General features: G+C 35.5%; 6 protein-coding genes, 1 long non-coding RNA gene and 1 pseudogene across 8 annotated transcripts in view; 3 read left to right on the top strand and 5 right to left on the bottom strand.

Annotated features, from left to right (window-relative positions):
• The window catches only part of LOC118046638 (putative disease resistance protein RGA4), a 6,581-nt gene extending 120 nt beyond the window's left edge, over positions 1-6,461 (top strand). The window contains exons 1-2 of the mRNA XM_035055619.2: positions 1-967; positions 3,743-6,461. The exon at positions 1-967 is cut by the window's left edge and continues 120 nt beyond it. Coding sequence (XP_034911510.2) covers positions 110-967; positions 3,743-6,355 — 3,471 coding nt within the window. The 5' untranslated portion in view covers positions 1-109 and the 3' untranslated portion in view covers positions 6,356-6,461. The remainder of the gene's footprint in view (positions 968-3,742) is intronic.
• An 11,817-nt stretch (positions 6,462-18,278) lies between these two features.
• On the bottom strand, positions 18,279-26,398 carry LOC118046650 (pentatricopeptide repeat-containing protein At1g30610, chloroplastic). 2 transcript variants are annotated; one of them, XM_035055627.2, is made up of 10 exons: positions 26,299-26,398; positions 24,526-26,072; positions 23,241-23,432; positions 22,718-22,799; positions 22,391-22,579; positions 21,506-21,619; positions 20,426-20,516; positions 20,191-20,348; positions 19,255-19,686; positions 18,279-18,703 (listed from the first exon to the last, which is right to left on the bottom strand). In XM_035055627.2, exons 2-10 carry the CDS (start codon positions 25,989-25,991, stop codon positions 18,344-18,346), a joined length of 3,084 nt encoding a protein of 1,027 aa, XP_034911518.1. In that variant the 5' UTR covers positions 25,992-26,072; positions 26,299-26,398; the 3' UTR covers positions 18,279-18,343. The 2 variants fall into 2 exon arrangements, with proteins under 2 accessions (XP_034911518.1, XP_034911517.1); XM_035055626.2 differs by having other exon boundaries at positions 26,215-26,362.
• A 158-nt stretch (positions 26,399-26,556) lies between these two features.
• On the bottom strand, positions 26,557-27,707 carry LOC118046655 (putative histone deacetylase 10). The gene is made up of 4 exons (XM_073409002.1): positions 27,663-27,707; positions 27,429-27,527; positions 27,203-27,269; positions 26,557-27,039 (listed from the first exon to the last, which is right to left on the bottom strand). The coding sequence occupies exons 1-4, from the start codon at positions 27,663-27,665 to the stop codon at positions 26,957-26,959; spliced, it is 252 nt and encodes an 83-aa protein (XP_073265103.1). The 5' UTR covers positions 27,666-27,707; the 3' UTR covers positions 26,557-26,956.
• Positions 27,708-28,650: 943 nt separating this feature from the next.
• On the top strand, positions 28,651-32,879 carry LOC118046653 (putative disease resistance protein RGA3). Its single transcript, XM_035055628.2, has 7 exons — positions 28,651-28,752; positions 28,863-29,090; positions 29,469-29,718; positions 29,839-31,059; positions 31,146-31,373; positions 31,752-32,001; positions 32,122-32,879. Exons 4-5 carry the CDS (start codon positions 30,284-30,286, stop codon positions 31,231-31,233), a joined length of 864 nt encoding a protein of 287 aa, XP_034911519.1. The 5' UTR covers positions 28,651-28,752; positions 28,863-29,090; positions 29,469-29,718; positions 29,839-30,283; the 3' UTR covers positions 31,234-31,373; positions 31,752-32,001; positions 32,122-32,879.
• Positions 32,880-39,387: 6,508 nt separating this feature from the next.
• On the bottom strand, positions 39,388-42,969 carry LOC140955369 (uncharacterized). The gene is made up of 4 exons (XR_012169355.1): positions 42,861-42,969; positions 39,842-39,953; positions 39,577-39,762; positions 39,388-39,440 (listed from the first exon to the last, which is right to left on the bottom strand). It is a non-coding gene; the product is annotated as an uncharacterized lncRNA (long non-coding RNA).
• Positions 42,970-49,018: 6,049 nt separating this feature from the next.
• Positions 49,019-56,996, top strand: LOC118046641 (putative disease resistance RPP13-like protein 1; annotated as a pseudogene).
• Positions 56,997-60,721: 3,725 nt separating this feature from the next.
• LOC140954963 (pentatricopeptide repeat-containing protein At1g30610, chloroplastic-like) lies at positions 60,722-62,074 on the bottom strand. The gene is made up of 2 exons (XM_073406196.1): positions 61,693-62,074; positions 60,722-61,096 (listed from the first exon to the last, which is right to left on the bottom strand). The coding sequence occupies exons 1-2, from the start codon at positions 62,008-62,010 to the stop codon at positions 60,893-60,895; spliced, it is 522 nt and encodes a 173-aa protein (XP_073262297.1). The 5' UTR covers positions 62,011-62,074; the 3' UTR covers positions 60,722-60,892.
• A 3,828-nt stretch (positions 62,075-65,902) lies between these two features.
• LOC118046642 (pentatricopeptide repeat-containing protein At1g30610, chloroplastic) lies at positions 65,903-68,218 on the bottom strand. Its single transcript, XM_073407780.1, has 4 exons — positions 68,096-68,218; positions 67,251-67,364; positions 66,219-66,309; positions 65,903-66,141 (listed from the first exon to the last, which is right to left on the bottom strand). The coding sequence occupies exons 1-4, from the start codon at positions 68,198-68,200 to the stop codon at positions 65,903-65,905; spliced, it is 549 nt and encodes a 182-aa protein (XP_073263881.1). The 5' UTR covers positions 68,201-68,218.
• Positions 68,219-71,107: the final 2,889 nt, after the last annotated feature.

Below are 71,107 nucleotides of genomic sequence, written 5' to 3' on the forward strand. Positions count from 1 at the left end.
CTTTTAATATTTCACACCATGCTTCTCTCTCTCTCGTGCTCAAAATTTCTTCTTTGATTCCCCCCCCCCACCAAAAAAAAAAAAAAAAAAACAAACAGAGACGGAGAATATGGCAGCAGAGCTTCTTCTTACGTTTGCCTTGGAGGAGACTTTGAAAAGGGTGAGTTCCATTGCTGCTGAAGGGATCGGACTTGCTTGGGGATTGGAGGGCCAGCTGCGAAAGCTCAACCAGTCCTTGACCAAGATCAAAGGTGTGCTCCAAGACGCAGCCAGAAGGGCAGTAACAGACGAGTCTGTGAAGCGTTGGCTGCAGAACCTACAGGACGTAGCTTACGATGCTGAAGATGTTCTGGACGAGTTTGCTTATGAGATTCTCCGAAAAGACCAAAAGAAGGGAAAGGTACGTGATTGGTTTTCACTCCACAATCCTGTTGCATTCCGTTTGATTATGGGTCAAAAAGTTAAGAAGATCAATGAAGCCCTGGATGAAATCCGGAAAGATGCAGCCGGATTTGGGCCTGGATTGACATCTCTACCTCTAGATAGAGCTCAAGAAGTTAGCGGGGACCCAGATCGAGAGACACATTCGTTCCTTGACAGCTCAGAAGTTGTAGGAAGGGAGGATGATGTCTCTAAAGTTATGGAATTGCTGACTAGCTTGACCAAACACCAACATGTCCTTCCGGTTGTCCCTATAGTGGGGATGGCTGGCCTTGGAAAGACTACTGTAGCAAAAAAAGTTTGTGAAGTAGTGCGGGAGAGAAAACACTTTGATATAACAATCTGGGTTTGTGTTTCTAATGATTTTAGTAAAGGGAGGATTTTAGGAGAGATGTTGCAAAATGTTGATGAAACTACAAGTAGGTTGAGCAACCTAAATGCAATTATGGAAAACCTTAAGAAAAAGCTGGAAAAGAGGACATTTTTTCTTGTTCTTGATGATGTGTGGAATGAAGACCTTGATAATGTTGGAAAAACTAATATATAAAGAACAGATTATTGTTGATGAACTAAGAAAAAGAACAAAGAACAAAGTCTAAAGTCTTTACAGTTGAAAGAACAAGGAGCAGAAAATATCTCAGTTGGTTACTGCCATCCCAGTGTTTTATTTATAGAAGGAAACAAACATTACAGAAAAATGAAACACTAAAGAAACGTACTAGCTATGTTCTTCTTTATCAAAGAAGTTGTATAACAAGCTAGTCTAATCCTAGATAAGTTTAAACAAATGAATTGAAAGAAACATCCTAATCTAGATAATGCTATCAGCTAACAAATAGATAGCTATCAGCTAACAGATAAATAGCAATGTAGTAGATTACTACTAAGTAATCCTATTCCAGCTTTGGTACCAAACTTCAACACTCCTCCTTGGTTCCAAAGCTACACATTCCAATTCTTCCTTTCAGATCTTCAAACTTCTTTCTTGTTTCTAGTTCAACTGCTGCTTTGAATTTAACAAACTCAGCAAACACATAAGATTTTGATTTCAAGAAGTAAATCCAGCAGAATCTACTATAATCATCAACAAATAAAAGAAAATACTTTGAATCATTCAATGATTCATTATGCATTGGCCCACACACATCTGTCTGTACAAGCTGGAGTTTTGACAGTGCTTTGAATGCATTGTCAGGAAAAACAACTCTAGTTTGTTTTCCTAACTGATAGACTTCACAAATACTCTTTTGTTCCTGTATATCTGGTAAATCGTGAGTCATCTGCAGGTCAGCTATTTTCTTTAAAGTTGCATAATTGAAGTGCCCCAACCGTTTGTGCCAAAGAACAGATTCATTGTCTTCACAAGTGTTAGCACTCAAACATACTTCTTTCCAATCAACATTAAAACTTATGTTCATCATTTTAGCAGAAAGCAGTAGCACTCCATTTTTATCTTTAATATCACATACTCCATCATTAAAGAATATTGAGTAACCAGATTCAATTAATTGTCCCACACTAACTAGATTCTGATTGATCTTAGGCACATAAAGAACATTTTTAAGAGTTTTTGTACCTGATAAAGTTTCTACTTCAATTGCTCCTTTTCCTTCAACCTTCACATAGTCTCCATTCCCAATTCTAACTCTAGATAGATAGCTTTTATCCAAATCTTTGAATAAGCTCAGATCTGCAGTCATGTGATTAGTGCAGCCACTATCAATAAGCCATGATGAGTCATTTGCCTTGGCTGTGTTACACATCTCCTGTATTGTAGCCATGAATAAAAAATCTTCCTCCACTTTTGAACTCTCGGCTACTTGAGCTTGTTTTTCTGGTTCTGCATTATTTTTGCAAAATCTTTGAATGTGACCAAATTGCTTGCAGTTTCGGCATTGTGCATTCTTGAGCCAACACCAGGCTTCAAGATGATTTGTTTTCTGACAGAATTTGCAAGCAGGAAAATGTTCTTTCTTCTCTTTCCCTTCAGTGAAGATGTTGTTGTTCTGTTGCCAGTTATTGGATTGCCAGCCTCTCCCTTTTTCTCTTTTTTCTTCTTGATTGTTTCTGTAAAAATTCTTAGCCCGACTCTTCTCCTTGTAAACTGCAACAAGAGCTCCTTCACTTGATCCTTCTTGTCTATATGCTTGCCTTTGCTCAACAGCTTGCAATGCATTCACCAATTCTTGCAGGCTTATCTCAGAAAAATCTTTAGAATCTTCTAAAGAACAGATTTTGTGTTCAAACTTTTCTGGCAAACTTACCAGGACTTTCTCTACAATTCTAGAGTCTGGAAAATCTTCTCCCAAGAGTCTTACTTGATTCACAAGTTTCGAAATTTGAGAAGAGAAATCTTTGATGCTCTCATTTTCTTTCATCTTCAGACCTTCGAATTGTCTTCTCAGATTCAGAATTTGCATCCTTCTTGACTTCTCATCACCATGAAACTCTGCTTTTAATTTATCCCATGTTTCCTTGGCAGATTTGCATGCCATGATCCTCGTGAAGATGTCTTCACTTACAGCATTATGAAGACAAGAAAGAGCTTTGAATCTCTTTGCCTTTTCTTCATTAAAGAACTTCATCTGTGCAATTGTGGGATTGTTGCCTAGAGGAGTAGGTTGCTTATCACTTTCCACTATCTCCCATAAATCAAGAGCTTTGAGATAGGTTTCTATTTTTACAGCCCACACACCAAAGTTCTGCCCCGTAAACAGTGGTGTTTTTGCTGGAAAATTTGCAGAATCCATTGCTTAAAAAAAAACTCACTTAATCTCTCGTGTTTCACTCAAAAACCCTTCAAAGCAGAAAGCTTTGATTTAACCTTACTATTCTCTCGTGTTTTCACTCACAAACCCTTCAAAGATCCTAAGGATGCTCTGATACCAATTGTTGGAAAAACTAATATATAAAGAACAGATTATTGTTGATGAACTAAGAAAAAGAACAAAGAACAAAGAACAAAGTCTAAAGTCTTTACAGTTGAAAGAACAAGGAGCAGAAAATATCTCAGTTGGTTACTGCCATCCCAGTGTTTTATTTATAGAAGGAAACAAACATTACAGAAAAATGAAACACTAAAGAAACGTACTAGCTATGTTCTTCTTTATCAAAGAAGTTGTATAACAAGCTAGTCTAATCCTAGATAAGTTTAAACAAATGAATTGAAAGAAACATCCTAATCTAGATAATGCTATCAGCTAACAAATAGATAGCTATCAGCTAACAGATAAATAGCAATGTAGTAGATTACTACTAAGTAATCCTATTCCAGCTTTGGTACCAAACTTCAACAGATAAGTGGGATGATTTGAAGGAGCAACTGTTAGAAATTAACAGCATGAAGGGGAATGGTGTTGTTGTTACAACCCGCAAAAAGCAAGTCGCAGACATGATGGAGACTTCTCCTGGTATTCAGCACGAGCCAGGAAAACTATCAGATGATGAATGTTGGTCCATTATTAAGCAAAAGGTGAGTGGGGGTGGAGGAGCAACATTAGCTGCAGACTTGGAGTCTATTGGAGAAGAGATCGCAAGGAAATGTGGAGGGATTCCATTGCTTGCTAAAGTTTTGGGAGGAACACTGCGCCAAAAGGAGACGCAGGAATGGAAGTCAATTCTAAACAGTAGAATTTGGGATTCTCCGGATGGAGATAATGCTTTGCGCGTATTGAGATTAAGTTTTGATTACCTGTCATCGCCAACACTGAAAAAATGTTTTGCATACTGTTCCATTTTCCCTAAAGATTTTGAAATTGAAAGGGAAGAGCTGGTTCAACTTTGGATGGCTGAAGGTTTTCTCAGGCCATCAAATGGGAGGATGGAAGACGAAGGCAGCAAGTGTTTCAATGACTTGCTTGCAAATTCCTTTTTCCAAGATGTTAAAAGGAACGAGTGTGAGATCGTAACAAGTTGCAAGATGCATGATCTAGTGCATGATCTTGCATTACAGGTCTCAAAATCAGAAGCGTTAAATCTGGAAGAGGGTTCGGCTGTTGATGGTGCATCTCATATTCGTCATCTAAATCTCGTATCTCGTGGGGATGACGAGGCAGCATTAACAGCGGTTGATGCTAAAAAATTGCGAACTGTTTTCTCAATGGTTGATGTACTCAACGGGCCTTGGAAATTCAAAAGCTTGAGAACTCTCAAATTGCGACGGTCTGATATCACAGAGTTACCAGATTCAATTTGCAAGCTGAGACATTTGAGATATCTTGATGTCTCACGTACCAGTATCGGAGCATTGCCAGAATCCATCACCGAGCTCTACCATTTGGAAACATTAAGATTCACTGATTGTTACTCAATGCAAAAGCTTCCTAAGAAAATGAGGAATTTAGTGAGCTTGAGACATCTTCAATTTGATGATCCAAAGCTAGTGCCAGCTGAGGTGAGACTCTTAACACGCCTTCAAACTCTGCCAATATTTGCTGTGGGTCCAGATCATATGGTTGAAGAGCTGGGATGTTTGAAAGAACTAAGAGGAGCATTGAAGATATGCAAGCTTGAGCAAGTGAGAGACAGAGAAGAAGCTGAGAAGGCAGAACTGAGTGGAAAAAGAATGACCAAATTGGTGTTTGAATGGAGTGATGATGAAGGTAACAGCAGTGTCAATAGCGAGGATGTGCTGGAAGGCCTGCAGCCTCACCCAGACATAAGAAGCTTGACAATTGAGGGTTATGGAGGTGAAAATTTCTCATCATGGATATTGCAACTCAATAATCTGACGGTGCTGAGATTGAAAGGCTGCAGCAAGTTGAGGCAACTCCCAGCACTTGGATGTCTTCCACGCCTTAAGATTCTAGAGATGAATGGAATGCCTAATGTGAAATGTATAGGCAATGAGTTCTATAGCAGCAGAGACAGCGCAGGTGTACTGTTTCCAGCACTACAAATACTCACTCTATACTGGATGGATGGTCTTGAAGAATGGATGGTACCAGGTGGAGAAGTTGTTGCAGTATTTCCTTGTCTTGAAGAGTTGAGCATTAAGTATTGTGGCAAGTTGAGGCAACTCCCAACACTTGGATGTCTTCCTCGCCTTAAGATTCTAGAGATGAGTGAAATGCCTAATGTGAAATGTATAGGCAATGAGTTCTATAACAGCAGAGACAGCGCAGGTGTACTGTTTCCAGCACTACAAATACTCACTCTATCCATGATGGATGGTCTTGAAGAATGGATGGTACCAGGTGGAGAAGTTGTTGCAGTATTTCCTTGTCTTGAAGAGTTGAGCATTAAGGCTTGTGGAAAGTTGAAAAGCATTCCGATATGTCGTCTTTCATCTCTTGTAGAATTTGAAATTGACAGTTGTGATGAGCTGAGATATTTGTCTGGTGAATTTCATGGCTTCACGTCTCTTCGAGTTTTAAGTATATGGTGGTGTCCAAAGCTGGCATCCATTCCAAGCGTACAACACTGCACAGCTCTGGTGGAATTGTTTATATATTGGTGCGGTGAGTTGATCTCAATTCCTGGTGATTTCCGAGATTTGAATTCTTTGAAGGAATTGATTGTTGATGGGTGTAAAATGGGAGCCCTTCCAAGCGGACTACAATGTTGCGCATCTCTAGAAGTATTATTAATAAATGATTGGAGTGAGCTCATCAGTATTGATTGGTTGGGCGGTTTACGACAATTGCGATCTCTTATTTTTTTACAAATCACCGCGTGTCCCAGTTTGAGAGATATCCAGGATGATTGGTTGGGCGGCCTCACCCAACTGCAGGAATTGATAATCGGTGGTTTCTCAAAGGAGATGGAGGCTTTTCCTGTAGGAGTTTTAAACTCAATCCAACACCTCAACTTGAGTGGGTCCCTCAAATCCCTATACATACATGGATGGGATAAACTGAAGAGTGTACCACACCATCTTCAACACCTCACTGCCCTCGAGGAATTAGGAATTTGAGGAAGCATTGCCAGAATGGATGGCCAACCTTTCTTCTCTTCAATCTCTTATGATAGGGAACTGTAAGAATCTCAAGTATATGCCAAGTTCAACAGCCATTCAACGCCTCTCCAAATTAAAGCAATTGATTATCTTGGGATGTCCACATCTTAAAGAAAATTGTAGAAAGCAGAATGGCTCTGAGTGGCCCAAGATTTTTCATATCCCAGAAATCCAGATACTTTGTAGTATGGAGAGGAGAGAGAACCAATTAAAGTATTCAAATTAATGAAAAGCAATAATTAGACTTCATTCTTTTAAGAATGGTTTATTTCTCATATCCCAACATTCTTTAGACTAATATCAAAATTAACCAAATCAATCATAATCAAAAGCAATTATTAGATACTAATATCTTATTATCTTATTATGTTAACCAAATTTATACTTGTGATCAATGATAATATCAATAACCATAAATCATTATTTTTGTGGAATATATAGGACAGACACTATCAAATGCCATTATTATTTAGCTTCTACTATGTATCAAAATATACACATATCAATGATAAAATCAATAGCAATCCAGCATTATTCTAATATCATTCTTACAAAATAATTTAACTTATATTTATTGCATTGTCTATGCAGTATTATTTATTTTAAAATCATCAACTTTATATACAATTATGATTCTTAAAACAAACCATTAAATCTTAAAATTAAATATTTTATATACATATGAATTTAATGATGATTTGTTAAAATTGAAAAATTATAACCATGAAGTCAATAATTTAAAATGTCATTAGACTTTTGCTTTCTAAAAAAAATTACCTATTCATTTCTTGCCTAACCAATTTTAACTTAGCTAATTTCATTTAATAACAACCAACAAGATTATTACTGAGATTACTAACCAATCACTTTTTAGTAGCAAATGCAATTAAAGCTAAAAATACTCTTTAGTTGACCCCAAGATTTTTTTTTTAAAAAAGGCAAACTTGGCTCCAGTTTATATAAAATATAGATTTATAAATTATATATTGACTTGGTGGATAAAATGTGTGGCTTGCATAGTTTTCTGTGGTATTTATGAGATAAGTGTGTTTGTCAGAAATGGATACTTAGAGTGTGTTTGGTATTATTGTAGCTTGTGATTGTGGTTTGAAAACAATTATTTTATAAAAAGTACTTTTAATTGAGGTGGTTTGAAAAAATAGATGTTTGGTTAAAACTGTGGTTGGAACTGAGGTTGAAGAAAAAATAATTTAATGTGTTTGGTTAAGAATGCTTTTAAAATTGAAGTTATAAAATAATTTAAAAAAAATATATTAATATTGATTATTTTTAATTTAAATATTGTGGATTTAACTATTGCTATTACATCATAAAATAAATCATACTTTATATAAAATATTTTTTTTATTATTCCATTGAACGATCTACAATTCCATCACGTCTGAAATACATCCGATAATTTTCTTGGTTTCTTTAACACGCAACAACATAACTTGTAAAATATAATCAAGAACAAATTAGAATTGTGATCAAATTCTGCAAATACTATGTCATCAAGCAAATAAAACACAATTAAAAAATAAAAAATATTTTTTTTTACTGGATCGGACCCGGTTCAATGCATTTTACTGCTCCATGAAAGGCAACCATGCTACACTGTTCAGTGAGCAGTGTAGCATGGTTGCCTTTTATTGTCGCGCAAGAAAGCAACAACTTGCTTCTTACCATCTCCCTGCGTTCCGCACGCAATTTATTGTGGGACCGATGCACATTAAGTAGTTTTTTTTTCTTAACCAAACGTTTATTTAGTGCGTTTTTGAAGAAATGCAAACTCTAACGCATAGCCAAACGGGTTCTTAATGGCCATGGAAATGGCTGTCCCAAGCCACCGCCGACATGCTCCTAGTGTTGTTATTGGTTTTATAACAGTTCGATGGCATTATAGTAAATTATAAAAGAAAAGATACTATGTTATATAAAAGTATATTTATACAAGGACTTCATATCGCATTGAAAAGATACTATGTTATATTTTTAAGTTGAAATATTTAAACAAAAAAAAATTATTTCTTATTTAAAAAACTTAATTTTTTTACATTGAAAGTGTGAAAAAACTCTTATGTTTTAGTTTATTTCTTATTATTATAAACTATAAAATAAACTTTATGCATTTGTAATTTTTTTGAATAAAAAAACTAAAATAATTATTTAATGGATTGAAATAAAAACCCTCCACGTCACCCCCCCAGCTTAGGCAATTACTGTTCTTCAATCTTCACCCCTTCCCCGGCTCACTCTCTATCTAAAACGAAAAAAAACCGCTCTCTCCATCAGATCCCACCTTCACTGGCGATCGCCATGTCCTCACTCCTCAGCAACCACTGCTCGATCACTTCATCTTCTTGCCTTCATTTCCCTCCTTCTCCCCTCTCCTGCTCTTCCCCTGAGTCAGTAGTAACTTGCAAGCTCGTTATTTAAGTTTTATGTGTTTCATTCCCGAGTTTAACTCAGATCTGATAGTTTTTGCGGGATTTAAATGTTATGTTGATTATGTTCATGAATCGAGTTTTGATTTTGCAAATGACAGTTTATGCATTACAAACACTGGGTCTCGTCTGAGTTTGCTCGGGTCGCCTAGGTCTTGCCGGTTTCTTACATTTACCGGTCTTTCTCCTAACCCGAACTGGTCCAGTCATCGGGTCGACCGGTTCTCGGGTTGACCCGCCGGGTCGACTGGGTCTTGCCGGTTTCTTGCATTTACCGGTCTTTCTCTTAACCCGAATTGGTCCAGTCACTGGGTCGACCGGTTCTCGGGATGACCCGCCGGGTCGCCTGGGTTTTGCTGGTTTCTTGCGTTTACCGGTCTTTCTCTTAACCCGAACCGGTCCAGTCACCGGGTCGACCGGTTCTCGGGTTGACCCGCCGGTCCGGTCCGGGTTTAATAACTATGGTTCGGAGAGATCGGATTTTCGCCAAAGACCAAAGAAGATGGATGCTTGCCATAAGTGTTTCATGTATAAGCCTTCTAAGCCCACTAAGTATTTCAACTGGAGAAGGCTTACATGCTAAAGAAATGAGATGTTCCTCGTCAGAATTCAACAAGAACTAAATCCATTGGAAACTTGAATTGAACTCTTTGGTTGGTTTGGTTTGGTTAGTGTTGAGGATTGTAGAAACAGATGTAAAAGCGACAAAAACATATTTGGTTGAGGAGATGATTCTTCGCCATGTGCCCCAAATGGCCACAGATAAAACAAGGCCCAACATTATTGAAACTGCTAGTATTGGAGCGAAGGAAACTCATGGATCTGCTGCTGTTGCTGCTCCCAGTGATGCTCTCTCCATGACCAAGTTTTCTGCTGTTTTGAAGCAATCTTCCACCAGGAGCTGTGACATTAATGGCTTGTGTTTTTCCTTCAGAGCCCCTGAGGATTTCGTCCTCGATGGAAGTGTTAGGCTGCAGATGTAGGCAGCCATCTGATTTAAGAAATACATTTTTGCTTCACAGCATGTTGCTGTTCTTCAGCTGGTTTGCAGTGCACTGAAAACAGACAAGTCAAGACTACAAGATACTGCTACGCGACAGCTTTTCCTTCTGGGATGAACAGAGAATGGTGATACAACCTTTTCCTCCTTGCCCAAAACAGAATCTTTAGGCATTCAGCCAGAAAATGAATCGAATGGATCTGATCAGATTCAACCACAGATAACCCTCAAGTTTTCTTGAATCACATCACACTTTTTCTCATAATATTCAATATCTATAATGAAAGAAACCGTCAATGTTATAAATTGTTAGATGCAGATGCAGCCATTTGATATGGTAATCGATTTTTGCAATAAGAGCAAACATAAAATCTAGAATAACTTCTTGGAAACCATCTTATATTTAGACATGTCCTTGTATGGAAAAGCAGGCACGTCCAAATTTCTCTGATCTAACCAACTGATCATGAATTTAGATGTTTGATTACACCATGTTTCACAAAAACCATCATGTTTCCGAATTCCGATCATATCATACATATCGACAACATGTGTGTTATATATATGAACTCAAGTGAAAGCTAGAAACTTGTATTAGAGCAAGCAGAACATCCATAGGAACTATGTTCGATGACTAGGATAGAATAAGAAAGACTTGCCACAAATGGAAAAATATAAAGCTCATAAGCACAAAAGTCTACAAATCTCTACCAAATAACATCATCATATCAAAAACTCTAATTTAAAATCTTATTTCTCATAATTCACCTTACCAAGTAGTATCATAATATTTATTTTTCTAAGATAAATAGTAAAAAAAAACTAAAAAAACAAATAACTTTTTTCAAAAAATAAATCCTCTTACATCAATCTCTTTAGGTTGAAAAGAACTCGTTCTTGAGTTTTGATCATCCATCCGTTTATGTTATTATTGTCAACCATTAAAAATAAAGTTAGCATCTTTACATTCCATTAATCTCCAATATGCTAACACAATACAATTAACCAACTCAGATAAAATAGGCTAATAATCAATTCCCAAAATGCTCTCAATCTTTGTAGAACCATTAGTAGCCGCCAATGACTTATTCCATAACATACGTCATCCTATTCTCTAAAATCTCCCTTTACTCTCTCTCTCTCTCTTTTCCATTTCGATAAATTAGGATAAAAAACAACATATTTTTACATTCGCTCTTAACAACTTCCCTTTTCTTCCAATACTATACTAAGGGTATCAGTATTACATCGCTTGTTATGCATGGCATTCTTGTTATATTATCATGGTCTATACAACAATAAATGACACACATCCATAGACACCACATCATATCAAATACTATCAAAATATCTCTCACCTATAAAAAATAAACAGGATAATATTCATCCATGATTACCTTAGAATCTCGATTCAACTGCTTCAATTTGTAGGGCATATGGTGTTTCTTTTTTTCTTATTAAAGTGCAACTTCTCTATTGCTTCAGTTGCAACCACCTTCTCACAATTACCACTGTCGATAATCAAATTACATACATTGTCCTTGATGGTACAAGTTAAAAGAAAAATACTAGTGAATAGCCAATCTTGGTTTGAATCACTCTTAAGAATAAGCAAACTCTTTTGGATGACTAAGATATCACCACCATTACCTTGGAAAACCTTCTCACTACCATATTAATCATCATAAATAGGATCACTTCTCTTCTCATTATGTTATTTTACCTGCAAATATTTACACTTACGACTCTCTGGTTCATGGCACTTATAAATTTAATGCCCTAACTCATCATATCTAAAACACTAAAATTTAAAGCCATATCCAGAACTTGAACCTTAACTTGTGATTTGTTTACCTATCGATTCGAGCTGAATGAATGATATTTTTTTTGTTAGTTCACACACATCCCTATTATTTTGGTCAAATTAAAAGCCATCTTTGTTAATTACCATAATAACCTATTGTTTATCAACAATCAAAGCTCTTTGATAGGTTTATAAAACTATTTATAAAGAATGCAAACACAATACATCTTGCATGAACTACTTTAAGTACCTAGCAATCAATTACTCTTTCTGAAAAATCATTTTTAGCCACCGGCTGGTAGAGTTTTCAATGTACTCAGCAATAGTTTTTCCCGGGAAAGGGTAGAAGAATGAGACCTATTATGGGACATACAATGCATTACAAACGTATGATCATTACGCTTCAACCGGGTTATTCTATTCCACCTCTTAAAAAGAAAAGAACTTAAATCATCCTGTCCCAATGCATGGAGTCATTGGTAAAAAGTTTAAATGTATCCAAACAAAAAAAAGTGTTCCTTTATCTTTCTCTTTAATTGCTTCCACCAAGCATAGGCTCGCCCTTTTAATCTAATACCAATAAGCTTCACCATTATCTGCTCTTAAACTTTTATGCACTTGAAAATCCTTTATACTTCATTCAACTAAACGATAAACTCTTCTAAAGTTCCTACAAAATTAGAAAGTTTAATTTAAAAATCAAAATCTCCATGAAGTGCTGCCCAATTAAAAGGTTGCCTCCTCTAGATTAGCCAGGGTTCAAAATTACTCTCCTCCTATTCTTGTTGGGTGTTTTATTTCAATTGTCACGTAAGCTTTGCGATCTACCTTTGTATATCCTCAATTTCTAGCTCATGAACCTTTTTCTCTAAAGAGGAAACTTCTTCATCGTCTCCTTGAGCATGTTTAGTTTTATTATTTTTTCCAGCTATGGTTGTTTTGCAGCATGCAACAAGCAAGCAATAATCAAAGATTGTTAGGTTCTGATACCAACTAATATAAACAAAAATAACACAAAAAAATAGCAAAAACAAACACAATTCTACTAAAAAGGATCATCACACCAAAAACCAAAATTCAAAACTTTATTTCTTAATAATTTACCATGTCAAGTAGTTTCCTTTGTAAGAGATTTACAACTCCTTAAATAAACTAAAAAAACACCTAAACAAACTAAAAACCTTGAAAAAAAAATCAATAAAATTCATAAACAAAATAAAAAATAAAATTATTAAACATAATATTTTAAAATAAATAGAAAAAAAGATAATAACTAAGGAAAATCAATTTTCCAAAAAAAAATAAAATTCTCCTCGGAAACTCTATTGTCCCTTCATTTATTCAACTAGCTAGTTTGGGCATGTAATCATAATACGAGGCTTCAAGACACCTTGCTCATACATTATTTATAACCACACTAAGGAACACAATATATCACAAGCATTAACAAGTAGATACATCTGAAGCCATTTTAAAGGCTTACCTCACCTTCATAGAACTTGGATACCTATAACAAGCTTGACAGCTTGAAATGTTACCTTCATTGAACTTAGATACCTATAACATGCTTGACAACTTGAAATGTTCTAAAGCAGAGATCCCATTGAGTCCTTTTGCATAGTAGTAGGTCGCCCTTTACAGTGGTTTCTTGATAGATTGCGGAGCTTTATACTGATAGAAACTCCTTAATTAGCCCACATAGTATTGAGGCATTCTCAGGACGAATAATTTCAAGACTCATTCTCACCCTAAACCTTATCATCATTACTAGGACATGCTGGTTTGTTAGCTGCATGAGTGCATTCCATAAAGATTTCAAGGATTTTCATGATTTAACTGTACAGAAAATCTATGTTTGATTGAATCCAACAACCTTTACACGAGGCCTATTATAATCACTACAGGATATTAATAGATTTTGCAATACAGGGTTTGGCAAGTTGCTTTGAGCAACAAGCACACGCACCTCATGCATTAGCCGCGTGAGGGTGTCCTTTCTAAACCGCTGCGTGTTTTCTTCAAATAAATTCAACCAGGCACTTTTGCAGAATGCTTGAGACTCTCCAACAGAATTTGTGGTAATACAAGCAAGAGCATAATCGAAGTCTTCTTTTTCAAGCATCATGCTGTATTTTTGTTTTTATTAATCGTTGCCACTACACACATGCTACATGTATTTTTGTTTTTATTAATATAGGCATGAACAATTCTTTTGTACTAAATCTGAAGTCTTGAAAGGATAAAGTGAGAAATTTCAATTTCTGTTGACAGTTTATATCTAAATTTTGAAGAGGACAAGGATAAGAGAGTTAGATTTCCATAACTCTGAATTCTAGGATTTTACACTCCATAAAATTTTCAGAATTCAGAATTTTCAAACAGATGAATTACCTAGAAGCATTTTCCGAAGATTGCGTCCATTCCAAGCGTACAACACTGCACAGCTCTGGTGGAATTGATTATATATTGGTGCGGTGAGTTGATCTCAATTCCTGGTGATTTCCGAGATTTGAATTATTTGAAGAAATTGATTGTTGATGGGTGTAAATTGGGAGCTCTTCCAAGCGGACTGCAATGTTGCGCATCTCTAGAGGAATTGTGGATAATTGATTGGAGAGAGCTTATCCATAGCAATGATTTTCAAGAATTGTCTTCGCTTCGAAGATTATGGATTAGAGGTTGTGATAAGCTCATTAGTATTGATTGGCATGGTTTACGACAATTGCGTTCTCTTGTTTACTTACAAATGTTCGCGTGTCCCAGTTTGAGTGATATCCCAGAGGATGATTGGTTGGGCGGCCTCACCCAACTGCAGGAATTGAGAATCGGTGGTTTCTCAGAAGAGATGGAGGCTTTTCCTGTAGGAGTTTTAAACTCAATCCAACACCTCAACTTGAGTGGGTCCCTCAAATACCTATACATACATGGATGGGATAAACTGAAGAGTGTACCACACCAACTTCAACACCTCATTGCCCTCGAGACATTGTGGATAATAGATTTCAAGGGAGAGGACTTTGAGGAAGCATTGCCAGAGTGGTTGGCCAACCTTTCTTCTCTTCCATCTCTTTGGATTTATAATTGCAAGAATCTCAAGTATATGCCAAGTTCAACAGTCATTCAACGCCTCTCCAAATTAAAGCATTTGAGTATATGGGGATGTCCACATCTTAAAGAAAATTGTAGAAAGGAGAATGGCTCTGAGTGGCCCAAGATTTCTCATATACCATCAATCTATATAGAATAGAGGGTATACATGTACGGGTAAATTGGGGTTTAAATTATTCTGTTACTTTGTAGTATGGAGAGGAGAGAGAACCAATTAAAGTATTCAAATTAATAAAATCAATAATTAGACTTCATTCTTTTAAGAATGGTTTATTTCTCATATCCCAACATTCTTCGAGTTTTAAGTATATGGAGTTGTCCAAAGTTGGCATGCATTCCAAGCGTACAACACTGCACAGCTCTAGTGGAATTGGGTATTAATTGGTGCAGTGACTTGATCTCAATTCCTGGTGATTTTCGAGATTTGAATTCTTTAAAGGAATTGAGGGTTAATAGGTGTAAATTGGGAGCTCTTCCAAGCGGACTACATGTTGCGCATCTCTAGAGGTATTATCAATAATTAATTGGAGTGAGCTTATCCATAGCAATGATTTTCAAGAATTGTCTTCGCTTCGAAGATTAAAGATTAGAGGTTGTGATAAGCTCATCTGTATTGATTGGCATGGTTTACGACAATTGCCTTCTCTTGTTGAATTAGAAATCACCGCGTGTCCCAGTTTGAGTGATATCCTAGAGGATGAAAAAACACTTTTGAAATAAAAAAACAAACAGAGTTTAAATATATTATCTGTCTTATATTTTTTAAAACAAAATAAATTATCGTCCAAAGAAAAAACAAGAATTGATTTTTTTTAACATTAAAATCATAAAAAAAAAATATTAATTTAATATTTTTCAAGTAAAATAAACTCTTTTTTTTTTTTTACTCTTCATTGATCATTTTTTTCATTTTTATCTCGTTTTCAGAGATAAAAAGAAGATAGCAAAGAGATGAAGGCATGTGTAGTAGTTTTTTATTTTTATTTTTATTTTTATTTTTGTTGCTGCAAAATGACACGATGAGAATGGCTAAAAAAGTCCTGAAGATTAGTAATAGTTTTATACTAGTATAATCTCAATCTTTGTATAACCATTAGTAGCCACTAATGACTTATTCCATATCATACCCTTTTTCATGTCATCTTGATTCTCTAAAATCTCCCTTTTTTTTTCTCCCTCTCTCTCTTTTTTCATTTCGATAAATTAGGATAAAAACAACATATTTTTATGTTCGCTCTTAACAACTTCCCTTTTCTTTCATTACTATATTAAGGGTATAAGTATTACATTGTTTGTTATGCATGACATTCTTGTCATATTATCATGGTCTATACAACAATAAATAACATACATTCATAGACACAACATCATATCAAATAATATCAAAATATCTCTTACCTATAAAAAATAAAACAAGATAATATTCATCCATGATTACATTGGGATCTCGATTCATCTACTTCAATTTGTAGGGTATATGATGTTTTTTTTTTTTAAGTTGCAACTTCTCTACTACTTCAATTAACACCACCTTTTCACAATTACCACTATCAATAATCAAATTACATACACTGTCTTTGATGGTACAAGTTGAAAGAAAAAGACTAGTGTGTAGCCAATCTTGATTTGAATCACTTTTAAGAATAAGCAAACTCTTTTGGATAATTGAGATAACACCATCATTATCTTAGAAAACCTCCTCACTACCATATTAATCATCATAAATAGGATTACTTCTCTTCTCATTATGTTATTTTACTTACAAATGTTTACACTTACGACTCTTTGGTTTATGGCACTTATAAATTCAATGTCCTAATGCATCATATCTAAAACACTAAAATTTAAAACCATATCTAGAACTTGAACTTTAACTTGTGATATATTTAGTTATCGATTCGGACTAAATGAATGATATTTTTTTTGTTAGCGCACACCTCCTTATTATTTTGGTCAAATCAAAAGCCACCTTTGTTAATTACCCTAATAACCTATTGTTTATCCATAATCAAAGCTCTCTTATAGGCTTACAAAACTATGTATAAAGAATGCAAACACAATACATCTTGCATGGACTATCATAATCTACTTTAAGTACCTAGCAATCAACTACTCTTTCTGAAAAATCATTCTTAGCCACCGGTTGGTAGAGTTTTCAATGTACTTAGCAATAGTTCTCCCATCCCAATGTATGGAATCATTGGTAAAAAGTTTAAATGTATCCAAACGAAAAAAAGTGTTCCTTTATCTTTCTCTTTAATTGCTTCCACTAAGCATAAGCTCGCCCTTCTAATCTAATACCAATAAGCTTCACCCTTATCTGCTCTTAAACTTTTATGCACTTGAAAATCCTTTATACTTCATTCAACTAAATGATAAACTCTTCCACTTGTAAAGTTCCTATAAAATTAGAAAGTTTAATTTAAAAATCAAAATCTCCATGAAGTGCTGCCCAATTAAAAGGTTGCCTCCTCTAGATTAGCTAGGGTTCACAATTACTCTCCTCCTATTCTTGTTGGGTGTTTTATTTCAATTGTCACGTAAGCTTTGCGATCTACCTTTGTATATCCTCAATTTCTAGCTCATGAACCTTTTTCTCTAAAGAGGGAAACTTCTTCATCCTCTCTTTGAACATGTTTAGTTTTATTATTTTTTCCAGCTAAGGTTGTTTTGCAGCATACAACAAGCAAACAATAATCAAAGATTGTTAGGTTCTGATACCAACTAATATATACAGAAATAATACAAAAAAATAGCAAAAACAAACAACACAATTCTACTAAAAAGGATCATCACACCAAAAACCAGAATTCAAAATTTTATTTCTTAATAATTTACAATGTCAAGTAGTTTTCTTTGTAAGAGATTTACAACTCCTTAAATAAACTAAAAAAAACACCTAAACAAACTAAAAACTTTGAAAAAAAAACCAATAAAATTCATAAACAAAATAAAAAATAAAATTATTAAACATAATATTTTAAAATAAATAGAAAAAAAGATAATAACTAAGAAAAATCAATTTTCCAAAAAGAAAAAAATAATCTCCTCGAAAACTCTATTGTCCCTTCATTTATTCGACTAGCTAGTTTGGACATGTAATCACAATACGAGGCTTCAAGACACCTTGCTCATACATTATTTATAACCACACTAAGGAACACAGTATATCACAAGCATTAACAAGTAGATACATCTGAAGCCATTTTAAAGGCTTACCTCACCTTCATAGAACTTGGATACCTGTAACAAGCTTGACAGCTTGAAATGTTACCTTCATTGAACTTAGATACCTATAACAGGCTTGACAGCTTGAAACGTTCTAAAGCAGAGATCCCATCGAGTCATTTTGCATAGTAGCAGGTCGCCAAGCCCTTTACAGTGGTTTCTTGATAAAATACGGAGCTTTATACTGATAGAAACTTCTTAATTGGATCACATAGTCTTGAGGCATTCTCAGGACGAATAATTTCAAGACTCATTCTCACGCTAAACCTTATCATCATTACTAGGACATGCTGGTTTGCTAGCTGCATGAGTGCATTCCATTAAGATTTCAAGGATTTTCATGATTTAACTGTACAGATCTATGTTCGATTGAATCCAGGAACCTTTACACGAGGTCTATTATAATCACTACAGGATATTAATAGATTTTGCAATACAGGGTTTGGCGAGTTGCTTTGAGCAGCAAGCACACGCACCTCATGCATTAGCCTCATGAGGGTGTCCTTTCTGAACCGCTGAGCGTTTTCTTCGAATAAATTCAACCAGGCACTTTTGCAGAATGCTTGAGACTCTCCAGCAGAATTTGTGGTAATACAAGCAAGAGCAGAATCGAAGTCTTCTTTTTCAAGCATCATGCAAAATCTTTCTTTGACAAGAGGCGGTGGAGGAATCCTATCTTCCTGCTCCAAGTGCTTCCAAGTTATTTCCAAAACTTCTCCCTGCAGTTACAATGGGAATTTGTAACTTCTCTTGAATTGAAGATTAGAAACAAAAAGAACACTATTGATGCTGTTTAATCGTTGCCACTACACACATACTACATGTTTTTTTGTTTTTATTAGTATAGGCATGAACAATTCTTTTGTACTAAATCTGAAGTCTTGAAAAGATAAAGTGAGAAATTTCAATTTCTGTTGACAGTTTATATCTAAAATTTGAAGAGGACAAGGACAAGAGAGTTAGATTTCCATAACTCTGAATTCTGAGATTTTACACCCTAAAATTTTCAGAATTCAGAATTTTCGAACAAATGAATTACCTAGAAGCATTTTACAAAGATTGCGTCCAAAGTGTACTAAAAAGATAAGTTCTTATCATCCCTCCTAAGGAATTCAACAAGGCATCCATTTTATTCAGGCTATTCAGTCAGGACGTAGATGCAGTTTGGCAGCCTAGTGTTATTTTTATGGAGATGCTATTAACATCCATTTCAATAATATGTTCACGTACAAGTGTAATTTCAAATAATCACAATAGATTTGAGAAGTACCTTTCCAGCTCTAGAAGCATCCAATACCATTCGAAGATGACGGTTTGCATTGAAGTGGAACCCATGGTGCAACATCTTTTGATAAACGTACTCAAAATCATCCCACCTGTTCTCTGCAATGCTTGCATCAAGCATGGTGTTGAAAGTATAGATATCTGGTGTTACCCGAAACTTGTAATCAGATCTTCTGCTAATATGATTGCCATCGTCTAACATCTTGTTGAAAAGCTCGTTTGCTTCTTCAAACAATCCATGTTCTAGATACGCTTTCAGCATTATGTTGCAAGTAACAAGATTTGGGGGGCAAAAGTTCCTCATTTGATTGAAGATGTACACAGCGTTTTGAATGTTTCCAGAGTCCAGACAAGCTTGGATTAAGCCAGTGTAAGTTACTACAAGCGGCTTATTAGCAACCTTGCATATTTTCTCAATCTGTGAAATGAAAGGAGGTTGTGATGGACTGTTTGTTCAAAGAAAAGCTAGTGGTAATAATAAGCACACAAATTGTAGGTGGTTGAAGTGACACCAAACCTGTTGCAATCTACTTGTTTATATCATGGAGTTTTACAAAAGCATCAATGAGTGTATAAAATATATAGCTTTAAAGCTTGCAAACTATTAAATGCCCAAAGAGACATCCCAGCAGTTAGGAAAGGGCCCCAATTGTGCAGCCCAAGGCTTCTTCAGTCTCTCAATGCATATTCTTTGTGCATTCAACAGTAGTATAAACTGAAACCTTAACTGGGCAGGCAACAGTTATCAATACACAGATTTTTGCTTTTTGCAGTGATATAGCTCCCCGTGCTCATAAACTCTAATTAGCAACACACCATTCAATGCATGCGGATCGTTTAGCTACAATACAGTGTTCTTTATATTCAGTTTTAAATATACATGCACAACAGAAACATAGTAGATTAAGCATAAAAAGATTACCAGATCTAGTGCTTCTTGACACCTTCCAGATGTACAAAGACAGCGTGCAAGATCATAATAAAGAGCAGCTGAGCCCACAATTCCCCGTCTTTCCATGTCTTTGACAGCCAACACAGCCTCTTCTGTCTTACCCTCTCTCCAAAAAGTATTGACGAGAACTGTATGTAACAAGAATTTGATTTCAAAATGAGGTTCTATAAAATCAAATGGAAGAAATGATAGACCAGTCAAGCACCTTTATATACTAAGGCGTTTGGAATGGAAGACTTCTGAACTTTTTTGAAGAACTCATGAACCAAGTTGTACTTGCCACAAGCAAGCATGACCTGCTCAAGTACGAGGCAGAAAACCATTTTATCATTTCCTGGTTATTACAAAAACTAAGATGCATATTCAAGAAAATGAGAATATCTAGCAAACTGTTACCAGTTCCATAAGTCCACTTTATAATACAACATAAGGCTTTTCATAGGAAACATTTTTCTTGATGGTATGCAGGTCAAAAGGATAGCTCATGCTCCTATGCTTTGACAATGATATTTAACACCAAAACCACCCTAAAAGATGCTAGATTGAGCACCTATCTTAAAGAGCCAAAAATGATGGGAAATTATCACTTCATGATGCTATGAAATGGTACCCCCTCTTACTACTGAAAACTAACATTGGAATCCAACATTAACAGATAGTAGAAACTACCACATGAACACATGAGAGTTAATCAAGATCAAAAAAACCTTAGAATTATCTTAATTGTGAAGTATCAAGGCGCAGTCATTTGAATACGAACCATAAAATTGAATATGAGAAACAGAAAGCCCAACCAGAGAATTAATATTGTACAGCAAGTTCATATGACACCCTATTCAACCAAACTGATGTACCTAGGTTAGGTTACTAACTTCATACTGCAAAAATCAAAGTCTTTTTTTCTGAATTAAACCTTTTATTTAGCACTGGGTAAAACCTGGGGTACGTTCAAACCTCTCAGCCATCATGCACCAGGCAACAGGTGAGATGAATCCATGGACGACACCAAAGAGGTTGGTGGTAGGATTTGAACCAACAGTTCATGATGTACTTTTACTCAGAAAAAATAAGTCCATATGCTTAGATTAGAAGTCTAGTTCTATGAACAGCTCTATGAAAGTTGAAATATGGAGTGATAATCATAGTCGCAAGTCAGCAAACATGACTAGCTGTTTATCAGAACAATGATAAACTCACACAACAAGGTATTGCTAAGAATCTAAGATACAGGTTCTGCTGATGTGAAATATTGATAAGAACCATGGATAGTAAAAACAGCTATTACCTCCATAACAAGTCCATACGTTGCGGTAGAAGGTTGCACACCCTTTTCCTTCATCTGCTGTAAGACCCAAAATGCACCTTCCCATTGTTTTCGCCGAACACAAGCATTTAGGACCTACATACAGAAGTAATGTCAAAATGCCGTGGATGATCATAGCTGCATTTATGCATTATGTAAATTGAAATGATTCACAGATAATTGATTGAATATGCCAAGGGAAATAGATAATGCATGATCAGCAAGTTATGGCACAAGTCCATCCTTGGTGTTATACCCAATTAGTGGGAAGAGATGCAATGGATGAGATAGTCGAAATTCTTAGAATGATCTTAAGACTACGGAAAATATGCCCTCTCAAAACAATATACAGTAATGATTTTACTTTGCTGTTACAGGGACCACAAAGCACCCTTTCAGGTCATCTCAAATTTAACAAAGCATGCTTATTGTGTAATCTGTTGATAACAAGATCAGTTCATACCTAGAGAACATTTGGAAAGATTTTTAGATAACAGAGATAAGTCAAAACTTAACTTAATGGGTATCATTTGGAAAGATTTTTAGATTCAATGAAAAGAACTTGTCATCCAAAAATTTCAGAGGGCTATTATGTCATCCAGCATAAGCATAATAACTGGGTTTAGCAATTTCTTAAATATCCATAACATAGCTTCTACCTTGATAACAGTTTTGAACTATCATGTATTTCAGGCTGACTTCGAGCACATGCCCACAAACACATGCATGCAGAGTTAATTACATGTGACATGCTTGGGGCAACTAACAGTCATCAATATGGGTTTTGAAGTAAAAATTATAGTGCAGAGGTTACAGAAAAATGTTTTCCAGATATAGACGGCTAGTTTACTGCCAATTGTCACTAACCGCATTGTAGACAACAATATCAGGTTCCAACCCTAGGTCCCGCTTCCCAAGTGCCCCAGATTTGAACTTCTTGGGAGGAGATCGCATGATATCTATGACATCAAAAAGTTCCTTCATATATCCTGCTTGTCCGAGAGTGACAGCTATAGAACGATAAGCTACTAGGTCAGGATACAAACACATTTCTTGCTGGAGAGGACAGGGGGGAAAAAGAAGAAGAAGCAATGACATAAGTCAGTGAGGATTTCCTTTTACATTGTTCAATTAAATAACCTTGTATTAAATGAGAAAGGAGCAAGGCATCAGATGAAAATTCTTGAGCATTACCTGCATTGCATGAAATAAATTGAGTGCCTCCACAGGTCTTTTTGCCTTGCCAAGTACATGAAGTGCAGTTGTGTAAACATGCCTGTATCACGACATGATGATTTACCAAAATTACCAATCAAAATTTACAATTTTGTGAACTAATTCAAGAGAGGATAAAATTTTGGATTGAGTGATACAAGTCATGAAAACTATATTTAGAAACAGAACAAGCTTTTTTTCTGCAACTTTAAAAGGTAAAAGAGTATATGTTGCAAAAAAGCTACACTCCGAAGAACTAAAGTGGGCTTCTCTTTCCTTACAGGACAGAGATTCACCCTGCAGTATGATGATGTTCAATTTAATCAATTATGTAGAACAATCTAGATTTTGTCTGGGAAGAAATTCTGAGAGATTATCTTTGAAATTTACCAAGCATCAAGATAAATTCAATTGCTGCTTGAATTTTAGTACTACGTACTCTAGAAAGGTATTGTCGTTCATGCATACAAACAGAAGTGCAAAGAAGATGAGAAGATGTTACCTTAGCCTGTGGGATTTATAGCGTTCTCGTATGTTAAGCCACTCGATAACTTGGAGCACTCGCCTCCAATTGCCCAATTTACCCAATATCTGGATAATCCTCAATACAGAATGATCTGTATATTTAACTCTAGCACTACGCATTGCCTTAGAGAACATCCACTCAGGCATATCAATATCAGCACCATTTAACCTGCCGAAATGAGCTACTTCAACTTGACATGATAAATGAATCATCAAAGATACAAAGAATGAGACTGGTTCAAATGAAGCATAGAAAAGATAGATGTACATATTTAATGTAAGAGAATTTGTATGTTCACAAGGTTATTGACACAAGCACACATGCCCACATTGAAAAATGAATAGACAACTATTAGAAATTAGAAAGTTAAATTGATTTGATGTACAATTGGGAATAGACAATTATTAGGAATTAGAAAGTTAACTTATCTATGATGTAAAAATTTTACCTGAACTTAATATCTATGACTTGATGTTATACTGGTATATAAAAATTACATCTAAAAATACAAAGAAAGGATATGCTAAAAACTCCAAGACAAAGAAAACAACATTTGAATTAGAAATTATCAGGAACAAATTTCATTCCTTGTAAAATTAAAAATTATTAGGAATTGCTAAAAATATTTAGAATATGAGCATTTTAAGCACATTGATTTAGTTAGGAATTCCACTGGAATGCAGGCTCTCGAGAATTACTTTCTATAACAAAACATCATCCACACAAAAAGATATTCCCTTCATTGATGTCCTAACAACTTGTTACTCCATAATTTGTTTACCTTTATATGAACTGTCCTGCTTTTTGGAAAGAACAAACCAGGTAAGAAACCAGTGGCACCCCTTGCCCCCCAAGGCTAAGGCTGTCCCACCACAACAAAACTGCTTGGTGTGACTGTAATCTAAACATGGAGTGAGGAGAAGGGGCACATTAATCTCTGGACCACTTGTTACAGTGGCAAATAAGAGTCCAATGAATTCAAAAATCTATCAGGTATCAGTACACAAAGCTGGAAAAATAAACCGGGACGGACACATTGTATTGGAAATGCTTCTTTTGACATGAATCAGATTGCTTTGCTCTGTTACATGAAGACTGGTACAATTACACAGCATAGATCAAAATACAAAATAGCTTAGCTACACAGAATTTGCACACACATGCCAATAAAATCTTGTTAGTTGTAATGAAAGGATAGTTAAAGTTCAGTTGAGCTTATGAAGAAAAAAAGAGAGAATATATAAGAGTATAGATTACACACCAGTTTCCTAGCTTCTGAATCTTCTCCTCTATTTTCCACATCGGAACTTTTGTCTTGCCAATAACATCATTGGATTGCTCAAAGCTTTTGAAGGCAGCCCTTTCCACTTCAAAATCCTCACCATAGCCCCTTTCAAGAAAAGCCTGATCACTTCTTCTTGACAATCCGTTTTTCCGCACATATCTCTTGTCAGTAATTTTATCAGCTTGACTACGATTCCTGACAATTCCACCATTCATTTTGTTGACTCCAGAACCAATGTTCTCTTTTTCAAAAGCTTTCCCCTTTATTCCAAACATATCCAGGGAATCTTTAGCATGAGCAAGATTTTCTTTTAAGCCAATAGTTCTATCAATGCTTTCAATATATTCTAATACCATAGGACTTCGTTGAGCAATTCGAGTCTTCATACTCTTGGTTTCATTGAAATCCTCTGAGTCTGAATTCATGCTGCTAGTATGATCCCTCAACCATCGTCCATCACTCGTTGCCCCTCCCATTTTCCTTCTAAAATCAGCATGCAGACCACTTACTTTTCCACCCACCTTATGATTGAACTCTCTAATTCTACCTCCTCTGTAATCAAGCACAACATTAACTACATCTTCTTGACCAGAGCATCCATCACTATTATCACCAAACTCATCACTTTCCATGACTCCAGACACTTTTTCTGGATTATTAAACCTCCTCAAATTCACACTGCTTTCATGTCTTACCGGTGATGGGGCATCACTCTCCTCTAAATTACCCTTCAACTTATAACTCCTATAATTGAGGTCCTCCAAGTCTGAGTTCGAGCTCCTGGTGCCATTCCTCAACCATCGCTCATCACTTGTAGCTCCTCCCCTCTTCCTTCTTACATTAGCATGCGCATGACTTTCTTTGCCATCCACATTATAATTGAACTCTCTAATTCTTCCTCCTCTGTAATCAAGCTCTGCGTTAACTACATCTTCCTCACCACTGGACCCATTAGCATTCTCGCCAAACTCATCACTTTCCATGACTTTGGACACCTTCACTCGATCCTTAAACCCCCTCAATTTTACACTCCTTTCATCTCTTTCCAACAATGGCGCATCATTCCCCTCTAAATTATCCTTCAACTTATAACTATTTGACTTATGTACTTGATTCTTTTCTCTTCCAGTCTTAACAGACTCCATAGCCTTCAAATACTCACCAAAAGATGGTTTAAATTCTAACTCTTTCTCAATAACCCCACCACCACCAACCAACCGATTATCAGATTCGTCTTTTTGCAATGCCTTAACTCTTACACCAACAACTCTCATTGCTTTCCCACGCTTGCTCTTCAATGGAACACCAAAAATTGGAGGTTTCCAAGAATTCAAAAGCCCACATGAAGAATGTTGTTTCCAGCTACAATTACAGGTTAAGTTCCCATTTCTTTCAAAACCAGATAAACCGTTTTGCCCATTTGTCATAATTATCACCTCCATATTATCAATTCACACCACACAGTATCACAAGCCAAGCAAACCTCTATCTTGGAGTCACTAAAAAAGATTCCCTAGCTTTGCCTATGATTGAAAAATTACATTATCATAATAAAAAGTTGATCTTTTTCGATAATATACTGAAAATTGACCTTCAATAATCTGAATTTGTGAATAAAAACAAAATATAACCAAGAGAATTGGAAAAGAATCCAATGTAACTTACAAAAGCTCCCAGGAGAAAAGAAGCATGAGAAGAATGCTAAAATACTATGAAGTCGAGTTCTTTTTAAGGTTTGGTTTCACTCACTGTTTCAGTGCTTGTGGTCGAGACATAACATGATGACACCCTTTTACAAGGAACTTATCGTGGCACCAAACTCCAAACTAGCAGTTCTGCCTGTTTGCACAATAGAAGCCGATGTCTGTCATTTGGGCCTCTGGATTAATATAGGATGTTCATCTAAGGGCTACTCAATTTATTGGGCCCAAAGTGTAACCTTTCAAGTTCTCCTACTTCCACTTGTGAAACCCAAACAAAAAATCAAGACAAGACCCAGATTTTAAATTAGAAGAATCAACCCAATTGATCTTATTGTTTTTAGCCAAAAGAATAAAAAACAACATCGTTCGTTTAACTGATTGAAAATTGGAGTTTTGACTAGGTCAAAATCTAGGATTATTAAGTTTTTTTCATTTGATGGTAAAAGTATTCTCAAACTAACCTGTACATCAACAGAAACTATAACTTTTTTTAAATGATGTTAAAAGTATATTCGTCGCATGGACTTGGAGGAGTTTAATTGGAGTGTCTGAGGACAGAGTGCTCCATGTGTGCCCCAATTTACAATAATTCATAAGCACAGACAACAAGACCATCCATGTGGCCTTCCCTTTACATCTTTACGTCTTCCCTTTCCTGTCAAAAGTTCATCCTCCCAAGGAAACAAAAAAGGCATGGCTCAAGTTCATGAGCCATCCGCGTGGTCGTTATCATTGTCGCCTTCATAATATTCATCGTCGCGTTGGATTTGCTTGTCCTGGGTATGCTCTGAAATGAGAATTCATGATATATTAGTAACAGGGAAAAACATCTAGATGAGAAAACAAAAAACTCAAAGGAGCAAAAAGTGCACTAGTGTAAGACACCAATGTGCTCCACCGTGTGTGCAGCCATTAGTGTGAGAGCACATAATTTTGAGTATTCAACTTACGATCCATGCGCTCATCAGGGTTTTGCTCATCTTCATCAAAATCGGGAATGTAGAAGTCAGGAGGTACCTGCAGATATGATTGTCATCGTCAACTAATTAATGACTTCCCATGCACAAATAGCTAGTTTAGTTTCCTTTAATCCTTTTGCAAAGCACTGCAGATTTGACTAATTGAATCTTTGATTGGTTAGCTTAGCTACTTAACAAATACTTGCATCTAACTCACCTCTTGCATCTGTACACTTGGAGCATGTTGGATGCAACGGATATTTTCTAGCACTTGCATTTTGATTGTGCTAAGATAAGATTTGCTATTTAAGTTCTCCTGCTCACTCAAACAAAAAAGAAGAAGAAATATTAGGAAGGCTGCAAGAATGCAGGATTGGCACTGACAATTTAAACTAGGTCAGACTTCAATAGCAAACCAGGAATCACAGGGACTTTCAGTGCAGTTACATACCATGAGTCCACCAGGACTTTTCAATGAATAATCAGGGGCAAAATATTCAATCGAGAATTATAAATATATTTTTATATAAAACTAGTATAAAAATATTCATAAAATCTTAACCTGAGTTATAATAATAATAATAAAAAAAAAGGTAAAAGGAGTTTCTTTCTTTCCGGAGAGGCAAATGCGGTTGCTTTGCTTTATGGAAAGAAGAGAAGGGAAGGGAAGAAAAGAGAAAAGATGTGGAAGCAATCAAGAATCTTTGCTTTTCCACACAAGAGGCAATATTAGAACAGGTTATCTACGGTGACTTCCTCTGTATCTTCGAGCTTTCCACGCAGTCACAGCTTGATGATGTCTCTTTTCTTTGTTACTGCGTCATGATGCCTTTTTGAAAATTTATTGGTATTTAATTTTAAGATAATTAAAATAAGTATTTGTCAAAAAATTGATAAATTAATTTTACATAAAAAAAAGTCAAAATTCTCTTTTATTATTTATTAATTTGAACAAAAAAAATTAATTAATTCTTTTAAAAAATATTTTTGAACATAAAAATAATTATTTTATAAAGTATTTTTTATTTAAAAATATATAATAATAATAATAATAATAATAATTTTTTAAAGCTATCTTTAAATCTGGCTTTCAGTGGGGCAAACGTGACTTTCACTTCTATGTTTACTGTGGGGTACTATTATGTGTCGGTGGCTTGATGCTACTTGCTTATCACTTTTTGTTTACTATAGGAATGGGGAGATCCTAAAAATGTGTCGGTGGCTTGATGCTACTTGCTTATCACTTTTTGTTTACTATAGGAATGGGGAGATCCTAAAAAGGAAGTGTTCTACCACGAAGTCATATTCTGCTGTTGCTAATGGAAGTATTACAGTGTAAAAAATAAAGTTCGTGGAAGATTAGGGAGGAAGGGACCCTCCAAACACACCTCGTTTCATCTTTTAATATTTCACACCATGCTTCTCTCTCTCTTGTGCTCAAAATCCCCCCCCCCCAAGAAAAAAAAAAACAAACAAACAGAGACGGAGAATATGGCAGCAGAGCTTCTTCTTACGTTTGCCTTGGAGGAGACTTGAAAAGGGTGAGTTCCATTGCTGCTAAAGGGATCGGACTTGCTTTAGTGTGAGCTTTGATGAAATCACACCTCATGTTTAGTGTGAGCTTTGATGATGAATTTATTACTTTTTGCAGGTTATTCGCGAGTCTAGCACACAAACAGGGGACCGTCCTTTCTATGATTTTCTGGAGAGTTGTCTGCGCCATAAGGCAGAAATGGTGATATTTGAGGCTGCCAGAGCAATTACAGAGCTCAGTGGTGTGACAAGCCGAGAACTGACTCCAGCCATTACTGTTCTCCAGCTCTTCTTGAGCTCTTCCAAGCCTGTGCTAAGATTTGCAGCTGTCCGCAATTTGAACAAGGTTATGAATTTTGCTTTAACCTATGACTGGCTGTATATATAGTTGAATGCTCTGATGCAAAGTAAATTGGATCTTAGGGTTATAGCTTTTGCTTAGGAGTGGGGTTTAGTTTGCTTTTGTAGTTTTCCAGAAAGCTGCGGAACCAGATTTTTGGTGATGGGGTTGTGGGAACTTTTGAGCTTTGACCTGGTGAAAGTGGCAGTGTTTGTGACATTAGTGTTTGAGCATGAGAGATGGGACATTAGTGTTTGCGCATGAGAGATGGGACATTAAATTGATCAATTATCAGCAATGTTGATTGCCTGAATATATTTCTTATCATCTCATGTGGAAATTTTCACATCATATGTGCTGATCATGAATTAAAATGTTTTGCAGGTGGCCATGACCCATCCGATGGCTGTCACTAACTGCAACATCGATATGGAGAGTTTAATTTCAGATCAGAACAGAAGCATTGCCACTCTTGCAATCACCACTCTACTGAAGACTGGAATGAATCAAGTGTGGATCGCCTGATGAAGCAGATAACAAATTTCATGTCAGATATTGCCGATGAGTTCAAAATTGTTGTTGTGGAAGCCATAAGGTCACTGTGTTTGAAGTTTCCCCTGAAGTACAGATCATTGTAAGCAATACTTTTTGGGATTTTATTGTTTGAAATTATATGTTAAAGTGGACTTTTCATTCCAAATAATCCTTTGTTAAAAAGCCTGCACTAATGTTGTTAGCCATTTGTTACTTTCAGGATGAACTTTTTAAGCAACATTCTCAGGGAGGAAATGAGTACAAAAAGGCTATTGTAGATTCAATTGTGATCCTCATCAGAGATATCCCCGAAGCAAAAGAAAGCGGTTTGCTTCATTATTAAGCAAAAGGTGAGTGGGGGTGGACGAGAAACAATAGCTTCAGACTTGGAGTCTATTGGAACAGAGATTGCAAAGAAATGTGGAGGGCTTCCGTTGCTTGCTAATGTTTTGGGAGGAACTCTTCACGGAAAGCAGGCAGATGTGTGGCAGTCAATTCTAAAGAGTAGAAATTGGGATTCTCGGGATGTAAATGAAAAAGCTTTGCGCATATTGAGATTAAGTTTTGATTACCTGTCATCGCCTACACTGAAAAAATGTTTTGCATACTGTTCCATTTTCCCTAAAGATTTTGAAATTGAAAGGGAAGAGCTGGTTCAACTTTGGATGGCTGAAGGTTTTCTCAGGCCATCAAATGGGAGGATGGAAGACGAAGGCAACAAGTATTTCAATGACTTGCTTGCAAATTCCTTTTTCCAATATGTTAAAAGGAACGAGTGTGAGATCGTAACAAGTTGCAAGATGCATGATCTTGCATTACAGGTCTCAAAATCAGAAGCGTTGAATCTGGAAGAGGGTTCGGCTGTTGATGGTGCATCTCATATTCGTCATCTAAATCTCGTATCTCGTGGGGATGACGAGGCAGCATTAACAGCAGTTGATGCTAAAAAATTGCGAACTGTTTTCTCAATGGTTGATGTACTCAACGGGCCTTGGAAATTCAAAAGCTTGAGAACACTCAAATTGCGACGGTCTGATATCACAGAGTTACCAGATTCAATTTGCAAGCTGAGACATTTGAGATATCTTGATGTCTCGGATACTGCTATCAGAGCATTGCCGGAATCCATCACCAAGCTCTACCATTTGGAAACATTAAGATTCACTGATTGCAAGTCACTAGAAAAGCTTCCCCAGAAAGTGAGGAATTTAGTGAGCTTGAGACATCTTCATTTTGATGATCCAAAGCTAGTGCCAGCTGAGGTGAGACTCTTAACACGCCTTCAAACTCTGCTGATATTTGCTGTAGGTCCAGATCATATGGTTGAAGAGCTGGGATGTTTGAAAGAACTAAGAGGAGCATTGAAGATATGCAAGCTTGAGCAAGTGAGAGACAGAGAAGAAGCTGAGAAGGCAGAACTGAGTGGAAAAACAATGAACAGGTGTGTCTATTCTAGTCAAACTCATATTTTGATGCTTGTTACTCTTTTAGTGTGAGCTTTGATGATGAATTTGTTACTTTTTGCAGGTTATTCGCGAGTCTAGCACACAAACAGGGGACCGTCCTTTCTATGATTTTCTGGAGAGTTGTCTGCGCCATAAGGCAGAAATGGTGATATTTGAGGCTGCCAGAGCAATTACACAGCTCAGTGGTGTGACAAGCCGAGAACTGACTCCAGCCATTACTGTTCTCCAGGTCTTCTTGAGCTCTTCCAAGCCTGTGCTGAGATTTGCAGCTGTCCGCAATTTGAACAAGGTTATGAATTTTGCTTTAAGCTATGACTGGCTGTATATATAGTTGAATGCTCTGATGCAAAGTAAATTGGATCTTAGGGTTATAGCTTTTGCTTAGGAGTGGGGTTTAGTTTGCTTTTGTAGTTTTCCAGAAAGCTGCGGAACCAGATTTTTGGTGATGGGGTTGTGGGAACTTTTGAGCTTTGACCTGGTGAAAGTGGCAGTGTTTGTGACATTAGTGTTTGCGCATGAGAGATGGGACATTAGTGTTTGCGCATGAGAGATGGGACATTAAATTGATCAATTATCAGCAATGTTGATTGCCTGAATATATTTCTTATCATCTCATGTGGAAATTTTCACATCATATGTGCTGACCATGAATTAAAATGTTTTGCAGGTGGCCATGACCCATCCGATGGCTGTCACTAACTGCAACATCGATATGGAGAGTTTAATTTCAGACCAGAACAGAAGCATTGCCACTCTTGCAATCACCACTCTACTGAAGACTGGAATGAATCAAGTGTGGATCGCCTGATGAAGCAGATAACAAATTTCATGTCAGATATTGCCGATGAGTTCAAAATTGTTGTTGTGGAAGCCATAAGGTCACTGTGTTTGAAGTTTCCCCTGAAGTACAGATCATTGTAAGCAATACTTTTTGGGATTTTATTGTTTGAAATTATATGTTAAAGTGGACATTTCATTCCAAATAATCCTTTGTTAAAAAGCCTGCACTAATGTTGTTAGCCATTTGTTACTTTCAGGATGAACTTTTTAAGCAACATTCTCAGGGAGGAAGGAGGATTTGAGTACAAAAAGGCTATTGTAGATTCAATTGTGATCCTCATCAGAGATATCCCCGAAGCAAAAGAAAGCGGTTTGCAAGTGAACTGTTTCCAGCACTACAAATACTCACTCTATGTGCGGGTGATTGGTTGGGCGGCCTCACCCAACTGCAGTTTTTGAGAATCGGTGGTTTCTCAGAGGAGATGGACGCTTTTCCTGTAGGAATTTTAAACTCATTCCAACACCTCAACTTGAGTGGGTCCCTCAAATCCCTAGAGATACATGGATGGGATAAATTGAAGAGTGTACCACACCAACTTCAACACCTCACTGCCCTCGAGACATTGGTGATAATGGATTTCGATGGAGAGAAGTTAGAGGAAGCATTGCCAGAATGGATGGCCAACCTTTCTTCTCTTCGATATCTTTTGATTGAGAATTGCAAGAATCTCAAGTATATGCCAAGTTCAACAGCCATTCAACGCCTCTTCAAATTAAAGACATTGCGTATCTTAGGATGTCCACATCTTAAAGAAAATTGTAGAAAGGAGAATGGCTCTGAGTGGCCCAAGAGTTCTCATATCCCATCAATCTATATAGACTTTGTAGTATGCTGAGGAGAGAGATCCAATTAAAGTATTCATTATTCGGTGACTTTGTAGTATGCTGAGGAGAGAGAACCAATTAAAGTATTCAAATTAATGAAAGCAATAATAAAACTTCATTCTTTTTAGAATGGTTTATTTCTCATATCCAAATATCTTATTATCAAATCATAATCAAATATCTTATTATTTTTTATTATTATGTTAACCAAATTTATACTTGTGATCAATGATAATATTAATAACCATGAATCATTATTTCTGTCTCATATATAGGGCGGACACTATCAAGCTTCTACTATGTATCAAAATATACACATATCAATGATAAAACCAATAGCAATCCAGCATTATTCTAATATCATTCTTACAAAATAATTTAACTTATATTTATTGCATTATCTATGCAGTATTATTTATTTTAAAATCATCAACTTTATATACAAGTATGATTCTTAAAACAAACTATTAAATCTTAAAATTAAATACTTTATATACATATGAATTTAATGATGATTTGTTAAAATTGAAAAATTATAACCATGAAGTCAATAATTTAAAATGTCATTAGACTTTTGCTTTCTAAAAGAATTACCTAATCATTTCTTGCCTAACCAATTTTAACTTAGCTAATTTCATTTAATAACAACCAACAAGATTATTACTGAGATTACTAACCAATTACTTTTTAGTAGCAAATGCAATTAAAGCTAAAAATAACTCTTTAGTTGACCCCAAGATTAAAAAAAAAAAAAAAAAAGGCAAACTTGGCTCCCGTTTATATAAAATATAGATTTATAAATTATATATTGATAATATATTATCTAACTCCAACCATTTTGAATTTTAGTGTTGTTTATCTTTCAATGGCTAACACCATGTTAGCTATTTTAACTGTTGTAGGAACCTCCAAGATGCGACACCATGGAATGGTTATTTGAAGCTTATGCAGACTAGTGTTTATTCGGGCTAAATGGTGGATAAAATGTGTGACTTGCACAGTTTTCTGTGGTATTTATGAGATAAGTGTTTGTCAGAAATGGATACTTAGAGTGTGTTTGGGTATTATTGTAGCTGTTGTGATTGTAGTTTGAAAAAAAAATATTTTATAAAAAGTACTTTTAATTGAGGTGGTTTGAAAAAATAGATGTTTGGTTAAAACTGTAGTTGAAAATTGAGATTGAAGAAAAAATAATTTAATGTGTTTGGTTAAGAATGCTTTTAAAATTGAGGTTATAAAATAATTTTTAAAAAATATATTAATATTGATGATTTTTAATTTAAATATTGTGGATTTAACTATTGCTATTAAATCATAAAATAAATCATACTTTATATAAAATATTTTTTTTTATTATTTTCATTGAACGATCTACAATTCCATCACGTCTGAAATACATCTGACAATTTTCTTGGTTTCTTTAACACGCAACAACATAACTTGTAAAATATAATCAGGAACAAATTAGAATTGTGATCAAATTCTGCAAATACTATGTCATCAAGCAAATAAAACACAATTAAAAAATAAAAAATATTTTTTTTTCTGGGTCAGACTCGGTTCAATGCATTTTACTTCTCCATGAAAGGCAACCATGCTACACTGTTCACTGAATAGTCTAGCATGCCTCCACTGTTCAGTGAAAAGTGGAGGCATGCTACACTGTTCAGTGAGCAGTGTAGCATGGTTGCCTTTTGTTGCCGCGCAAGAAAGCAGCAGCTTGCTGCTTTCCATCTCCCTGCGTTCCGCACACAATTTATTGTGGGACCGATGCACATTAAGTAGTTTTTTTTCTTAACCAAATATTTATTCAGTATGTTTTTGAAGAAACGCAAACTCTAACGCGTAGCCAAACGAGCTCTTAGTGGCCATGGAAATGGTTGTCCCAAGCCACCGCCGACTTGCTCATAGTGTTGTTACTGTTTTTATAATAGTTCGATGGCATTATAGTAAATTATAAAAGAAAATAATTCACGACACAAGAAAAACTTAACCAAGATTTCTTGATGTGTAATTGTATAATAATATTTTTTACATTGTCGGATGGGGAAAAAAAATCAAAGCTAAAAGTATTTAATTGATTAAAAAAATGAGGTTAAATTTGTGATATCTAATCCGTGATCGGTAGCAACTATATGCTATAATACTCTATTCACGAAAATATCTTCATATTGGACTTTAAAATAAATAAAAATCTCAGTTCCATCTAATACATATAAATATCACTAACAGGTTATATATATATATATATATATATATGTTGATCGAGCTTTCAAAATAACTTTTAAAAATCTTTCAAACACTTAGCTTTCAAGGAAAAAAAAAAAAAGGAGACAAAGCCACTAGTTCTCAAACAGGCACTAATAAGGTGTTCGGAGTGTGATTGTGGTTATTTTTAAAAGTATTTTTTTACTAAAAAATAAATTAAAATATTTTTTTTTTTATTTTTAAAAAAATTATTTTTAATATCATCTCATTAAAATGATATGAAAACACTAAAAAAATATCAATTTGAAGCAAATAAAAAAATAATTTTTTAATGTTTTTAAAAACACTTTTGAAATGAAAAACAAAACAGAGTTTAAATATACTATTTGCCTTACATTTTTTAAAAACAAATAAATTATCGTCTAAAGAAAAAACAAGAATTGATTTTTTTTAACATTAAAATCATAAAAAAAATATTAATTTAATATTTTTCAAGTAAAATAAACTCTTTTTTTTTTTACTCTTCATTGATCATTTTATTCATTTTTATCTCCTTTTCAGAGATAAAAAAAAAAAAAAGATAGCAAATAGATGAAGGCATGTGTAGTAGTTTTTTATTTTTATTTTTGTTGCTGCAAAATGACACGATTAGAATGGCTAAAAAGTCCTGAGATTAGTAATAGTTTTATACTAGTATAATCTCAATCTTTGTAGAACCATTAGTAGCCACCAATGACTTATTCCATATCATACCCTTTTTCATGTCATCTTGATTCTCTAAAATCTCCATTTTCTCTCTCTCTTTTTTTTTTCATTTCGATAAATTAGGATAAAAACAACATATTTTTATTTTCGCTCTTAACAACTTCCCTTTCCTTTCATTACTATATTAAGGGTATAAGTATTACATTGTTTGTTATGCATGACATTCTTGTCATATTATCATGGTCTATATAACAATAAATGACATACATCCATAGACACAGCATCATATCAAATACTATCAAAATATCTCTTACCTATAAATAATAAAACAAGATAATATTCATCCATGATTACATTGGGATCTCGATTCATCTACTTCAATTTGTAGGGTATATGGTGTTTTTTTTTTTTTTAAGTTGCAACTTCTCTACTACTTCAATTAACACCACCTTTTCACAATTACCATTATCAATAATCAAATTACATACATTGTTCTTGATGGTACACGTTGAAAGAAAAAGACTAGTGTGTAGCCAATCTTGATTTGAATCACTTTTAAGAATAAGCAAACTCTTTTGGATAATTGAGGTAGCACCATCATTATCTTAGAAAACCTCCTCACTACCATATTAATCATCATAAAAAGGATCACTTCTCATCTCATTATGCTATTTTACTTACAAATGTTTACACTTACGACTTTTTGGTTTATGACACTTATAAATTCATTGTCCTAATTCATCATATCTAAAACACTAAAATTTAAAACCATATCTAGAACTTGATGGAGAAGGGGCACATTAATCTCTGGACCACTTGTTACAGTGGCATATCAGAGTCCAATGAATTCAAAAATGTATCAGGTATCAGTACACAAAGTTGGAAAAATAAACAGGGACGGAGACATTGTATTGGAAATGCTTCTTTTGACATGAATCAGATTGCTTTGCTCTGTTACATGAAGACTGGTACAATTACACAGCATAGATCAAAATACAAAATAGCTTAGCTACACAGAATTTGCACACACATGCCAATAAAATCTTGTTAGTTGTAATGAAAGGATAGTTAAGTTCAGTTGAGCTTATGAAGAAAAAAAGAGAGGATATATAAGAGTATAGATTACACACCAGTTTCCTAGCTTCTGAATCTTCTCCTCTATTTTCCACATCGGAACTTTTGTCTTGCCAATAACATCATTGGATTGCTCAAAGCTTTTGAAGGCAGCCCTTTCCACTTCAAAATCCTCACCATAGCCCCTTTCAAGAAAAGCCTGATCACTTCTTCTTGACAATCCGTTTTTCAGCACATATCTCTTGTCAGTAATTTTATCAGCTTGACTACGATTCCTGACAATTCCACCATTCATTTTGTTGACTCCAGAACCAATGTTCTCTTTTTCAAAAGCTTTCCCCTTTATTCCGAACATATCCAGGGAATCTTTAGCATGAGCAAGATTTTCTTTTAAGCCAATAGTTCTATCAATGCTTTCAATATATTCTAATACCATAGGACTTCGTTGAGCAATTCGAGTCTTCATACTCTTGGTTTCATTGAAATCCTCCGAGTCTGAATTCATGCTGCTAGTATGATCCCTCAACCATCGTCCATCACTCGTTGCCCCTCCCATTTTCCTTCTAAAATCAGCATGCAGACCACTTACTTTTCCACCCACCTTATGGTTGAACTCTCTAATTCTACCTCCTCTGTAATCAAGCTCAACATTAACTACTTCTTCTTGACCAGAGCATCAATCACTATTGTCACCAAACTCATCACTTTCCATGACTCCAGACACCTTTTCTCGATTGTTAAACCTCCTCAAATCCACATTGCTTTCATGTCTTACTGATGAAGGGGCATCACTCTCCTCTAAATCACCCTTCAAATTATAACTCCTATAATTGAGGTCCTCCAAGTTTGAATTCGTGCTACTGGTTCTATTCCTCAACCATCGCTCATCACTTGTAGCTCCTCCCTTTTTCTTTCTTGCATTAGCATGCACGTGACTTTCTTTGCCACCCAACTTATGATTGAACTTTCTACCTCTACCTCCTCTGTAATTAAGCTCTGCATTAACTACATCTTCTTGACCAAAGCATCCATCACCATTGTCACCAAACTCATCACTTTCCATGACTCCAGACACTTTTTCTCGATTGTTAAACCTCCTCAAATTCACACTGTTTTCATGTCTTACCGGTGATGGGGCATCACTCTCCTCTAAATTACCCTTCAACTTATAACTCCTATAATTGAGGTCCTCCAAGTCTGAGTTCGAGCTCCTGGTGCCATTCCTCAACCATCGCTCATCACTTGTAGCTCCTCCCCTCTTCCTTCTTACATTAGCATGCGCATGACTTTCTTTGCCATCCACATTATAATTGAACTCTCTAATTCTTCCTCCTCTGTAATCAAGCTCTGCGTTAACTACATCTTCCTCACCACTGCACCCATTAGCATTCTCGCCAAACTCATCACTTTCCATGACTTTGGACACCTTCACTCGATCCTTAAACCCTGTTAGACAATTGACATTTTTTAACTCTAGTGTTTCATGTTGTTTAATTGTTATTTAATCAAGTATTGTCTGTTTTTCTTTTCTTTCATTTCTGTTTTGATTTTGTCAAAGTAAATCCCTTGTTTTTCTGAAGTTGTTGCTGAGATTAGTGGCAGCATATTGTCCACTACAGTTAGTGGCTAGTGACAGCACATTGTCCACTACAGTTAGTGGCTAGTGACAGCACATTGTTCACTACAGTTAGTGGCTGATAACTAGGTAGGTTTGTTAAGTTTTCTCATGTATTTAAAGACATGCAGTTAATAAAATACTTACTAAGACATTTTATCAAACACCTTGTGTGTAATTCGTGTTCTTCAATATCCAGCATTGTTGTTCTTGATTGTGCATCCCTTCACCTGCACAAAACACAGCAACACAATTCTTAACAGTGGTATCAGAGCATCTCAGATCTTATAGGACCAAAACACCTTTTTTCAGAATCTCAAAAATGACATCCAACAACTTACTTTTAAACTCCCCCATTATATTCACTGGCGAAAACTACCATATTTGGTCAGTGAAGATGCAAGCTTTTCTTGAAGCTTATGATCTTTGGGAAATTGTTTCCGAAGACAAACCAGTAGCTCCCTTACCAACAAATCCCACTATGGCTCAAATCAAGTTCAGCAGTGAGGAAAAGGCAAAGAAATCCAAGGCAAAATCAATCATCCAGAATTCTGTGGCAGAAAGCATTTTCTACAGAATTATGGCATGCAATTCAGCCAAAGAGGCTTGGAACAAACTAAAAGAAGAATATCAAGGCAGTGACAGAACAAGGCAAATACAAGTGCTGAATTTGAAGAGAGATTTTGAGGTACTTAACATGCAAGAAGATGAAACAATCTCCAAGTATTCTGATCGAATTTCACTAATTATCAACAGCAGCAGATTACTTGGAGAAGACTTTCCTGACAGTAGGATTGTGGAGAAGGTTCTTGTGACTCTTCCTGAGAGGTTTGAATCCAAAATCTCCTCTCTGGAAGAATCAAAGGACCTTAGTAAAATCTCATTAGGTGAACTAATGAGTGTTCTTCAAGCATAGGAGCAACGTAGAACAATCAGGCAAGACAAGATTGACTGAAGGAGCCTTTTTATGTGCAAAAACAAACAAGCTGGAAAAGGAAAGAAGTTGCCTAATCTGAGATTCAAAGGCAGAAATGAAGGGGGCAGCACTAGTGAAGGTTCAAAACAAAAGACGTTTCCTCCTTACACTCACTGCAAAAGAAACACTCATTCAGAAAAATATTGTTGGTGGAGGCTAGATGCAATTTGTGGAAATTGCAAGCAATCAGGGCACATCACAAAGGTCTGCAAGTTCAAAAACTCAGATCCAAAACCTAAACAAGCTCACCTAGCAGATGAAGTTGATACACAGGAGGAGCAATTCTTTGCTGTCACTTGTTTCTCAACAAATGATCCAGCTGATACTTGGCTTATTGACAGTGGATGCACACATCATTTGTGCAATGATGCTGGGATGTTCAAAACCCTTGATGAATCTTACAAATCCAGAGTAAAGGTTGGCAATGGAGAATTTCTAGAGGTCAAAGGCAGAGGGTCAGTAAATGTTCAAACAAGTTCAGGTATCAAAATCATTCCTGATGTGTTATTTATACCTGAAATCAGTCAAAATTTGTTGAGTGTTGGACAAATGATGGAGAAAAACTATTCTCTTCAGTTTAAGGATCATAAATGCATTATCTTTGATCCTTCTGGAGAACAAATGTTCTGTGTAAAGATAAAAAACAGAAGCTTTGTTGTTGACTGGGATAAAGTATCCAATCATGCATATGTGAGTATCCTCAGGATGTTTCAAATCTTTGGCATAAAAGATTTGGACATTTCAATCAAAAGGGCTTGTCAATTCTGAAACAAAAACAAATGGTTGAAGCATTGCCCACATTGAATGGTGAGATTCAATTGTGTGAAACATGTCAACTTGGCAAGCAATCAAGGCCACCATTTCCTAAAAGGCAAGCATGGAGAGCCAGCCAAAAACTTCAACTCATCCATACTGACGTGTGTGGACCTATGAAGACAGCCTCATTATGTGGTAACAAGTATTTCATTCTCTTTATTGATGATTATACTAGGATGTGTTGGGTGTATTTCATCAAATTTAAGAGTGAAGTATTTACAATCTTTCAAACATTCAAAGTTTTAGTTGAGAATCAAAGTGACATGCTAATTAAATGCTTAAGATCTGACAATGGTACTGAATATACCTCAAATCAGTTTCTTGAGTATTGCAACAGCAGAGGCATTGTGCACCAGTACACTACACCATAACACACCCACAACAAAATGGTGTATGTGAGAGGAAGAACAGGACAGTAATGGAGATGGCTAGATGTCTCTTACTTGAAAAGAAAATGCCAAATAAATTATGGGCAGAGGCAGTCAATACCTCTGTTTACTTGCTGAACCGACTTCCAACCAAAGCACTGGAGGGCAAGACACCATAAAGGCTGGAATGGTGTTAAACCTGTTGTAGATCATCTTCGAATCTTTGGCAGCATATGCTATTATCATATAGCTGAGCCAAAGAGGAGCAAACTTGACAACAAAGCTCAGAAGGGAGTTCTTGTGGGTTATGGAATAACAACCAAAGGATACAGAATCCTTTGCTTACAAACAGAGAAGGTTATTCTCAGCAGAGATGTGAAGGTTGATGAAGCAATCACATGGGATTGGGAACATCAGAAAAATATAATTTCTGATCAACCATTCACCATTCAGCCTCAGCTGGTAGCCGATGAATCAGTGGATGATTTTCCAGTTAGAGGCACAAGATCATTGGAAGATATTCACCTAAGATGCAACATGGCAATTCTAGAACCAACCAGCTATACTGAAGCTCAAGAATTTCCAGCATGGAGGCAGAAATGGAAATGATCAATAAAAATGCAACATGGCAGCTGATTGAAAGGCCTAAGCATCGCAAGGTGATAGGTGTAAGATGGGTTTTCAAAACAAAACTCAATCCAGATGGGTCAATATGCAAACACAAGGCTAGATTGGTGGTAAAGGGCTATGCTCAGCAATATGGTGTGGACTACCTAGAGACCTTTGCTCCAGTAGCAAGGTATGATACTATTAGACTTCTCATTACACTTGCAGCACATAACTCTTGGCAGATTCACCAACTTGATGTCAAGTCTGCCTTTTTGAATGGATTTCTTGCTGAAGAAATCTTTGTAGAGCAACCCGATGGGTATGCTGTTAAAGATAAAGAAGATCATGTGTATCTACTTAAGAAGGCCTTGTATGGGTTGAAACAAGCTCCTCGAGCTTGGTATGACAGAATAGACACACATCTGCTTTAACTTGGGTTCAGCAGAAGCCAAAATGAAGCAACTTTGTACGTGAAATCCTGTGGTAACCATTTTCTAATTGTATCTATTTACGTAGATGATATGCTCATCACAGGAAGTGACCTTGGAATGATCCAAGAGTTCAAAGATGAAATGAAGAAGATGTTTGAGATGTCTGACCTTGGAATGATGAATTACTTCCTTGAAATGGAAGTGATGCAATCCAACAATGGCATTTTTACATGCCAAAAGAAGTATGCTTCAGACATCCTAAAAAGATTCAAAATGGAGGATTGTAAACCAGTGGGGACTCCTATGACAACAAGTATCAAGCTTAGCAAGGGTGATGAATCTGAAAAAGTGGATGAAAGTTTGTATAGAGGCTTAATTGGCAGCCTTCAATATCTTACAGCAAGTAGACTTGACATATTGTTTGCTGTGAGTATTCTTTCAAGGTTCATGCATTCTCCAAGGGAGACTCATTTCATTGCAGCAAAAAGGATACTTAGATACATCAAAGGTACCATTGATCTTGGTATTTTCTGTCCAAAATCATTAGAAGGGGCTGTGGAACTAAGAGGATATACTGATAGTGATTGGGGAGGCTGTGTTGATGATTCAAGAAGCACTTCAGGGTATTTATTCTCACTCAATTCAGGTGTCTTCACCTGGAGTTCAAAGAAGCAAGAGACAACAGCTCAATCCACTACAGAAGCAGAGTACATTGTTGCTGCCGCTGCTGTCAACCAAGCAATTTGGTTGAGGAAAATGTTAAAGGATTTGGGACATGAACAGCTTGAAGCTACTAAAATCATGTGTGATAACAGTTCTGCAGTATCAATTTCAAAGAATCCAGTCTTTCATGGACGTACAAAGCATATCAAAATCAAGTTTCATTTTATTAGAGAAGTTCAACAATCTAATGAAGTGATGCTGATTCATTGTTCTTCCGAAGAACAACTTGCAGATATATTTACCAAACCACTACCTAAAGAGAGATTTGAGACATTTAGACAAATGATTGGAATTTGTCGTCAAAATGTCAAGGAGGAGTGTTAGACAATTGACATTTTTTAACTCTAGTGTTTCATGTTGTTTAGTTGTTATTTAATCAAGTATTGTCTGTTTTCTTTTCTTTCATTTCTGTTTTGATTTTGTCAAAGTAAATCCCTTGTTTTTCTGAAGTTGTTGCTGAGATTAGTGGCAGCATATTGTCCACTACAGTTAGTGGCTAGTGACAGCACATTGTCCACTACAGTTAGTGGCTGATAACTAGGGAGGTTTGTTAAGTTTTCTCATGTATTTAAAGACATGCAGTTACTGAGACATTTTATCAAACACCTTGTGTGTAATTCGTGTTCTTCAATATCCAGCATTGTTGTTCTTGATTGTGCATCCCTTCACCTGCACAAAACACAGCAACACAATTCTTAACAAACCCCCTCAATTTTACACTCCTTTAATCTCTTTCCAACAATGACGCATCATTCCCCTCTAAATCATCCTTCAACTTATAACTATTTGACTTATGTACTTGATTCTTTTCTCTTCCAGTCTTAACAGACTCCATAGCCTTCAAATACTCACCAAAAGATGGTTTAAATTCTAACTCTTTCTCAATAACCCCACCACCACCAACCAACCGATTATCAGACTCGTCTTTTTGCAATGCCTTCACTCTTAAACCAACAACTCTCATTGCTTTCCCACGCCTGCTCTTCAATGGAACACCAGAAATTGGAGGTCTCCAAGAATTCAAAGGCCCACATGAAGAATATGGTTTCCAGCTACAATTACAGGTTAAGTTCCCATTTCTTTCAAAACCAGATAAACCGTTTTGCCCATTTGTCATAATTATCACCTCCATATTATCAATTCACACCACACAGTCTCACAAGCCAAGCAAACCTCTATCTTGGAGTCACTAATTATATTGATCAGCCTGTTTTATAATTTGATTCGAGATTTGGACAATGGGTTAAATATATAAAAAATTATTGATTATAACAATTAGTTTAACGAGTTTTTTTTAATGAAATAATATTATTTTATATAAAAATTATTGATTAGATAATCTTACATGAATTTTTATAGGATTAATCTAGTCATCAAGTTTATCAAATCGAATTAAATAAAGTAAAGTGTTCAAATAATTCGAAAACCATCATGATCCGAGAGTTATCAGGCTATTGAATCAACCAATCAGCGCAGGTGGATTTGAGATCTATGAAGAAAGATGATGTAGACGGGTGAAGTAATGCGCTGAACTTCCGCCATAGCCTACACAGTTGACGAAGAAGGTAATTGGGTAATTTGTCACCTCTTTGCCTGTGTCTGGTCTGCATGGATACATCTCTTTCCAAGTGTCTGTCATGAACAGTCCCAAAAACACTTAAAAAATGTTTGTTTTTTTAGGTAACTTGTTACTTATGGTTTTTATTTTAAAAAATAAGTTTTTGAAAAATATAGTTACGTGTGGTTGTTGGATTTAGATATATATTCGATAAAAATTATCATTGAAGTTTATGTATAACAAAAAATATATATAAAATATTTGGTAGAAATGTGGTTGCGATTGCTTTTTACTTGGAAATGCATTAGAATAAAATTTTTTTTTATTTTTAAAAAATTATTTTTGGTATTAGTGTATCAAAATAATCTAAAAAAATTAAAAATATATTAATTTGAATAAAAAAAACATTCAAATTTTTTCAAAAATATTTTTGAAATGCAAAAACAAACAGGATTTTTACGAAATTCCGTTAAGAAAACATGTAAAAACTAAAAATTACTATATCAAAACTGCATTTTAAATTTATTTTTTTAATAAATTATATAATATAAAACACAATTTAATTTATTATCAAACACCTTACTTTATGTAAGTAAGAACAAATAAAGCCTAAAGCGAAAGGAAAAACATAATTTGCATCGTCTAGGGCCTCTTTTCCCCTGTCAAGGTTTCAATTTCATGCCCCCCTTACGTTTTCCACTAGAAAGTGATGGGCAAGAAGATTCAACACGTGTACAGAGTTTTATAGGACCAAAATCACAGGAACAGAGGTTGTCGGCTGGTTTTTTTTCTTCTCTGAAATGTCGGCTGGTTTTTTTGTTTGCCTGCTCCAACTATGAAATGTGTCGGTGGCTTGATGCTACTTGCTTATCACTTTTTGTTTACTGTAGGAATGGGGAGATCCTATGAAGGAGGTGTTCTGCCACTACATTAAACTATATAAAAGCTCATTAAGAAATAAATTATTTAATTTAATAGGTATAAAATAACTTAAATTATAGGTAAATATATAAAGTTTTTTTTAATAAAAGCTTTGTGTATAAAACCATGGTGTTATGTATGATTGATTGATTGATATCTTGATAAGAAGTTAGCTGAAAAAGAACACATCGTTTTCATGGATACAATGAGTTGCTATCATGTTAAATATGTATATATAAAAAAAGAATTGGCAGAAGACTGTAAGATTAGGAAATGCAATTAAATATGTTTGTTTTTGTATATCATGTTTTTTAAATATGTTTATTTTTCTAGATTTCTTGCTTTATTTTGGTATTTTAATGTGAGTTAATTACTTACTTAGTTTATTTTCTTTTTTAAGATTTTCTAGTTTTAATATGGATAATATATCTTACAATCGTTTAAAAAAGCAAATTTATTTCGCGTGATTCACGAGTTATTAATTAAGTAATTGTTTCTAACAGAAGGTCAAGTCAACAACGCAAATGAAAGTAGCCCCCTTAACTGTAATGCAGATGGACCGATTAGAGTTTATTTGATCCAATATATAAGGCCACCATTCCTTCTTTCTTGCTGCAGCAAAGCCAAAATCAGCAAATCACACACACACCCTCGACCTCGAGCAAGGAAAGAGAAAAATGGGGAAAAGCTTAGCAATGTACATGTCCTTGTTGCGTGTCCTCTTAAGGCTAGCCGGCGTGCGATCCCAAGTAGTAGAGATCGAACCAGGGACGGTCGTCCACTTTTGGGCGCCAGCGGAAAACCCAAATAAGACCAAAATCCACAGCCAAGCCAAGAGAAAACCTGCTGTGGTGTTTCTTCACGGTTTTGGGTTCAATGGGATTTCAACATGGCAATTTCAGATGCTTGCTCTGGCCAAGGACTATGCTATTTATGTTCCAGATTTCCTCTTCTTTGGGGGCTCCATCACTGATAAAACCGAGCGGTCACCGGCTTTTCAAGCAGAATGTATGGCTAAGGGTCTAAAGAAGCTTGGTGTGGAGAAGTGTACTTTGGTTGGGTTAAGCTATGGAGGAATGGTTGGGTTCAAGATGGCTGAGATGTACCCTGACCTGGTTGATTCAATGGTTGTGACTTGCTCTGTCATGGCCTTGACTGAGTCCATCACTCGTTCCGCCCTAGAAAGAACCGGCTTCTCCTCATGGGCAGAAGTCTTGATTCCTGAAACATTTGAGGGTGTGAAAAAAATTGCAGAACTTTGCACCTACAAGTCCTTAGCGATGCCTGATTTTTTCTACAGAGACATTTTCCAGGTAATATCCTCTGTCGTACTTCTTCTAATTCCAACAACTAGTTCTTCACTTGATAAAATCTCTGAGCTAGAGGACAATCTTTCTATCATTGCCTCGTCGATTGCATTCAACTTCCCTCGAGTTTTTGTCTTTTCACTGAACTATGTAAGAAAATTTTGTTCCCAGTCCTTGGGGAGTTTAGCAATGCAGTGCTATCCTAGATTCAACTAACAGTACATTTTTTTAAGATATAAATCAACTACCAGTCTAACATGACATGTAATTACTAACTTATGCTTTTTCAAAACAAAAGAAACTAATATACAAAATTATATATAAAAAAAAACACAGGAATCAAATTATAAATGACTTGAAAACTCATGCTGCAGGACATGTTTATAAATCACAAGAAGGAGAGAGTTAAACTTCTTGAGGCACTCCAAGTGAAGGACAAGGACTTCTACATCCCTCATTACCCACAAGCACAGAGGATACATCTCTTATGGGGCGAGGAGGACGTACACTTCACCATGGAAATCGCACGCAACTTGAAAGAGTAAGTAGTCTATTACACAGCGAGACATTTATTCAATTAATTTCTTGGCGAGGTCACAAGTAGGGGTGACCATTTTCGGTTCGGTTCGGTTTTGAACTGAAAAAAACAACCAAACCGGTTCTCTCTTTTTTTTTGAAAAAAAACCGAAACGAGTCAAACCGACCGGTTTCGGTCCGGTCCGGTTTGGTTTTTTATTTCAAAAAACTGAGACAATCTATATGCAAACGAAGCCAAAATCAACACCATTGATTTCATTCCAAATCCAAAACTTTGCTATAATCAAACCCAAAATTTCTTGCAAAATAAACATGGTTTTTCCTATATTTTTCAAATACCCAAATGCCAAAAATCATGGAGGGGGCTGCTGGGTCCTCCCAACGACAAATCACGGCGAAGAAAGGAAAGCTGAGTTCCTTTGTGGGAGGTGCCATCTAAATAAATATCAAGGTGATAGATAATAAACCATAGAGAGGAATTTTGCTTTTCCAAAGCCGTTAGAATCGTCCAATATTGCTTCGCCAACACACTGTATAATGTCAGGGCTCTCTGATTGTTGGGAGATGCTGAGAGTTGGAGAGAACACACAATCACACGCGCAAAGAGGGAGAGAAAGAGGGAGAGGGAGAGGGGGCTGCTGGGAGGGAGATGGAGAGAAAGAGAGAGAGAAGGTTGCGGCTAGGGTTGGAGAGAAAGAGTGAGAGGGGGGTAATTTTTCTATTTATAGTGCTTTTTTTGAACCGGTTCGGTTCGGTCCGGGTTAACCAGTTCCTGCATTACAAAACTGAAAACCGAACCGAACCGAGATTTTTCCTAACTATTCTAATCGGTTTAATCGGTTTTTTTTTTCGGTTCGGTTTTTTCAGTTAATTGTTTTTCGGTTTTTTTGTTTTATTCGGTTTTCTGGTTTTTTTGCACACCTCTAGTCACAAGTTTAATTGGAAAACTTTTTAAAGGGGTTTAATTGACATTATTTTAAATACAAGGATGGAATTAAAGGATCCTGATTGAAATTTCTCAGATACAGGGATGAAGTCTTACTTTTCAAATAACAAATGGGGACCGGGGCTCCCTCTCCCCCAAGAATCCAAGATAATAAGATGGAAACAGGTAGTTTTGAAATGCAAATAATAATAATAATAATAATTTATTCCCAAATAAAAATTATTTTGAAACATGCACCGGCCATGCTCATGTAACCACGTGTTGCTTTTCATTTATGTTCAAAAGAAATTAAATAATTACGCATAAATAAGTTATTCTAAATACTTACAATGCTGACCGAGGCGAATGTGGAATTTTCTCAGCCGGCATGACAAAATGACAATGGTGGTTCGTGGTAGATGCTGCCAACATCCATCAATCAATTAGTACAGGAGGAGGATGTGATTTATTTATTTTTTAATAATAAATAATTATATTATTTTTAATGAATTGTTTTGTTTTTATTTTATGTTTTTTTATTAGTAGTACCAAACTTCGTTCACCAAGGGAAGCAATCAAGAATCTTTGCTTTTCCACACAAGAGTGTAGTGCAGGGCAAGGCAATATTCGAAACAGGTTATCTACGGTGACTTCCTCTGTATCTTCGAGCTTTCCACGCAGTCACAGCTTGATGATGTCTCTTTCCTTTGTTACTGCGTCACGATGTCTTTTTGGAAATTTATTGGTATTTAATTTTAAGATAATTAAAATAAGTATTTGTCAAAAAATTGATAAATTAATTTTACATAAAAAAAGTCAAAATTCTCTTTTATTATTTATTTTTTATCTTGACAAAAACATATATATTTTTAATTAGCAACATAGTTGTTTTAATAAATAAAAAACTTGGTAATTTAAATAAGTATTCAAGAATTTTTAATTATTTAAATTAAAAGGGAAATCCTGAATGGTTGTTAATAAATTTGTTTTGCTCTCTGTTTTTTAGTCATTTTTTTTATATTTTGTTAGATGCTTTGTGTTGGATTCCACTTGTCTAGGCTTCCTTAACATTTGTAGATGGAGCGCATGCGCGATCCTTCTGCCTGAAGAGTATACCAGTGAGGGTTGAATCGGTCATTTACTATTATCTCACAAATTAATAAAGATGAAAGCATAGTTATTAAGATTTTACTTTTACAATCTTTTTGATTTATGAATATGCTTTCTTTTTTCTTGATTTTTAAGTTTAAATCCTCAAATAAACATTTAGAAATACTTAATAAATTAATTTAAATATAGAAAATCAATATAGAAGCATTACATTTTTATAAAACAGATAATTTAGCCTCGTCACAAAGAGTTTTTGATCTATTAATTGTAGATTTTCTTAAAACCTCACCCCAAGTTTTTATGGGAACACAGAAATAAAAAGACTCCCAAAATATCTTTTCATATCTGATTGCAAGTGAAGGATTAGAAGAGCTGCCCAATCTATTATGGATTGGGTGCTTGAAATTCTTCGTACTTTATTCATCTTTAATTGTGAAAATCTAGAAAATTTGGCCTTAAAAGTCTTTGGATGTGAAAATCTTAGTAGCTTGATTTCTTTGCCAGGAAGCATAACATACCTCACCACTCTAGAAGAATTTTGTATCATTGAAGGTAAAAAGCTTGATTTGATAACAATAAAAGAAGAAAAAGGAGAGAAAAGCTTAGTTATTGGTAAGTCCAAATATTAGAAGGGAAAGTGGTGAAGAAACATCTCATTAGGTACGGGTTATGAGGATTTAAATATATCATATTTAGTTTCACATTTTTATCCATTCTTCAATTCCTTTTATTTCGCTTAAATTATTTTTCCTGAAAAAAAAATGCAATGTTTATTTGACAAAACCTCATGTTTTGGAGGGGCAGGTTCAAGTGGAACTCCATCAAATTTAACCAGAGCAAAAGAACAAGACTTGGCATGTCATGATAAAATGCAAAGTTAACTAATTTCATTCAGCAATTTAAATTTCTTTGAACTTAATACTTCATTACTAAATTCTATGTTTGTCTAATTTCTTCGGGTTTACTACTGTGAGGGTCCTGTCGGCTAATTTCCTTAATTTCCTTGGCTAGCTGTGTGTTTGAATGGAGTGATGATGAAGGTAACAGCAGTGTCAATAGCGAGGATGTGCTGGAAGGCCTGCAGCCTCACCCAGACATAAGAAGCTTGACAATTGAGGGTTATGGAGGTGAAAATTTCTCATCATGGATATTGCAACTCAATAATCTGACGGTGCTGAGATTGACAGGCTGCAGCAAGTTGAGGCAACTCCCAACACTTGGATGTCTTCCTCGCCTTAAGATTCTAGAGATGAGTGGAATGCCTAATGTGAAATGTATAGGGAATGAGTTCTATAGCAGCAGAGATAGCGCAGGTGTACTGTTTCCAGCACTCCAAATACTCACTCTATCCATGATGTATGGTCTTGAAGAATGGATGGTACCAGGTGGAGAAGTTGTTGCAGTATTTCCTTGTCTTGAAAAGTTGAGCATTAAGTATTGTGGGAAGTTGGAAAGTATTCCGATATGTCGTCTTTCATCTCTTGTAGAATTTGAAATTGAAAGTTGTGATGAGCTGAGATATGTGTCTGGTGAATTTCACGGCTTCACGTCTCTTCGATTTTTAAGGATATGGGATTGTCCAAAGCTGGCATCCATTCCTGGTGATTTCCGAGATTTGAATTCTTTGAAGAAATTGATTGTTAATGGGTGTAAATTGGGAGCTCTTCCAAGCGGACTACAATGTTGCGCATCTCTAGAGTTATTATCAATAATTTATTGGAAAGAGCTTATCCATAGCAATGATTTACAAGAATTGTCTTCGCTTCGAACATTATTGATTAGAGGTTGTGATAAGCTCATCAGTATTGATTGGCATGGTTTACGACAATTACGTTCTCTTGTTTATTTAGAAATCACCGCGTGTCCCAGTTTGAGAGATATCCCAGAGGATGATTGGTTGGGCGGCCTCACCCAACTGCAAAAATTGATAATCGGTGGTTTCTCAGAGGAGATGGAGGCTTTTCCTGTAGGAGTTTTAAACTCAATCCAACACCTCAACTTGAGTGGGTCCCCCAAATTCCTAGGGATATGGGGATGGGATAAACTGAAGAGTGTACCACACCAACTTCAACACCTCACTGCCCTCAAGACATTGTGGATAATGGATTTCAAGGGAGAGGAATTTGAGGAAGCATTGCGAGAGTGGTTGGCCAACCTTTCTTCTCTTCAATCTATATAGAGGGTACACGTGTATAGGTAAGTTAGGGTTTTAATTTAACTTATATTTATTGCATTGTCTATGCAGTATTATTTATTTTAAAATCATCAACTTTATATACAATTATGTTTCTTAAAACAAACCATTAAATCTTAAAATTAAATATTTTATATACATATGAATTTAATGATGATTTGTTAAAATTGAAAAATTATAACCATGAAGTCAATAATTTAAAATGTCATTAGACTTTTGCTTTCTAAAAAAATTACCTAATCATTTCTTGCCTGACCAATATTAACTTAGCTAATTTCATTTAATAACAACCAAGAAGATTATTACTGAGATTACTAACCAATCCCTTTTTAGTAGCAAATACAATTAAAGCTAAAAACACTCTTTAGTTGACCCAAGATTAAAAAAAAAAAAAGGCAAACTTGGCTCCAGTTTATATAAAATATAGATTTATAAATTATATATTGATAAATATATTATCTAACTCCAACCATTTTTGAATTTTAGCGATGTTTATCTTTCAATGGCTAACACCATGTTAGCTATTTTAACTATTGTAAGACCTCCAAGACGCGATGCCATGGAATGGTTATTTGAAGCTTATGCAGACTAGTGTTTATCGAGCTAAATGGTGGATAAAATGTGTGACTTGCACAGTTTTCTGTGGTATTTATGAGATAAGTGTGTTTGTCAGAAATGGATACTTAGAGTGTGTTTGGTATTATTGTAGCTGTTGTGATTGTGGTTTGAAAAAAATTATTTTATAAAAACTACTTTTAATTGAGGTGGTTTGAAAAAATAGATATTTGGTTAAAACTGTAGTTGAAACTGAGGTTGAAAAAAAAATAATTTAATGTGTTTGATTAAAAATGCTTTTAAAAATTGAGGTTATAAAATAATTTTAAAAAATATATATTAATATTGATGATTTTTGGTGACCTCTAGTTGCTGAAAAATTAGGTTAGTTTGTTTTAGACTAAGTAAAACCAATTTTTAACCATATTTTGACCTGAAAAAACCATGAAAACACCTGGCAAACACATATCCATAGCCTCTAACAATCAAAAAATTATTTTTGAAACCCACAATTAACCTGATATCAAAATTCTGTTCAGATTCAAATCCACAATTTTAGTCAAATTTAAGGAAAAAACAATACATTGTCTAAACTTTACTCATCAAAAGAAACCCATTGAAACCAAAATCACCTGTTTTGTGCCCGGAATCGGTTTCAATTGAGACTTTCTCTCTCTACTACTAGAATTTAGCCACTCTCTCTCTCCTCCCTCAAACCAAAGGACTAAAAAATAAGGAAAATGAAATTTGGGATAAAAATTGAATTTTATAAATTATTAGGGATTGAAAGCTTATAATATGAAAAGTTGAAGAATTAAAGTATACGTTTAGCCCTAATTTTAGCAAAACCTCTTTTATCTGTGTTTTTCATTTTAGTCATCTAGTTTTAATCTTGGAATTTATTAATAAATGTGTTTTTAATTGACCATCAATTTAGGCTTATAAGGGTGCAATAAAAAAAACTAAAAAAAATCATTATTACAATTCACAATGATTAATTTCTTGGTAAGTAGTGGCATGATAACAATATTTTTGGGTTAACCTAGAACTAGGTTAAAATTTGGTTTAATTTTACAGAAAAATTCTTCAAAACTACGTTGTATTAACCTTTTTTCTTAAAAGAAAAAACTGTATCTTTTTTATTGATATAAATAACTTGATTTAAATATTAACTCTTTTTTAAAAAGAAAAACTATATCTTTTTTATAGATATAAATCAACTCAATTTAAATGTAACATTTAATGTTAATATCTACAATAATAATGTGCCAATTGCTTCACAAACATGCATGCCACGATTTTTATGTGTTGTGTCCTTTCATTTTGGTTTCTTAGACAGGCAGACCATAAGGTCTTGTTTGGGGCAAATATAGTAGTGGAGGCTTTCCACATCCTTTTCGGTTAAGTAGAGTTTTTTATTTGAGAGCTCATGTGAATCCCACACTAAAAAAGCTGAAAGCTGATAGATCTTTTTGAAGCTTCTTAGCTATAATGGTAGCTTTTTTATACAATATTAATCTCATCATCTTATACTATATTTTAAAATATATACATAAAATGTTTAAATTATGAACCGCATTATAGATATAAAGTGTTTACATTGTAGACCATACTATAAATGTTCAGAAGATCATGAGAGGCGTTGTCTTTTTTATTTTTTATTTTAAAAGCTACTAGCGCATGTTGGGTCAAAGCATGACCACCTGATTCAAGGCTTTTAGGTCTAGCTTGCCGCTAGACTCAAGTCTCTTGGTTCTAACTTGGCTATCAAATTCAATACATTTAAAATATTCTTTATATTTTTAATATTTTTTTTACACTTGAAAAAAAAAAAATGTTATTGAGTTACTACATAGCGCATACCAATATGCTAGTTTTCAATAACAATATGAGACTTGATATATTCAAAACCTAAATCGGTCTAGTTTAAAGAAAAAAAGTGGAAAAATTAACTAAATATGACCTGATTAAAAATATAAGTAAACTCATAATCTAGTTGATCCGGGTAAAAAGAATGAACTCTTAATTACACATTCCACATTGATTTGGTTAAAAAGAAATGGTGGGTTCTAAAACACCTATTGCATATAGTAGTTGAGTAGTTGTATCATGTTGTCTAGAACATAAAAATATCTTCATTTACAAAAAAGGGCTCGGATGCAATATGAGGTTTGTAGCCGTAAATGAATTCTTTAAAATAAGTGGTAGTTAATGACACTACAAATATTATAATTAGTAGATATTACTGGAAGGTGTTTTTAAAATATAGCCTTTTATTTTGGGTAGTGGTTCGTGGAAGATGCTGCCAGCAGCCATCAATCAATTAGGGAGGAAGGGACCCTCATGCAACTATGCTCCGTTTCATCTTTTAATATTTCACACCATGCTTCTCTCTCTCTTGTGCTCAAAATTTCTTCTTTGATCCCCCCCCAAAAAAAACAAAAAAAAACAAACAGAGACGGAGAATATGGCAGCAGAGACATATTCTACCTGTAGATAGAGCTCAAGAAGTTAGCTGGGACCCAGATCGAGAGACACATTCGTTCCTTGACAGCTCAGAAGTTGTAGGAAGGGAGGATGATGTCTCTAAAGTTATGGAATTGCTGACTAGCTTGACCAAACACCAACATGTCCTTCCGGTTGTCCCTATAGTGGGGATGGCTGGCCTTGGAAAGACTACTGTAGCAAAAAAGTTTGTAAAGTAGTGCGGGAGAGAAAACACTTTGATTTAACAATCTGGGTTTGTGTTTCTAATGATTTTAGTAAAGGGAGGATTTTAGGAGAGATGTTGCAAAATGTTGATGAAACTATAAGTAGGTTGAGCAACCTAAATGCAATTATGGAAAACCTTAAGAAAAAGCTGGAAAAGAGGACATTTTTTCTTGTTCTTGATGATGTGTGGAATGAAGACCTTGATAAGTGGAATGATTTGAAGGAGCAACTGTTAAAAATTAACAGCATGAATGGGAATGGTGTTGTTGTTACAACCCGCAAAAAGCAAGTCGCAGACATGATGGAGACTTCTCCTGGTATTCAGCACGAGCCAGGAAAACTAACAGATGATGAATGTTGGTCCATTATTAAGCAAAAGGTGAGTGGGGGTGGACGAGAAACAATAGCTTCAGACTTGGAGTCTATTGGAACAGAGATTGCAAAGAAATGTGGAGGGCTTCCGTTGCTTGCTAATGTTTTGGGAGGAACTCTTCACGGAAAGCAGGCAGATGTGTGGCAGTCAATTCTAAAGAGTAGAAATTGGGATTCTCGGGATGTAAATGAAAAAGCTTTGCGCATATTGAGATTAAGTTTTGATTACCTGTCATCGCCATCACTGAAAAAATGTTTTGCATACTGTTCCATTTTCCCTAAAGATTTTGAAATTATAAGGGAAGAGCTGGTTCAACTTTGGATGGCTGAAGGTTTTCTCAGGCCATCAAATGGGAGGATGGAAGACGAAGGCAGCAAGTATTTCAATGACTTGCTTGCAAATTCCTTTTTCCAAGATGTTAAAAGGAATGAGTGTGAGATCGTAACAAGTTGCAAGATGCATGATCTAGTGCATGATCTTGCACTACAGGTCTCAAAATCAGAAGCGTTAAATCTGGAAGAGGGTTCGGCTGTTGATGGTGCATCTCATATTCGTCATCTAAATCTCGTATCTCGTGGGGATGACGAGGCAGCATTAACAGCGGTTGATGCTAAAAAATTGCAAACTGTTTTCTGAATGGTTGATGTACTCAACGGGCGTTGGAAATTCAAAAGCTTGAGAACTTTCAAATTGCAACGGTCTGATATCACAGAGTTACCAGATTCAATTTGCAAGCTGAGACATTTGAGATATCTTGATGTCTCGGATACTGCTATCAAAGCATTGCCGGAATCCATCACCAAGCTCTACCATTTGGAAACATTAAGATTCACTAATTGCAAGTCACTAGAAAAGCTTCCCCAGAAAGTGAGGAATTTAGTGAGCTTGAGACATCTTCATTTTGATGATCCAAAGCTAGTGCCAGCTGAGGTGAGACTCTTAACACGCCTTCAAACTCTGCCGATATTTGCTGTGGGTCCAGATCATATGGTTGAAGAGCTGGGATGTTTGAAAGAACTAAGAGGAGCATTGAAGATATGCAAGCTTGAGCAAGTGAGAGACAGAGAAGAAGCTAAGAAGGCAGAACTGAGTGGAAAAAGAATGAACAAACTGGTGTTTGAATGGAGTGATGATGAAGGTAACAACAGTGTCAATAGCGAGTATGTGCTGGAAGGCCTGCAGCCTCACCTAGACATAAGAAGCTTGACAATTGAGGGTTATGGAGGTGAAAATTTCTCATCATGGATATTGCAACTCAATAATCTGACGGTGCTGAGATTGAAAGGCTGCAGCAAGTTGAGGCAACTCCCAACACTTGGATGTCTTCCACGCCTTAAGATTCTAGAGATGAGTGGAATGCCTAATGTGAAATGTATAGGCAATGAGTTCTATAGTAGCAGCAGTGGCAGTGAAGCAGTACTGTTTCCAGCACTAAAAGAACTCACTTTGAGGTATATGGATGGTCTTGAAGAATGGATGGTACCAGGTGGAGAAGTTGTTGCAGTATTTCCTTGTCTTGAAAAGTTGAGCATTGAGTGTTGTGGAAAGTTGGAAAGCATTCCGATATGTCGTCTTTCATCTCTTGTAGAATTTGAAATTGGCAGTTGTGATGAGTTGAGATATTTGTCTGGTGAATTTCATGGCTTCACGTCTCTTCGAGTTTTATGTATAGGGAGCTGTCCAAAGCTGGCATCCATTCCAAGCGTACAACACTGCACAGCTCTGGTGGAATAGTGTATATATTGGTGCGGTGAGTTGATCTCAATTCCTGGTGATTTTCGAGATTTGAATTCTTTGAAGGAATTGATTTTTGATAGGTGTAAATTGGGAGCTCTTCCAAGCGGACTACAATGTTGCGCATCTCTAGAGGTATTATCAATAAATGATTGGAGTGAGCTTATCCATAGCAATGATTTTCAAGAATTGTCTTCGCTTCGAAGTTTATTGATTAGCGGTTGTGATAAGCTCATGAATATTGATTGGCATGGTTTACAACAATTGCCTTCTCTTGTTAAATTAGAAATCACCGCGTGTCCCAGTTGAGAGATATCCCAGAGGATGATTGGTTGGGCGGCCTCACCCAACTGCAGGAATTGATAATCGGTGGTTTCTCAGAGGAGATGGAGGCTTTTCCTATAGGAGTTTAAAACTCAATCCAACACCTCAACTTGAGTGGGTCCCTCAAATCCCTATCGATACATGGATGGGATAAACTGAAGAGTGTACCACACCAACTTCAACACCTCACTGCCCTCGAGACATTGGGGATAATGGATTTCGATGGAAAGGAGTTAGAGGAAGCATTGCCAGAATGGATGGCCAACCTTTCTTCTCTTCAATCTCTTCGGATTTATAATTGCAAGAATCTCAAGTATATGCCAAGTTCAACAGCCATTCAACGCCTCTTCAAATTAAAGGAATTGAGTATTTGGGACTGTCCACATCTTAATGAAAATTGTAGAAAGGAGAATGGCTCTGAGTGGCCCAAGATTTCTCATATCCCATTTCTCATACTGGGCTAAATGGTGGATAAAATGTGTGACTTGCACAGTTTTTTGTGGTATTTATGAGATAAGTGTTTTTGTCAAAAATGGATACGTGTGTTTGGTATTATTGTAGCTGTTGTGATTGTGGATTTAACTATTGCTATTACATTATAAAATAAATCATACTTTATATAAAATAATTTTTTTTATTATTCCATTGATCGATCTACAATTCAATCACGTCTGAAATATATCCGACAATTTTCTTGGTTTCTTTAACACGCAACAACATAACTTGTAAAATATAAATTAGGAAACAAATTAGAATTGTGATTAAATTCTGCAAATACTATGTCATCAAGCAAATAAAACACAATTAAAAAATAAAAAATATATATTTTTACTGGGTCGGACCCGGTTCAATGCATTTTATTGCTCCACAAAAGGCAACCATGCTACACTGATCACTGAACAGTGTAGCATGCCTCCACTGTTCACTGAACAGTGGAGGCAAGTGTCTACTGGTCATTGAATAGTGGAGGCATGCTACACTGTTCAGTGAGCAGTGTAGCATGGTTGCCTTTTGTTGCCGCGCAAAAAAGCAGCAGCTTGCTGCTTTCCATCTCCCTGCGTTCCGCACACAATTTATTGTGGGACCGATGCACATTGAGTAGTTTTTTTCCTTAACCAAACGTTTATTCAGTGCGTTTTTGAAGAAACACAAACTCTAAGCGTAGCCAAACGGGCTCTTAGTGGCCATGGAAATGGCCATCCCAAGCCACCGCCGACTTGCTCCTATTGTTGTTACTAGTTTTATAACAGTTTGATGGCATTATAGTAAATTATAAAAGAAAATAATTCACTACACAAGAAAAACTTAATCAAGATTTCTTGATGTGTAATTGTATAATAATATTTTTTACATTGTCGTATGGGAAAAAAAAAATCAAAGCTAAAAGTATTTAATTGATTAAAAAAATATGGTTAAATTTGTGATATCTAATCCTTGATCGGTAGCAACTATATGCTATAGTACTCTATTCACGAAAATATCTTCATATTGGACTTTAAATAAATATAATCTCAGTTCCATGTAATACATATAAATATCACTAACAGGTTATATATATATATGTTGATAGAGCTTTCAAAATAACTTTTAAAAATCTTTCAAACACTTAGCTTTTAAGGAAAAAAAAAAAGAGAGAGAGACAAAAGCCACTAGTTCTCAAACAGGCACTAATAGGGTGTTTCGGGAGTGTGATTGTGGTTATTTTTAAAAGTATTTTTTTTACTAAAAAATTAATTAAAATAATTTTTTATATTTTTTTAAAATTATTTTTAATATCAGCACATCAAAAATGATATGAAAACACCAAAAAAATATCAATTTGAAGCAAATAAAAAAAATAATTTTTTAATTTTTTTAAAAACATTTTTGAAATGAAAAAACAAACAGAGTTTAAATATACTATTTGCCTTACATTTTTTAAAAAACAAAAATAAATTATCATTCAAAGAAAAAACAAGAAATTGATTTTTTTTTAACATTAAAATCATAAAAAAATATATTAATTTAATATTTTTCAAGTAAAATAAACTAATTTTTTTTTTTTACTCTTCATTGATCATTTTATTCATTTTTATCTCCTTTTCAGAGATAAAAAGAAGATAGCAAAGAGATGAAGGCATGTGTAGTAGTTTTTGTTTTTATTTTTATTTTTATTTTTTATTTTTATTTTTGTTGCTGCAAAATGACACGATGAGAATGGCTAAAAAAGTCCTAAAGATTAGTAATAATTTTATACTAGTATAAGATTTAGATAGTCCTCCTAAAGCTTTATTCCCATTGCATACAAAATTTGATTTCTTGTCATTTGATATCATTTAAAGTATAATTAGACCCATCAAACAAATTGCAAGTGGTTTGGAGCATAGTTATCAAACCCGTCTGGGGGTTGACCTGGCTAAGGGACTGGGTCCTGAATTTTATGGGTCAACCCAGGTTAACTTGGAAAAATTTTTAAAAATTAAAAATTTCATATTTCATATGAATTTTTTTTTTTTAAAATCAATGTGAATATATGTTATAACATGTTGTAAATAATAAAGTTTAAAAGAATATTTTTAAAAAAAAAAATTTATCGCACATTGAAAAGATACTATGTTATGCTTTTAAGTTGAAGTATTTAAATTAAAAAAGTGTTTTATTCCATATTAAAAAAATATAACTTTTTTTCTTGTGAACATAAAGTATATTTATACAAGGACTTTATATCGCATTGAAAAGATACTATGTTATAATTTTAAGTTGAAGTATTTAAATAAAAAAAATTATTTTTTATTTTAAAAACATAATTTTTTTTACATTGAAGTGTGAAAAAAACTCTTTTTGTTTTAGTTTATTTCTTATTATTATAAACTATAAAATAAACTTTATGCATTTATAATTTTGTGAGTAAAAAAACTAAAATAATTATTTAATGGATTGAAAATAAAAACCCTCCATGTCACCCCCCCAGCTTAGGCAATTACTGCTCTTCAATCTTCACCCCCTCCCCGGCTCACTCTCTATCTAAAACGAAAAAAAAACCGCTCTCTCCATCAGATCCCACCTTCACTGGCGATCGCCATGTCCTCACTTCTCAACAACCACTGCTCGATCACTTCCTCTTCTTGCCTTCATTTCCCTCCTTCTCCTCTCTCCTGCTCTTCTCCTCTCTCCTGCTCTTCTCCTAAGTCAGTAGTAACTTGCGAGCTCGTTATTTAAGTTTCATGTGTTTAATTCCCGAGTTTAACTCAGATCTGATAGTTTTTGCGGGATTTAAATGTTATGTTGATTATGTTCATGGATCGAGTTTTGATTTTGCAAATGGCAGTTTATGCATTACAAACACCGGGTCACGTAAGCTTTGCGATCTACCTTTGTATATCCTCAATTTCTAGCTCATGAACCTTTTTTCTCTAAAGAGGAAACCTCTTCATCCTCTCCTTGAACATGTTTAGTTTTATTACTTTTTTCAGCTATGGTTGTTTTGCAGCATACAACAAGCAAACAATAATCAAAGATTGTTAGGTTCTGATACCAACTAATATAAGCAGAAACAATACAAAAAAATAGCAAAACCCAAACAACACAATTCTACTAAAAAGGATCATCACACCAAAAACCAGAATTCAAAATTTTATTTCTTAATAATTTACCATGTCAAGTAGTTTCCTTTGTAAGAGATTTACAAACTCCTTAAATAAACTAAAAAAACACCTAAACAAACTAAAAACCTTGAAAATATATATATATATATAAAGCAATAAAATTCATAAACAAACTAAAAAATAAAATTATTAAACATAATATTTTAAAATAAATAGAAAAAAGATAATAACTAAGAAAAATCAATTTTCCAAAAAGAAAAAATAATCTCCTCGAAAGCTTATACATTATTTATAACCACACTAAGGAACACAGTATATCACAAGCATTAATAAGTAGAACTTGGATACCTATAACAGGCTTGACGGCTTGAAATGTTCTGAAGCAAAGATCCCATCAAGTCCTTTTGCATAATTGGCCAAGCCCTTTACAGTGGTTTCTTGATAGATTGCGGAGCTTTATACTGATAGAAACTCCTTAATTGGCCCACATAGCCTTAAGGCATTCTCAGGACGAATAATTTCAAGACTCATTCTCGCCCTAAACCTTATCATCATTACGAGGACATGCTGGTTTGCAATAATTCCATTAAGATTTCAAGGATTTTCATAATTTAACTGTAAAGAAAATCTATGTTTGATTGAATCCAGGAACCTTTACACGAGGCCTATTATAATCACTACAGGATATTAATAGATTTTGCAATACAGGGTTTGGCGAGTTGCTTTGAGCAGCAAGCACACACACCTCATGCATTAGCCGCATGAGGGTGTCCTTTCTAAACCGCTAAGCGTTTTCTTCGAATAAATTCAACCAGGCACTTTTGCAGAATGCTTGAGACTCTCCAGCAGAATTTGTGGTAATACAAGCAAGAGCAGAATCGAAGTCTTCTTTTTCAAGCATCATGCAAAATCTTTCTTTGACAAGAGGCGGTGGAGGAATCCTATCTTCCTGCTCCAAGTGCTTCCAAGTTATTTCCAAAACTTCTCCCTGCAGTCACAATGGGAATTTGTAACTTCTCTTGAATTGAAGATTAGAAACAAAAAGAACACTATTAATGTTGTTTAATCGTTGCCACTACACACATACTACATGTATTTTTGTTTTTATTAATATAGGCATGAACAATTCTTTTGCACTAAATCTGAAGTCTTGAAAGGATAAAGTGAGAAATTTCAATTTCTCTTGACAGTTTATATCTAAAATTTGAAGAGGACAAGGACAAGACAGTTAGATTTCCATAACTCTGAATTCTGGGATTTTACACTTCCTAAAATTTTCAGAATTCAAAATTTTCAAACAGATGAATTACCTAGAAGCATTTTACGAAGATTGCGTCCAAAGTGTACCAAAAAGATTAGTTCTTATCATCCTTCCTAAGGAATTCAACAAGGCATCCATTTTATTCCTACAAGTGCTTTTGACTGTTCTCGTATAATAGCACCTTGAATCAGGCTATTCAGTCAGGACGTAGATGCAGTTTGGCAGCCTAGTGTTATTTTTATGGAGATGCTATTAACATCCATTTCAATAATATGTTCACGTACAAGTGTAATTTCAAATAATCACAATAGATTGAGAAGTACCTTTCCAGCTCTAGAAGCATCCAGTACCATTCGAAGATGATGGTTTGCATTGAAGTGGAACCCATGGCGCAGCATCTTTTGATAAACGTACTCAAAATCATCCCACCTGTTCTCTGCAATGATTGCATCAAGCATGGTGTTGAAAGTATAGATATCTGGTATTACCCGAAACTTGTAATCAGATCTTCTGCTGATATGATTGCCATCGTCTAACATCTTGTTGAAAAGCTCGTTTGCTTCTTCAAACAATCCATGTTCTAGATACGCTTTCAGCATTATGTTGCAAGTAACAAGATTTGGGGGGCAAAAGTTCCTCATTTGATTGAAGATGTACACAGCGTTTTGAATGTTTCCAGAGTCCAGACAAGCTTGGATTAAGCCAGTGTAATAATAAGCACACAAATTGTAGGTCGTTGAAGTGACACCAAACCTGTTGCAATCTACTTGTTTATATCATGGAGTTTTACAAAAGCATCAATGAGTGTACAAAATATATAGCTTTAAGGCTTGCAAACTATTAAATGCCCAAAGAGACATCCCAGCAGTTAGGAAAGGGCCCCAATTGTGCAGCCCCAGGCTTCTTCAGTCTCTCAATGAACCAAAGACGCATTTGCAAAACATGCATATTCTTTGTGCATTCAACAGTAGTATAAACTGAAACCTTAACTGGGCAGGCAACAGTTATCAATACACAGATTTTTGCTTTTTGCTGTGATATAGCTCCCCGTGCTCATAAACTCTAATTAGCAACACACCAGATTGATAGAAGCAGTGGCTATCTTCATATCAAGGGCTCTTCAGCTTTTAGGAATTTTCTGGATTCTTGTCACCTTATTGAGTATCAACTGGCTGGAGGTTACTTCACTTGGTTCAGGAATTGCTTGATGAGCAAACTAGACCGTGCTTTCTCAGATGAATCCTTTCTTCTTCAATTCTCAAATGTAATGCTCCATCGATTACCCAGAGAAATGTCAGACCATTGCCCCTTACTTGTGTCTGATTCCCTCCTAGAGAGCGGTTATCGACCTTTTAAATTTTTGGACTGTTGGCTTCAATTTCCTAACTTCAAAAATATTATTAGAGGCTTTTGGTTTGACGGGTGTACAGCATTCCCAGGACGTTTCAGATTTCTTAAGAAGCTTAGCTTTGTAGCAGCTCAACTTCGGCGATGGAACAAAGATGATTTTGGTGATCAGGAGTACAAGCTTCAAGTTGTGATTTTCCAAATTGATGATCTAGAGAGAAAACAGGAGGCTGATCCTCTATGTCCCTCAGATCACCTCAAGCTTGAATCTCTTATAAAGGATAAATGGACCTACAGTAATAGAGTTGAATGCAAGTGGAGGCAGAGATCTAGACAGTTGTGGTGCAAGCTAGGGGATCGTAATACCAGGTTTTTCCATTTGATAGCTAACTTCAGAAGAGCTAAATCTCATATTATGATGATCAATCATAAGGGGGCTGAACTCCGGTCATTACCAGAAATCAAATCTGCTGCTGTTGATTATTTTTATAGAGCTCCAATTGGGAAGAAAGCAGAGATGGGTCCAGTAGGTTTTAAAAGGTTAAATTCAAAGTTGTCTCTTTGGCTAGAGCGAGATGTGACATTGGATGAAATTAAAAGATGTGTGTGGGATTGTGATGGTTCTAAGAGTCCTGGTCCAGACGGTTTCAATTTTAAATTCTATAAGCTCGCTTGGGATTTTATTGCAAAAGACTTATTGGACCTGATCACTGAATTTTTTAGAACAGGGTCTATACCGAAAGGGGTTAACCTCTCCTATATCACTTTGGTGCCGAAAAGAAAGGTTACTATGGAATTCAAAGAGTATCGCCCCATTAGTTTGATCCATGGTATTTACAAGATTATTGCGAAGATTTTGTCCAGCAGATTAAAGGAAGTAATAGGCAGCTTGATTAGTGACAATCATACTTCTTTTATAGCAGACAGACAAATTGTTGATGGTTTTATGGTAGCTAATGAAGTGGTTTATGATCTAAAAAGAAATCGAAGATCGGGTCTCATCTTCAAGGTTGATTTCCAAAAAGCTTTTGATTCAGTTCTATGGGATTACATTGATGAGGTGATGACTTACATGGGTTTTGGTGCTAAATGGAGAGGGTGGATTTCCTCCTGCTTGTCTACTAGTCAGGTTTCAGTCTTAGTCAATGGCTCTCCTTCCCCAGAGTTCAAAGTGGGGCGAGGTATTAGGCAAGGTGATCCCCTATCTCCCTTTCTTTTTAATATTGCTGCTGAAGGTCTATCTGTTCTCTTCCAACGTGCGGCATCCTCAGACATCTTTCAGGGTATTGATTTTGGCTCCAATAACTTCTTAAGTCACCTTCAATATGCAGATGACACTCTTGTCTTTATGCCAGCTAGTTTGCATGCCCTCCAGTCAGTTAAAAGAGTCTTAAGGTGGTTTGCTCTATGCTCAGGCTTGCACATTAATTTTTTTAAGAGTTCTCTTATAGGAATCAATGTTGATGACTCTTGCTTGGATGAGTTTGCAAAATCAGTTTACTGCAGGCATGATTCTCTTCCATGTAATTACCTGGGAATGCCTTTGGGGTCTAACCCTAGAAGGATTTCAACATGGAAACCCGTCATTGATAAGTTTCGAAAGAAACTCACTTCGTGGAAAGGGAGAATGTTAAGCATGGCCGGTCGTATTTGCCTTATCAAAAGTGTGTTGAACTCCCTTCCTTTGTACTTCATGTCCATCTTCCTTATGCCAAAAGGTGTGTGTCGCTTACTTACTTCCATCCAACGCAAATTCTTATGGTCGGGAACTGTCAAAATGAGAAAAATTTGCAAAGTCCAATGGAGCGTGGTTGTTAGAGATAAGGATAGGGGTGGCCTCGGGATTGGGTCATTGATAGCCAAGAATAAAGCAATGCTTTTCAAGTGGATTTGGAGGCTCTCTCTTCCTGGTAATGAGCTGTGGAAGAAGATGATATTCAACAAATTCAAGCCGGTGTTTGAAAATGGTTTCCCTATTTTTAGTAGAAGATTGTCTTGTATCTGGAGGGATATAACATCCCTTATGACCTCAACAGACTCTGTCTCTTCAGCTTTAGCCAATAATTGCAGATTTGTAGTGGGAAATGGCTCTCTGACTCGATTCTGGTCTGATGTTTGGTTTGATAGCTCTCCATTGAAAGTCATCTACCCACGACTCTACATTCTTACCACTAAACCGAATGCCACAATTGCTGACATGGGAATTTGGGAGCAAGGAGAATGGAAGTGGGAGTTAGCTTGGAGGAGACAATTGTTCCTCTTTGAAACTGAGCAGGTCGTCTACCTTCTCTCATCTCTAGAAAGCTTTCGAATAAAGGCAACAACTTTAGATAAAAAAGTCTGGTCCTTTTCAACAGATGGAGGGTATACAGTTAAAACTTGTTCTTTATTTATTGACAGGATTGTGAATCCAGGGCTTAGAACTTTCAAGGCTTCGATATGGCAAAAAGGGGTCCCCCCTAAGGTTCAATCTTTTCTTTGGCTAGCTGTTCAGAATAGACTGTGCACTAAGGATTTCTTACTTTGCCGTAATATAATCCCAGTTGATCAAGCCTTTTGTATCTTTTGTGAAAATGAGATTGAGACTTCAAATCATCTTCTCCTCCATTGTAGACCAGTGTGGAAATTATGGATGAAATTCTTGGATTGGTGGGGTATTAGTGGTTGCCTTCCCTGCTGTGTGGATGATCTTTTACATCAATGGCCCAACCTAGTGTTCGGAAAATTCCAGCGTAAGGCTTGGTCTATGCTTTCTTGTTGTGTTAGCTGGAGTATATGGCTTATGAGGAACAAGGTAATCTTCAATGATGGAACTGCGACCTTCAAAGATATTTTCTCCTTAATTCTTTATCGCCTCTCAAATTGGCTCAAGTCTGCAGATAAGTTCTTCATGGCTATTGGCACTTCTTTAATTATGGGTCCTGAAGGTATTATAGATTGGTCTAACACCAAATAAAGGCTTTTAGCATGGCATATCAGCTTCATCATTCCTAATGTCCTTTTTCGGTTATGTATCTGTTGACTTTCTTTTCCTTTCTTTTTGTGTTTGCTTTTTGTTATTGTGATTTTTTTTTTTTCTCTTCATGTATCTTGTTTTTGGCTACCTTCTGGTTAGCCCTTTCAATATATCGACTTATTCCAAAAAAAAAAAAGCAACACACCATTCAATGCATGCGGATCGTTTAGCTACAATACAATGTTCTTTATATTCAGTTTTAAACATACATGCACAACAGAAACATAGTAGATTAAGCATAAAAAGATTACCAGATCTAGTGCTTCTTGACACCTTCCAGATGTACAGAGATAGCGTGCAAGATCATAATAAAGAGCAGCTGAGCCCACAATTCCCCGTCTTCCAATATCTTTAACAGCCAACACAGCCTCTTCTGTCTTACCCTCTCTCCAAAAAGTATTGACGAGAACTGTATGTAACAAGAATTTGATTTCAAAATGAGGTTCTATAAAATCAAATGGAATAAATGATAGATCAGTCAAGCACCTTTATAAACTAAGGCATTTGGAATGGAAGACTTCTGAACTTTTTTGAAGAACTCATGAACCAAGTTGTACTTGCCACAAGCAAGCATGACCTGCTCAAGTACGAGGCAGAAAACCATTCTATCATTTCCTGGTTATTACAAAAACTAAGATGTATATTCAAGAAAATGAGAATATCTAGCAAACTGTTACCAGTTCCATAAGTCCACTTTATAATACAAAAGGATAGTTCATGCTCCTATGCTTTGACAATGATATTTCACACCAAAACCACCCTAAAAGATAGCTAGATTGAGCACCTATCTTAAAGAGCAGAAAATGATGGGAAATTATCACTTCATGATGCTATGAAATGGTACCCCCTCTTACTACTGAAAACTAACATTGGAATCCAACATTAACAGATAGTAGAAACTACCACATGAACACATGAGAGTGAATCAAGATCAAACAACCCTTAGAATTATCTTAATTGTGAAGTATCAAGGCGCAGTCATTTGAATATGAACCATAAAATTGAATATGAGAAACGGAAAGCCCAACCAGAGAATTAATATTGTACAGCAAGTTCATATGACACCCTATTCAACCAAACTGATGTACCTAGGTTAGGTTTCTAACTTCATACTACAAAAATCAAAGTCTTTTTTCTGAATTAAACCTTTTATTTAGCACTGGGTAAAACCTGGGGTACGTTCAAACCTCTCAGCCATCATGCACCAGGCAACAGGTGAGATGAATCTCTGGACGACACCAAAGAGGTTGGTGGTAGGATTTGAACCAACAGTTCATGATGCACTTTTACTCAGAAAAAATAAGTCCATATGCTTAGATTAGAAGTCTAGTTCTATGAACAGCTCTATGAAAGTTGAAATATGGAGTGCTAATCATAGTAGCAAGTCAGCAAACATGACTAGCTGTTTATCAGAACAATGATAAACTCATACAACAAGGTATTGCTAAGAATCTAAGATACAGGTTCTGCTGATGTGAAATATTGATAAGAACCATGGATAGTAAAAACAGCTATTACCTCCATAACAAGTCCATACGTTGCAGTAGAAGGTTGCACACCCTTTTCCTTCATCTGCTGTAAGACCCAAAATGCACCTTCCCATTGTTTTCGCCGAACACAAGCATTTAGGACCTACATACAGAAGGAATGTCAAAATGCCGTGGATGATCATAGCTGGATTTATGCATTATGTAAATTGAAATGATTCACAGATAATTGATTGAATATGCCCAGGGAAATAGATAATGAATGATCAGCATGTTATGGCACAAGTCCATCCTTAGATAGTCGAAATTCTTAGAATGATCTTAAGACTACGGAAAATATGCCCTGTCAAAACAATATACAGTAATGATTTTACTTTGCTGTTACAGGGACCACAAAGCACCCTTTCAGGTCATCTCAAATTTAACAAAGCATGCTTATTGTTTAATCTGTTGATAACAACATCAGTTCATACCTAGAGAACATGCAGAAAAACTATAGATTTTTAGATAACAGAGATAAGTCAAAACTTAGCTTAATGGGTATCATTTGGAAAGGTGTAGATTCAATGAAAAGAACTTGTCATCCAAAAATTTCAGAGGGCTATTATGTCATCCAGCAATATACTGGGTTTAGCAATTTCTTAAATATCCATAACATTAGCTTCTACCTTGATAACAGTTTTGAACTATCATGTATTTCAGGCTGACTTTGAGCACATGCCCACAAACACATGCATGCAGAGTTAGTTACATGTGACATGCTTGGGACAACTAACAGTCATCAATATGGGTTTTGAAGTAAAAATTATAGTGCAGAGGTTACAGACAAATGTTTTCCAGATATAGACGGCTAGTTTACTGCCAAGTGTCACTAACCGCATTGTAGACAACAATATCAGGTTCCAAACCTAGGTCCCGCTTCCCAAGTGCCCCAGATTTGAACTTCTTGGGAGGAGATCGCATGATATCTATGATCGACATCAAAAAGTTCCTTCATATATCCTGCTTGTCCGAGAGTGACAGCTATAGAACGATAAGCTACTAGGTCAGGATACAAACACATTTCTTGCTGGAGAGGACAGGGGGAAAAAAGAAGAAGAAGCAATGACATAAGTCAGTGAGGATTTCCTTTTACATTGTTCAATTAAATAAACTTGTATTAAATGAGAAAGGAGCAAGGCATCAGATGAAAATTCTTGAGCTACTTCAACTTGGCATGATAAATGAATCATCAAAGATACAAAGAATGAGACTGGTTCAAATGAAGCATAGAAAAACATATTTAATGTAAGAGAACTTGTATGTTCACAAGGTTATTGACACAAGCACACATGCCCACATTGAAGAAAGAATAGACAACTATTAGAAATTAGAAAGTTAATATGATCTGATGTAAAATTGGGAATAGCCAATTATTAGGAATTAGAAAGTTAACTTATCTATGATGTAAAAATTTTTACCTAAACTTCATATCTATGACTTGATTTTATACTGGTATATAAAAAATTACATCTAAAAATACAAAGAAAGGATATGCTAAAAAATCCAAGACAAAGAAAACAACATTTGAATTAGAAATTATCAGGGACAAATTTCATTCCTTGTAAAATTAAAAATTATTAGGAATTGCTAAAAATATTTAGAATATGAGCATTTTAAGCACATGGATTTAGTTAGGAATTCCACTGGAATGCAGGCTCTCGAGAATTACTTTCTAAAACAAAACATCATCCACACAAAAAGACATTCCCTTCATTGATGTCTTAACAACTTGTTCCTCCATAATTTGTTTACTTTTATATGAACTGTCCTGCTTTTTGGAAAGAACAAACCAGGTAAGAAACCAACGGCACCCCTTGCCCCCCAAGGCTAAGGCTGTCCCACCACAACAAAACTGCTTGGTGTGACTGTAATCTAAACATGGAGTGAGGAGAAGGGGCACATTAATCTCTGGACCACTTGTTACAGTGGCAAATAAGAGTCGAATGAATCTATCAGGTATCAGTACACAAAGTTGGAAAAATAAACAGGGACGGACACATTGTATTGGAAATGCTTCTTTTGACATGAATCAGATTGCTTTGCTCTGTTACATGAAGACTGGTACAATTACACAGCATAGATCAAAATACAAAATAGCTTAGCTACACAGAATTTGCACACACATGCCAATAGAATCTTGTTAGTTGTAATGAAAGGATAGTTAAAGTTCAGTTGAGCTTATGAAGAAAAAAAGAGAGAATATATAAGAGTATAGATTACACACCAGTTTCCTAGCTTCTGAATCTTCTCCTCTATTTTCCACATCGGAACTTTTGTCTTGCCAATAACATCATTGGATTGCTCAAAGCTTTTGAAGGCAGCCCTTTCCACTTCAAAATCCTCACCATAGCCCCTTTCAAGAAAAGCCTGATCACTTCTTCTTGACAATCCGTTTTTCTGCACATATCTCTTGTCAGTAATTTTATCAGCTTGACTACGATTCCTGACAATTCCACCATTCATTTTGTTGACTCCAGAACCATTGTTCTCTTTTTCAAAAGCTTTCCCCTTTATTCCGAACATATCCAGGGAATCTTTAGCATGAGCAAGATTTTCTTTTAAGCCAATAGTTCTATCAATGCTTTCAATATATTCTAATACCATAGGACTTCGTTGAGCAATTCGAGTCTTCATACGCTTGGTTTCATTGAATCCTCCGAGTCTGAATTCATGCTGCTAGTATGATCCCTCAACCATCGTCCATCCCTCGTTGCCCCTCCCATTTTCCTTCTAAAATCAGCATGCAGACCACTTACTTTTCCACCCACCTTATGATTGAACTCTCTAATTCTACCTCCTCTGTAATCAAGCTCAACATTAACTACATCTTCTTGACCAGAGCATCCATCACTATTGTCACCAAACTCATCACTTTCCATGACTCCAGACACCTTTTCTCGATTGTTAAACCTCCTCAAATCCACATTGCTTTCATGTCTGACTGATGAAGGGGCATCACTCTCCTCTAAATCACCCTTCAAATTATAACTCCTATAATTGAGGTCCTCCAAGTCTGAATTCGTGCTACTGGTTCTATTCCTCAACCATCGCTCATCACTTGTAGCTCCTCCCATTTTCTTTCTTGCATTAGCATGCACGTGACTTTCTTTGCAATACAGGGTTTGGCGAGTTGCTTTGAGCAGCAAGCACACGCACCTCATGCATTAGCCGCATGAGCGTTTTACTCAAGCTCTAGCTTTTGTTAATTGATATTAAAAGAATGGGCATCAATGTAATTAATCCCAATGAATAGAATCATGCGCAAATGACACCCTACCTTTTTAAGGTGCATCCCCTCACAATTTTACAAGCGCAAAAAGTCTTGGACCAAAAATTCCACATGAAAAGAAGCATCGTAACATTGTCACTCACAGAGACAACTTTTCTTCCTTTCTTCTTCGTTGTCCTGATCCTATGTTATAGTTTTATAATAGATCAATTGATTTAATAATTTCCCTTCCATCTTTGACCATCTCATTCATAGTTGTACTGTAAATATAAATATAAATATATTGTGACACACAAGAAATGGAAATAATGGTACACATGTAGTGGCATAGTTGCAACATGGTATAAACCTATTACAAGTCTTGTTTGTAAAATACGATTAGATTATTTAAAAAAAATTATTTTGAAATGTATTAAAATAATATTTTTTAAAATTTTTTATATAAACACATCAAAACAATAAAAAATACTAAAAATTATTAATTTAAAACTAAAAAAAAACTTCAAAATCACAGTCTAACCCATAAATAAACACACTCTGCATGTAGATGTTGGGGGGCTAGTTGTCTCACTCCTAGGTGAGGCTGGAATTAGTAATAGTAGTATTAGCTATTTGAC

This window comes from Populus alba, chromosome 1 (genome assembly GCF_005239225.2).
Source record: "Populus alba chromosome 1, ASM523922v2, whole genome shotgun sequence".
NCBI classification, from domain to species: Eukaryota; Viridiplantae; Streptophyta; class Magnoliopsida; order Malpighiales; family Salicaceae; genus Populus; species Populus alba.

What these genes read in the sequence shown, in the direction of transcription:
- LOC118046653 (XM_035055628.2), top strand. Translation starts at nt 30,284, where the DNA reads ATGGCTGAAGGTTTTCTCAGGCCATCAAATGGGAGGATGGAAGACGAA. An exon ending in AGTGGAAAAACAATGAACAG is followed by an intron (nt 31,060 to 31,145) that starts GTGTGTCTATTC and finishes TACTTTTTGCAG; the next exon opens with GTTATTCGCGAGTCTAGCAC.
- LOC118046650 (XM_035055627.2), bottom strand. Translation starts at nt 25,991, where the DNA reads ATGGAGGTGATAATTATGACAAATGGGCAAAACGGTTTATCTGGTTTT. An exon ending in ATTTATTTCATGCAATGCAG is followed by an intron (nt 22,580 to 22,717) that starts GTAATGCTCAAG and finishes TGTCCTCTCCAG; the next exon opens with CAAGAAATGTGTTTGTATCC. An exon ending in CGTATGGACTTGTTATGGAG is followed by an intron (nt 20,517 to 21,505) that starts GTAATAGCTGTT and finishes GTACTTGAGCAG; the next exon opens with GTCATGCTTGCTTGTGGCAA.
- LOC118046642 (XM_073407780.1), bottom strand. Translation starts at nt 68,200, where the DNA reads ATGTCGATCATAGATATCATGCGATCTCCTCCCAAGAAGTTCAAATCT. An exon ending in CGTATGGACTTGTTATGGAG is followed by an intron (nt 66,310 to 67,250) that starts GTAATAGCTGTT and finishes GTACTTGAGCAG; the next exon opens with GTCATGCTTGCTTGTGGCAA. An exon ending in AAATGCCTTAGTTTATAAAG is followed by an intron (nt 66,142 to 66,218) that starts GTGCTTGACTGA and finishes TGTTACATACAG; the next exon opens with TTCTCGTCAATACTTTTTGG.
- LOC140954963 (XM_073406196.1), bottom strand. Translation starts at nt 62,010, where the DNA reads ATGAGGAACTTTTGCCCCCCAAATCTTGTTACTTGCAACATAATGCTG. An exon ending in ATGCTTCTAGAGCTGGAAAG is followed by an intron (nt 61,097 to 61,692) that starts GTACTTCTCAAT and finishes TTGTGACTGCAG; the next exon opens with GGAGAAGTTTTGGAAATAAC.
- LOC118046655 (XM_073409002.1), bottom strand. An exon ending in CAAGTGTACAGATGCAAGAG is followed by an intron (nt 27,270 to 27,428) that starts GTGAGTTAGATG and finishes TCATATCTGCAG; the next exon opens with GTACCTCCTGACTTCTACAT. An exon ending in CCCTGATGAGCGCATGGATC is followed by an intron (nt 27,040 to 27,202) that starts GTAAGTTGAATA and finishes TTCTCATTTCAG; the next exon opens with AGCATACCCAGGACAAGCAA.